The 72,089-nt window shown below is 39.5% G+C and overlaps 4 protein-coding genes across 8 annotated transcripts in view; 2 read left to right on the top strand and 2 right to left on the bottom strand.

Moving 5' to 3' along the window:
* LOC139692456 (transmembrane protein 47) overlaps positions 1-19,886 on the bottom strand; it is a 987,299-nt gene extending 967,413 nt beyond the window's left edge. The window contains exon 1 of one of the 2 annotated variants that reach the window (XM_071590667.1): positions 19,760-19,886. In XM_071590667.1, the coding sequence (XP_071446768.1) occupies positions 19,760-19,875 (116 nt within the window). In that variant the 5' untranslated portion in view covers positions 19,876-19,886. The remainder of the gene's footprint in view (positions 1-19,759) is intronic. The other variant, XM_071590668.1, reaches the window with a different exon arrangement.
* A 213-nt stretch (positions 19,887-20,099) lies between these two features.
* Positions 20,100-24,595, top strand: LOC139692049 (coiled-coil domain-containing protein 34-like). Of its 4 annotated transcripts, none has more exons than XR_011701711.1 (4): positions 20,100-20,200; positions 23,920-23,975; positions 24,091-24,252; positions 24,337-24,595. XR_011701711.1 is itself a non-coding variant. In XM_071590066.1 (4 exons), exons 2-4 carry the CDS (start codon positions 20,969-20,971, stop codon positions 24,399-24,401), a joined length of 939 nt encoding a protein of 312 aa, XP_071446167.1. In that variant the 5' UTR covers positions 20,100-20,200; positions 20,949-20,968; the 3' UTR covers positions 24,402-24,595. The 4 variants fall into 4 exon arrangements, 1 of the variants encoding a protein (XP_071446167.1); XM_071590066.1 differs by lacking the exon at positions 23,920-23,975 and adding an exon at positions 20,949-21,680; XR_011701713.1 differs by lacking the exon at positions 20,100-20,200 and adding an exon at positions 22,758-22,776.
* A 7,887-nt stretch (positions 24,596-32,482) lies between these two features.
* REG (proteasome regulator gamma) lies at positions 32,483-51,294 on the bottom strand. Its single transcript, XM_071590018.1, has 6 exons — positions 51,187-51,294; positions 50,097-50,129; positions 49,747-49,892; positions 38,876-39,050; positions 36,284-36,454; positions 32,483-33,794 (listed from the first exon to the last, which is right to left on the bottom strand). Exons 1-6 carry the CDS (start codon positions 51,205-51,207, stop codon positions 33,606-33,608), a joined length of 735 nt encoding a protein of 244 aa, XP_071446119.1. The 5' UTR covers positions 51,208-51,294; the 3' UTR covers positions 32,483-33,605.
* A 584-nt stretch (positions 51,295-51,878) lies between these two features.
* Positions 51,879-69,650, top strand: LOC139692506 (cytochrome b5 domain-containing protein 1). The gene is made up of 3 exons (XM_071590725.1): positions 51,879-52,097; positions 60,590-60,808; positions 69,420-69,650. The coding sequence occupies exons 1-3, from the start codon at positions 51,879-51,881 to the stop codon at positions 69,648-69,650; spliced, it is 669 nt and encodes a 222-aa protein (XP_071446826.1).
* Positions 69,651-72,089: the final 2,439 nt, after the last annotated feature.

Below are 72,089 nucleotides of genomic sequence, written 5' to 3'. Positions count from 1 at the left end.
ACCCCTACGCAACGCCCTCCCCTCACCGCCCGCCGCCAAAGTCCACTGCCGCTCAATCACAAGGTTCTTGAAAAGTGAACGAGAAACATCAACTTCTCTTACATTTTTCCAATTTCTGACCGATACACTTCCACCTTCCCTTGCGCTGCCTAGAACACCTAATTTGTTTTCTTACCCATAAGTATTCCTCTCCAGCCCAACATCTCATAGGCGTCCCGTCTATGTTTGGCTTCCAGTGACAACGACTATGTTTCCGAGCCATACGCCCCATATCAAAGTTAAACTAATATTTATAAACAAACGCTGTACGAAGGAATTTTAATGACTCCTTAGAATTCAATTAACAAACATACTACCTTGATCAAAAAGTTCCCGGAATAACCACCGTGTGGCGCTCCCATCGTTCCGATTTGAGTTCTGTTTTTTTTGTTAAATTGGTACATCTGTTGTTGATATTCCCTTTAAATCTTAGTGTCATAACTTGACATTTGCAAAAGATACGTAGCCAAGAGTACATCTATCTCTGTGTGTGTTGGCGATTTTTTACAATTTCAGAAATGGATTTAAATTTGCAACAACGAACTTGTATTAAATTTTGCGTAAAAAACGGATTTAGTGGCGCACGGACGTTGGAAATGTTGGAAAAGTGTTTCGGCAACGATTCTCTAAAAAAACGGTCGTTTACCAGTGGCACGAGCGGTTCAGAAGTGGTCGTGAGTCAATCGAAGATGATGAACGCAGTGGCAGACCATCGACATCGAAAGTCGGTGAAAAAATTGATAAAGTAAAAGAAATGTTGGTCAATAACCTCAAATTAACCATCAGAGAAATAGCGGAGGACTTGAACATTGCCTATGGATCCGCCCAAGACATTGTGGTTAATGATTTGGGTTTCCGTCGTGTAGCAGCAAAGTTGGTGCCTCAAAGACCTCAATTTCATGCAAAAAAGAGACCGTGTTGACGTCGCAAAAGACATGATTTGCGAGGCTGAATCCGATCCCACATTCATCAAAAGGATCATTACTGGAGACGAGACGTGGGTTTATGAGTACGACACGCAATCCAGACATCAGGCAAGTGAATGGCGTTCACCAAATGAGCCGAGACCAAAAAAACCACGTCGTTTTCAGTCAAAAAAGAAGGCAATGCTGACGGTTTTCATGGATTACAACGGTGTAGTGCATCATGAATTTTTGCCAGAAGGCCAGACAGTAAACAAAGAGTATTATTTGGGCGTTATGAGACGTTTGCGTGAAGCAATTCGCCGAAAGAGACCAGAAATGTGGGCAGAAAACTCGTGGATTTTGCACCATGATAACGCACCGTCGCACAGTGCTATCATTATTCGTAATTTTTTGACGAAAAATGCAACAGATACCATCCAACAGCCACCGAATTCACCTGATTTGGCTCCCTGTGACTTCTTTCTGTTCAATCGAGTTAAAAAACCATTACGGGGAACGCGTTTTAGCAGCCGAGAGGAAGTAATGGAAAAATCGCAGGAAGCACTGATGGACATACCGAAAACCGAATATAAAAAATGTTTCGAGGATTGGATCAAGCGCTGGCATAAGTGTGTTGCAGTCGATGGGGATTACTTTGAAGGGGACAATATAGATTTAGATGAATAAACTTGTATTTTTAATTTTCTGAATAAATTCCGGGAAATTTTTGATCAAGGTAGTATTAAGTATTATTTCAACTCCCCATCGGTCAAAATTGGGGGCCTACAGAAATAAAGGGAATTTTTCCAACGACGGGAAACAACCATTGTGCCCCTTGGGGACGTGTGAACGCGCGCCAGGAGTAAATCACGACGAATGACGCGCCCTAGACGGACATCGCACACGGTGGAGCGAAGCCCGGCCCTGGAAATGAACGCGATACCACGCCCTCTGCCGGCGGCGCTCCCAAATGTAAACATGAGGACAAACCTCTGTCGGCGAGATTCGCGCCCGGCCCAGAGTGGGCAACGCAGGGTGCAAAAGCTGCCTTCCACCTGGCACCAGTTACCTGCCTGCACTGAACCATGGCAGGCCGCAACTATACATTCCCGATCAAGGTCATACTTTAAAGTCAAAGCTACGAGGGCTGTCCAGATATTAATCTCCGTAATGTTATAAAAAATACACTGGAATAGATAGAGAACATTCATTATTTTCATTCTACACTACATATCTCTACTATTTTATGCATACGCCAAACAGATGTTAACATTTGTCATATCTCTGAACTAGTTCACGAATTCCTTCAGCATAAAATTCTGCCACCTGAGATCGCTCCTAACCGATGACGGCATCTGGTGGTTCCTCGTCGAGACGAGCACAATACATGTAATAGCCTAACTTTCCAGTAGTGTTTCCATGCAACAGAGTTGTAGAAATCGATGGAACACCGTCTTAAGATTTCAGATATCGCAAAACGCCAGTTTTCACGAACCTTCTGCCCATTGTTCACCACTGACAGGCGGCCACTTCATCTACAATTACATCTACATAATACCCCGCAAGCCGCCGCAAGGGCGTGTGGCGCACTTCTGTCATCATCATGGATATTTGTGCTCACTCTTAAACAAACGACAACACTGACGCACAACTCTTGTCACTCATCACGTTTGGTCCGTACCGAGTACAAATTTCCCGATGAATGTCAGCAACTTTGAAGTTTTTTTATCAGTAAAAAACTTATCACGGAACGAGCTTCACATTTGGCGGGAATTGTATTATTTATTTGTATTCATATATTGTAAATTAACTACAAGCGGCACGACCTTCCGACCAGGGCAGCTCGAGGCCTACTGACACACTGCGTGCGTCAATACAGCGACCATTCGGCTTCCCTCTCTAATTCTCACACTACACGAAAACGAAGGTTACTTTCTGGACAGCCCTCGTAATTTCATTCTCCTCAGCAATCAAAGATGCAAAACATTTCCCACCGTATTCTCACTATACAAGTCCGAACCAAACACTTAAATTCGAATGATAAATCAAACAAAATCTTTAATTTCCATATGGCAAAATCTTCAATTAATACATCGTCACTGAGCGCGCCAATGAAACCCTTGGATCACGGAGCTCTAACGCCGCATGGATATCAGGTGCGTTGTACTTGCTTTTCCAGAACCAAGTTTACCGTGCCATAGGTCTTAAACTTTCAGGTTGTCTCAGAAATCGAATTACCACCGAGCGTATACCCATTTGCGGCCCGAATGGTCGAAGCCAAAGTCTGAAGACCGATCGTAAAAATAATGCTATGAGTGTGACGCCATGGGATATCAAAGGCACTGCTAAATGCGTAAGCGATAGAACAACTTCCGTTTCACCTCTTTCACAGAAGAACAATGGTAATGGTCGGCGGGTGACGAGCGGAGCGGTCGGAAGGGCGCGCGTGCCTAGGGAGGAGCGGGTGGACTCCGCGGGCGTCATGAAAGGACTGGATGCCGCTGCCGTTTTCCTTTGCGCGCGGAATCAAGGCGTCAAAGGGTGGAGTGGAGTGAGGGGGGCCGAACGATTAGAGGAAGCGGGCTCAAAGAGAAAGGAAGACTGCCGTCCGTATCTCTACGGCAAATATGCATTTGATGCCGCTCCAACTCACGGAAAATTCGTGGGATTCGGTTGATGACGACAATTTAACAAAAAACGAGGAGGGCATCAAAGGCTTAGACGAACGAAGAGCGAACATATCGCAACACCGAGCGAAGTACAAGGGCAGGTATTTTAGCGCTCGCCGGATCACGCCTTGACTCTCGAACTCGAGAGCATCCACTTCAAATGGAACGCGGAAGGTCTTGAATGCCCGACGTATCCCAAACTCAAGTCGCCCATAGAGCTAGCTACTCCAGTGAGGTAGATATATATCGTATTTATATAGACATTCAGTACTCTGCAAGCAACCGCTAGGGTGTGTGGCAGGGGGTGAATAAACACCAGACTAATCTAAAGATACTAGATCTAGGGGGTGGAACTGGATTTCTAGAATCAAAATGCTCATGTAAGTAGGTTTACCTCAAGTTATCCCGATTTATATGGAGAACGATGGGTTAATTTAAACAGTCTTCTCATTAACACCATCTGCGAAGCTATTTCGCTCATGCGGCGATTAAATTAGTGCGCCTCCTGAGTCCTCAAAGACAGCTTTTTCTGCACGCTCAACATACTCAACCCTTAAAAGAATGAAATTATACGTATATATTACTACAATGAAGTCTCCTTTTACGAACCGCATTCACCTCATTTTTGTCAATAAATGGCGGCAGTGGCTCCCCTTGTTATGATGCAATTGAAAAAATACGTTTAAACAACGGCCGTTAAAGTTCTCCGAAATTGACAGAAAATAAATAACTGTCTGTCTCAAGACTGATAGTAAATCGGTAAACCGTAACTTCGGTTGATAAGTTATTTTATATGAGAGATAGCAAACAGATGCACCCATCAATTATTACTATTCGGTAGTCTACCGTTAATAGTAAAGTAATAAATTTTCTGTGGAATCACAAAGTTACTATTGTTTCATTTCCAATATGAATCGATTCCATAAACTTACGACGGAAACCATCAATTAAGTCTACTGTTTAGGTTTAGCATGGACACAGACTGTATATCAAACGTTCCCTTGTCTTTCCTAGCAACACACAACCCAACATCCAAGCCTACAACAAGCCCCTCTTCATCTCCGTACATACACTCCCTTCATCCCGCCCAACATCCCTATCCTATTCATGCCCTTTTCTCGTTTACCCAACATTCTCCCCTCTATCAGAGTCTTCAAACCAATAAAAAATCTCTGAATCCATCTTTGCTGCCTCTTTTCCATTTTTCCCAACAAGCCCCTCTCCTCCCCCACCGTACCAGCACCTCCTCGTCTGTTTACCATTCTGTCCATTTCATCTTTTCCATCCTCCTCTACACTGACATTTCAGAAGCCTCCAACACATCGATAGCTCATAAAGTATCACTCGCAGTTTCAACCCATAAATACTAAATCTAATTACTGCCAATTAATATTATCTCGCATTAGGTATTTGTCAATCATGACCAAAATCGAAGAGAAGTCAATAACTCTCCGCAATATAATTTTGAGCTGTTTTGACACAGGCAGAACCAAAACTAATTTGCCAAGTTATCAACACTCACAAGTCTAACGGATGCATATCACAGAAGAACTCAACACGGGTATTATCGTCACATGAGGCCGTGGATGGACCCTCCGACTCCTTCCTCATGCGCCACAATGACGCGGCCATGCTTCAATCGCAGTTAATCCTACCGTCGACACTTCATTGACGTCAAACACTGCTCTGTGACAGAATTGAGAGTCATCCATGGGTTTGGAACACATTCCAGCCACAAATATTACAGCATAGCTTTTCTGTAGCGCAAAAGGAAAGTGGTACGGCCGTGTTACTATGGCAGCGACAACTTAACTAAATCAGCTGTTCCATACCTTCGCAGCAGTCAACGGGATGTCATCCCGCCAAGCGATGAGCGTGTACACGACGCTGCTGCCAACAGAACCCCACATACAAATGTATTGCGGGAAATGGACGCTCCATCAGATTATATTTTAAATCGCAAAATCCCATTTTGAAGCGAGTGCCCATTTAATATCTCGCGAATCATATTCCGTCGGCTCTCAATGAACGGTAATCGTAATTAGGAATTCTGGTTCATACACGATAGGTAAGGTAAGTGCAGGCTCCTACGCTCGGGATTGTAACAGTTTGCTCGTAAAATTTAAACGCTTTCAACCACCGTTTTTTAAAAGTATTCCATTGAAAATCTGAGCAAACATAAATAGTAATTTGACAGCGTCGCAAGAGATCTTTAGGAGCAGGATGACAAGCAAGCGGATATTGCAAAAGACGGAAGGAAGGCGCAAGGGAATTTATTCGAAGAGATATTCCCAAAATGATTCGTCGCCTGTGCTAATATTTACCCAATGAAGACAAAGAAAAACTCCTGGAATGCCGGGGACGGAAGGCACTCCGTGGGGTAAGTGCCGCAGAAATCCACCCCCGGCAAACAGTCGGGTTTATTCCCCACACCACTTACTCTCCCTTCCCCTCCCACCCTCCAAAAGCCGTCGAGTCTAGAAATCCTTAAAGCGTACTTTCCAGCCCCGACGAGAGGAAAATGCCTCGCTAGAAGTTCCCCAGTTCTCGAGGAAACTCAGCGACGAACTCTCCCATTTCTCTCCGCGTTAATAAGCGCTTAAGGACGGGAAACGGAAGATGGGGCGGGATAGGGCAACGTGATCCAAGACGGAAAGAGACAGGATCATGCGTTTCCGGGGAAGTCAAGATGGAACTCGAGAGAATCAAAACTGTCGAGAGAAAATGATACGACTTCCGCCGCCTAACGTACATCACAGCGCCCTTGCTGCTCCGTGTGATACTGTCTCCCCCGCCCCGAAGAGAATCCGGCAGCCGCGAACGGAGCACAACGGAGATTTGCTGGGCATTGAACCCCAATTCTCTATCGCAAAATATGACTCGAAAAAGTTCACGTGAAAAGGTAGCCAGAGGAGGACACACGCCTTCGCCTGGCGATTGGCGCTGCTGGACCAGGGCACAGACTTCAACAAAGCTTTCGGACAAGGGCAATGAATTGGCTCACGCCTATGCTCATGGAAGATATATTACAATTCCGAAGACGCTGTCCTACAGCCAATGCAAATTCGAGATGAATTAATCCGGAAATTGCTATAGCAAGCAGTAACGAGACACGAGTGTAAAAAGATACCCTCTGGAATATCAGCGTTGGCCGCTACTACGACAATTTAAGAAATCCTTCTTCTACAAAACGCAATAGTTATGGTCTCGTCTAAAATATCTAATTAGCCCACGTTAGACAATTAACAAAAGAATTTTATGCATCAACGGATTCTCCACACTGTCAAAATTAAAACAATGACACGCGTACATGTTAAAGGGGGATTTTTTTTAAATCAATAGAGAAAAACCAAAGCCAATGATAGAAGAATTAGATTTAAACGCGGAGGCGAGCTAAGGAATCGCCTCACTCACCACTGGTACCCCTAGTTCAAAAAAAGCCAACAGACTTCTCCCGACGTAGTCTACACATCGCCAATTGGCTAATGATCAATTGGGCAACGCTCGTCGAATTTCACCTCTCAAAGGAGATCCGGGTTTATTTCTAATGTCGTCTTATTGGTGAAATGTAATACAATCCGTTACGTGCATCAGAGTTGCCAAGGTTGCGTGTTTTGCATGTGCATACACATAAACAAGCAAGAGAGGACGAAATAAGAGGAACCACGATAGAAAAAACAAGTGAACACAGAATGTGCATTACGGCTCCTTGAAAACTATTAAATTAAATCAATCTTGAGACGAATTGAGGAATAAAAACCAAGAGAAGGCGAAGTCCAATATAGCTATCGATAATACAATAAAGGCACCAGCTCAACAAACAGAGAATCGTGCACGAATTTATACCACAAGAATACGACAACAGGCTGAATAAGCTCCAAATCCCTTGGCAGATATATACATTTCTAAACGGGCTAAAGAAAAATACTTAGTGTGTGACATATTTTATAAATTGAATATGAATATAAAGTAAATATTTCATTGTCAAACCAAAATTAAACTTTCCTTAATTTATTACGGTAGACCTGGAGCCGTTTCAGATGGACATTTCAGCAATGCGACCTGTTTTTATTTATTTATTCATGTACTCTGCAAGCCACCGAAAGTTTTGCGTCGTACCACTAAAGCAATAATGGTAAAAACATGAATGTTTTAAAGATTAAATAATGAAATTCATAGAAGCCACAAAACGATGATCAAGTGGTGTGGAGAACAGATTAATCTGAAATAGGTCGTCCCCATGATGGCACTTTCACCGATTATTAATTAGTATTTGCGCCAGCCACTGATTCCAATCCACGCTATTTCTGGGTTAGCACGCGGTGCGTTCAAGTCCAAACTTTCAAGCATCGGTAGGATTCGGTAGCTTTCACCGGTAGGATTCTTTCGTTTCCTACTCCTTGTCTAACCGCCGTGACCCGGCTATCGGAGATCTCCACGTGCCTCGAACCGCTCTGAACAGGCACATCCACTGACACCCGCGGCCACCACCCAACGGAAACAAAATAGGGGCGTGAATAAGGCGATTATGCTTCGGCTAGATGGGCCCCGTCTCCTCTGGAAGAAGGGCACGAATGAGCCCGCGTCGACCGCACCGGGAGTACGCTGACCGAGGCGACGCGACGGGCCAGCGAAGGACGGGCCTTCCTCCCCACGCAACGTCTCGAGCGGCACTATGCGTCGTCCTTCGTCATAAGTCATTTTGTATTTTTTAAGTGTCCCGCAAGCCACCACTAGGGTGTGTGGCAGGGGGTGAATACACACCAGACTAATTTTGACCCGAAATACTCTTACCCCTACCGCGGTTGGGCAATGTTATTCTGATCCCTTATCGTTCGTGGAAAAAATAACATCTTAAATTTATCTGCTCTACACCTCATCTCTCTAATTTTATTGCCATGACCTCTCCTACCGTATTATAATGGGGTAATAACATATTTTCAACATCACTGCTAAAGAGACATCCTTCCAAGTATGCAAGAGATTTAATCTGTAATTTAACCTTCGCTCCGTGAGTGGCTCCCAGCCTAGATCATCTAAAATTTTGGATACGTTATTCAGTTTATCATAAAACCGTTTTACAAATTTAGCTCCACTAAGCTGCACGTGATCCTATTCGGCAATCAATTTTAATTCGTGAGGATCCCATATATATACTGGTATCATATTCCAAATGAGGCCAAACCAGCAGAAGATAACATTTCTACGTAGTTCAATGTAGCCCCCGGCCGGATGCTGGGCCAGTGCACCAACCCCCGCATGCCCACTCTTCCCATCCCTCTTCGCGGGGCTGTCCCTTCTATCGTTTCCTCGAAATATCCATCGTAACAACTCATTTTTATGGGTCCAATCCACCGGTTTATTCTAATTCTCATAGAACGCCATATTGCCCCTTGCCCTCTACTCTTCTGTGTACCACTAATTCTGTCGGTCCATTTGATCAACTAGTTGGCCTCCAGCAGCAGAATTCAAAGGTTTCCATTCTACGTTTGTCTTTTCCACGCCTACAAAACAAAGAGCTTGGGACACGCAAGTATCTTCGCGCACTGCTTCCCTCTTTGTAAATTTATCTTCTTCGCGGATAGTGGTTGGCTCATGACGTCAGGGGCACCTGACATGATTCTAACTCCACCTGACATCCGACGAGCTTCTTCCATTCTATGTCATGTCGATTCAGAGAATACGCGTTCTATTCCTCTCCTTATAACGCAAAATTCGCCTGAATTTGCTCGCTTCCGCATGCTAGGATTTTAGTCGTGTAGTCTTAAAGCAAGAACGTATGAAGGTTTTGCTCTTCGCCCGTTTCCCGTACTCTACCGTAACTCTAATTTTAGTTGATAATATATGTATTTGCATGCGTGTAAGTTAAACGTTTTTGCATGAATAAAACAAAATTTGCATGAATGTCTGAATATAAGCCTCCGTGGGGGTAGGTTTGCATGCAGATGTTGGTTTTGCATATGGTTTTATTCTATTTTATGGGTGGTGATCTAACACACCCCTGCGATGTCTTGCGGAGTTTTTTGTAGATGTACTTTATTTATTTATGTGCCCCGCAAGCCACCGCTTGAGTGTGTGGCAGGGATTGAATACACACCAGACTAATTGGGATCGCAGATTTTCGCGGTGTTCAGATGAAAGAGCGTCTTCAGGTCGAAGATGACCTTCGACCTGAAGACGCTCGTTGAAACACGGGCGAAACTGTTGCCAGAAAAACAACCTACGCGGTGACATCCCGAGAATGGAGAGTCTTTCACCAGACTAATTGTTACCCGAACATGACCCTACCGTACAACGAATGCTATTATGATCTCTTATCGTTCGTGGAAAGATGAAAGTGAAGTAAAAATGAAGTCGTGAAACATAGCATTTCTCTTTAACCTTTTCATCACATTTCCCCAAAACTCTTCCAATGAATCTTTATTTATTGTTACCTATTCCATATACCTGTATTACCCGAATGTGTTTCGCCCAGGAAATATCGTGGGTGAGGGTAACTCCTAGGTATTTAATTGAGTCTACACATTTCTATTCAGTGTTACCACTGCAGTAGGCGTTCGGAAGGGAATTGCTCTTTTTCCAAAAATTTATGAATACACACTTGTTTAAGCTTCATTCTAATTGCCAAGTGTCGCACCAGCGTTGCATAGCATGTACGAGTAGATGAATCCTCTCCCCAGTCCGCCACACATCACGCTCGAACGGAAGCGGTCCGCTCCGAACTATGGAAATAGAAGTAATAACCGGCACGAATGCTACGACAATGGAGTGATGGTAAGAATATAGAAAAGAGACATATCCTCAGATTATTGAATTCGGTCATCGGAAGAAATATAAGTATACCAAGAATGAAACAATCGCTACGAGAATCAATCAGACCAGCTAGCAACGTAATATAAAATAAGACAGCCTACTTTTCTTCTATTTTATTGCTCTTTTTAATGGCGTCTTCTTAGCGTAATTCTTTCTCTATTCCTAAGACCGCCCCACTCCCCAGTCGAACCAGATATATTAAAATATAGATACACGTGTACGTCACTAAAAGTATAATTTCGGACAGGCTAGATTCAATTTGACACCTTGGCATCACACCCAAGGTGCCGTAAAGTAAACGAATGATATGGGGGTTTCGGACCCCTGTCTTTAACTTTACTTCGCTGTCAGTAACTATAAACCCATATTTGATAAAGCACTCTTAGATATGAAGTCACCTGACATCAAGATATTTCAATCAAAAACATTGGAGTTGTAGGCCATGGTTGTTGTGATGGTGAAATGCGAGTGACACGCGGGTTGCGAATCCCTGTCTCCTTCCCTCGTCCCCCTAAGGGAGTGTTATTCGCGGTTATAGTACGGGGGCCTCATAAATCCCTCCCTGATACCACAGATCAACTCGAGAGTCTCGAAGTAACCCCCACCCCAAGGGCCAACCACGGCAGAAAAGCATGTCAAACACAACGATCCACACACTCGAGTGCCATGACTGGCTTATGTGGAAAGGTTTAGAAAATTACAAATAACATTCTTTTATTCAAACTTTTCTCGTCCTCAACGATAGTGGCTAGAGTCGAGATAAAATAATTAAATGGAAATGAATTGCATTCGTACATACATTTCCATTACGACATGAATATTATATCATTGAGTGTTTGTTGGACAATATTTCAAAACGACCAAGCAATGAATAAATGAGGAAACAAAAGTTAATGGCATAAAGTTAAGAAACGCGTAAAATCAGATAGTAATTCACAGTATCGGAAGAGTGATTGGCGCGAAGGACATAGAAGAGCTCTCAAGGCAGAAAAAAGGGTAAATAAGGCACATATGTACAATTCTTAAGGAAATGCACAGGAGACGAAAAAAAGGAATCGGATCCGGAAGGCTGACATACCCGGCGGATAATGAAATATAAGATGGGAATAATGGTCACGGCATTCTTCTCCCCGAATGGTAGGCGGGGTAGAGGAGAAGAGAGCGACCCCATAAAAGGGGATGAAAGGACAAATGCCACCCCCGGCACGCATTGCTCTTCGTCTCGCTCGACTCGACTGGCAGGCGGGGAAAGAGAGAGACGGAATTTCCTGAGTCCGACAAAAGAAAGGCGACACGCGCACGAAAATAATCCCCGAAGCGTGGGAGGGAATAAGCCATCGATCCCTCCTCCCTTGCCTCCACGATACCAAGGCACTTTTTCAAAATATTCCCCCGAGCATGAAATGACTAAGCAAGGGGTGGGCGGGGATGGAACAAATCAAAGAATGACGAGAGGGCATCTCTCCGGGAGCGAGCGGAGGGACGTGACGGAACGCCTACGATTATGGCGAAAAGGTCAAAGGATGCATTTGTCCTTTCGAGGGGTCGCCAACCCGCGGCTTGTTCGGGGGATTTCGCGTCGACAAAAGGCGGAGTCACCCGGCCCGGCGTGAGCGAAGCCACGCGCTCATCTCTTCCGACGAAATGATCACATCTAAGGGCACCAATTAAAACAACACATGAAGTATTTTGCCAAACTAACGGGGAAAATGCACGGCAGACGCCCCCAGTGGGGTCGTCTCGACACCTCGTAAAAAGACGCAATGAAATAAATCCGACGGAACAAGAATGACGTGGGAGGTCGTCGACCTCTCCTCCGATATACTACGTACATTACCGCGGGAAAACTGCTAATTGTTTTGGCACGCCTCTTCCCGATCACTCAATTTTTGAGCTGGTGATAAAACCACGCTTGCCACAGTTGTAAATCTACGAATGTTACCCACTCCCGACAAGTTTCTCAGGCAATCCTTCAATTATTTTCGCCGACTATTTAAAAATGCTTTACAGGGATGAAGATTTTGGCGCGGACGTTTTGAGACCTAATTTTCTAGTCTCATATGGATTAAAATCTCAGTACGTAAGTCTTAAAACGAATGTACTCAACCCTCCGGCCGTCATAATTACCTTCTCGGGACTCTTCAATCGATCAATCGGAGGGAGCAAGGTTGGTGGCTGGTGGCTCCAGGCCCTCAGTCGTTTTTGGCCCCGTTCGAGAGTTATGGACTGCCACGACTCAGCCACGATTGTTTATAGTTTTCCTATGCAAAAATATTGACGGAATATTGTAGAACAAATGTGTACGCATGCAGAGCCATCCATTGATTGTTTCCAAAGTTACTGAAGTTATTTTTTTGATTCAGTAATCGTTTACTAGTCGGTGAATGTAGATAAATTTGCCCGCGAAAATCGTTTCTCCCGCTGGTTAAGAAGTGCATGCTGTGATTGGATTTCTGTGCGCAAAAGGATCAGCCCCCCAAATTCATCGTAGGTTGTGGCTCGTTTATGGACATGCAGCAATGCGTGAAGGGCAGGAAAAACAATGGTGTTGAGACTTTATAAATGGCTGCACAAGTATTCATTGCAAAAAGCGAAGTGGCAGGCCCAATTTCCAGACCGATGAAATCGTCCAACAAGACCAAGAACTGAGATCTTATCGGTGACGGGCCGATAAATTTCCTCATACTGGACGCACCACTAATTACACGTTGTAATGAAAAGGTTCGGATATCAAAAACTGTGTACGTGTACACGGTGGGTCCCTTAAATGATTACCGACCAACAAAAAGGGAAAAAGGTCGAGTGTACGAGCGTTTTTAATCGTTATCGGCATTCTCACCCCTACACCTAGCGACTATTTCCTCTTCTTGCACTTGAAACAGTGCCTTGGTAGACAGTGATTTGAAGACGACGAGGAACTCCAGACCGCCGTTGTCAACTCCAAATTCCAAGATGGGGCGAACGTCTATACTGAGGTATTAACCCCTGTGTTCATAACCAACTTAAACAACGTTTTCTCGCAACCGAGGCACCCGACTGCCGTCTTTTTCATTGCTTGATTATTTAAATGACTTAAATCTATTCCATGGTATTTATTTTGATGCATGAACATAAAAACTGCGTACCACTTGTATTTTTGTATTGCATAGCCTCGTTCAGCTCTAACTATACAAAGAGCAGCGTAATCCTTATCCAAGTCGAACATGATTTACGAAATATATACGATCAAAACCAGCCATATAGGATATAAAATTTGGTTGAGTTGCGATTCTGACAATGCATATCCTTTCCAAGGCATTACTCACAACGGAAAAACAAGCAACTATCGAGAAAAAACCAAGGAGAAATAATCATCTAAGAGCGTGGAGTCTCATTCCCAGAAAGCAGTAGAAATATATGTATGGATAATTTTTACACTACACTAACTTATTCCGAATTCTTGCTTTCAAAGAAGTTAGCGATTGTTGGTTCTTTAGGGTAAAATAAGCCATTCATATATTTCAAAAGTTATGTCACCACCCGAAACACGAGAGCTGTATTTTCCTGTTTGAATTTCACGATAAAGTTATGCTTTGATCATGTGTGCAAATATATATATATTACTATTTTATGACATAGTATCCTACAAGACACCGCTTGGGTGTACGGAAGGGGATGGATACACACCCGACTATATTTGAACTAAAATACCCCCCCCCCCCCGACGCGGTCGTAAAAGGTTATCTTGGTTTCCTATCGTTCGTGGGAAAAATGACATCTTAAATCCATTTTTCGAACACTTAATCTGTCGAATTTCACATATATGACCTCTCCTACCGACGTCGCTAATAATGAATATAAAAGATCATGGCTAAAGAGGTATCCTATCAACCTTTGCAAGAAATTTAATCTGTAATTTAGCCTTCGCTCCGTTAGTGATTCCCAGCCTATCTCCTCTAATTATTTAGATATGCTACTTCATTTACCACAACAACGTTTTACCAATCTAGCTTCTCTCGGCTCATAAATAAGGCCGTGATTCCACTATCTACAAGCCATGTGGATACAGCTGTTCAAGACGATGCTAGAAAGAGTCCACATACAATAACGTATTATACTAATCAGCATTATGCTGACGCTGATACTATGGACCAGGGGATTACCAAACATACGACGCAACGTCGCACACTGCGATTGCGGTCAGTAATACGCTTCGATGAGCACGATATTTGTTCTTCGGCTTCATATATCATTTATTATGAAAATAATAAGCGTTAGTCTAAAAAACGAAACAGCAGCGTAAATTTATGCGACAGCTGAGCGAAAAGCTTGAAAGACCATTCATTGAGAGCGGATTTCAAAATGTGCAGGTGACAAGCTATTATAATTCTAAAATAACAACAGAGTGTGATCAGGTGACAAATTCTCTGGCTGGTCAACGCCGTGAAAATTCTACTTATGCATCTGGTAGAATCGAAGCTACTGGCTCTTTTCGTATTCTAATGAATCAAAGCAAATATTTAGCAAAGGACCTATATTGCATTTCGAAATGATGAACAAAATGGGGATTGCCATTTTACCATTACAAATACTCGGTGGTATATTTCTTTGAAAGGTCAATGGAATTTGTTTACAAACTAGCTGAAGTTGACCTAGACGTAGTTAATAGGGTAAAATACTTAGGTGTTAATATAACTAACGACTTAACTTTGTGCACCCACATACGTAAAATCTGCGGGCAAGCAAATAAAAAATTGGGATTTATTACACGCATTGCGGGCAAAACTGTTACGATAAAAGAAAAAGGTCACAGAAATGCTTCTGGAGTTGGGTTGGGAGTCATTAGAAGATTGACGATTCAATGTTAGGTTAAACTTAAGAAATGATTTCCAGAGCCGAGGTTTCAGCGCCGAGGTCTCGCAAATTATCCGCACTCCAATATACATTGGTCGGTTGAATCATGAATATAAAGTCTTAGAAATGGATGCCAGGGCCATCAGACATAAGGACTCCTCCTTCCCACGAACAATACGAAATAGCAACTGTAGGGTTAGAGATAGTAAAAATCCTACTTGCCAACCACAGCGTCTAGGGAATACTTAAGTTTACCTAAATACATGCACTTTCACTAATCTGCAATCTAAATGCAATTTGTTGTCAAACCCCTTCCCCCATGGGACTGCCATTTACAGTATTGCTTGCCCTGCTTGGTTGTTTTCAAGCTTCTCCTTCCATCCAACGTCTCTATCTTTGGGGGGAGGGGGGTCACCTCACGCAGTCCGCTGCCTACAGCGGTGTGTCACATTCCCTACCTTTGACTTAAGGGGCGGACACCATGAGTTGCATGTCCATGAGATAACAGAATTTACCCCTCTTACTTTTCATTTCTGCATGACCTGTCTTGCTATGATGGAGACCTATCTTATAAAAGGTTGTGGTCATTTTTATTCCCTCTTTTCGTACAACAAATAACTAATTTAATAGGTGAATTAACCCATCTTTTTAATTAAGTATTCCTTCAATATCTATAGAAATATGCAAGTTATTTCATAATTTTTTTCCTAACTAATTTTCCCTTCCTCTCCCATATCCTTCTGTATCATCTACCCTTCCCACCTGGTGCTTGCACCCCCTACGATACACCTTTTTGGTGGATTGCGGGGTATTTATTTCGATACCTATCGGCCGTCTCTTCTTTCAAAGAGAAACAGCAAACATTTCAATCTACCACACGGAAAGATAATGAAAATCTTAAGAACCTCACCGATCGATTGCAATGATGAAAGTTTCGATCACGTCGTAATTAATTCGCAGAAGAGCACATGTGAGTAGGCCACACCCAACGGAGCGACAGGTGACCAGACGCACGGCCAGATGTGCGCCCTTGATGCTCAAACCAAATTAAAAAATGGGAAAAAATGGAAGTCCCTTCATCCGAGGAAAGCCGAAAACTGAGAAATGTCAGTAGCAGTCAGGTACTCTGCCAGACCCACGTAACAACTATAAATCATTACTCAATAAATGGCGGCAATTTAAGATGTGGCTACACTAAGGCCTTTAGACAAAGCAGAAGTGGATGTAATATTTCTAATCCCATACGCAAGAAACCAGATGGCAAATATATCATGAAACGCGAAACACATTTTCATTGCGTCAAGAACAATACAGGCGTAAGCTGGTATTGTTCATAGCGCAAAATATAAAACTCTCCCTCTCTCAATAAACGTGCTGACCGATGGCTCGTTTCCAAACATTCTCAGACACCGCCGGCTCCCTATTTTTACAAAAATGAGATGGTGTGGAAGCGGGCAGAAAAGCGGCCTTTAACAAGAAATCAGAACGCCCACGGCTTTCACCCTTCATCCAGCAGAAGACCTCCCCTCTCGCCGACAGATGGTACTGCTCACCACCAGTATCACAAAAGCAATCATATTTCCCCAACCATTTAGGTCAAAGTTCAACATGAAATGAGACCCCTTGTAGATAGAGCTTTCGCGAGAAAAAAAGTTAAATAAAAGAAAAGAAGGAGAAGAGACGAAGAAGGGGGGCGGAGGTCCACTTGAACCTGGCGCCCTCGGAACAGACTTTTGCAGCGGTAGACCACTAAGGTCGTGGAATCCCCCCACCTCCCGTGATGGGCTCCACCTTCCCCTAAGCACCCTTCATGCCGCACAAAAGGAAAGTGATCGGTTAATGACGTGACAGAAGCCTGCCTTGAACTTAAAAAAAAAACTTTTGGACGACAACCCCATGAAAATTTATTTTACGAGCGCGTTTGCCTTGATCGAACCACGAAAGCGCGTACTTCGAGAGAACATTTGCCCTACCACCCTTGAATCGCAGGACTGGGAGTTGATTGTCTACTTGGTGGAATCACTGTCTCGCCTAATAAAATCCTGAAACTGTCGACCTCTCCATATGATGGAAGTGATATCGAAATGTAACTTACGCAAGTAAAGGAACATTCCATGCAACAGCTGACACTACAAAATGCCGTACAATCATTAAACTTGAAAAATCTATTCATTAATAAAACTTAATTAAACTTTAAAAAGTACATGGGGATGATTTCTTGGAAAACAACAATTCCCTCCCGAACTACATCGGGAAAACCGAAATGGAATGTATCGACTCGATTAAATACTTGCGCGTTGCCCTCCCCCACGATCTCTCCTGGGCGCAGCATATACGGGGAATATATGAAAAAGCTAACAAAAAATTAGGATTAATTGGAAGAAAACTGGGTAAATGTGATGAAAAGGTCATACAGAAATGTCATCTTTCGCTGGTTAGGCCTCATTTAGAATATGCTTCCTAATATATGGGATCCTCATGAAGTTGGATTGATTGCCCAATTTAATCGCGCGCAGCGTAGAGGAGCAATATTTGTAAAACGTTGTTACGATAAACTTAGCAGCCTATCAAACTTATTAGAGGAGCTAGGTAGGGAGTCACTCACGAAGCGAAGGTTAAATTACAAATTAAATCTTTTGGTTACATTGGAAGGATGCCTCTTTAGCAATGATGTTGAAAATGTGTCATGAACAAAATCGCACTAAGGTAGGGGAGATTATATCAATAAAATTAGAGAGATTAAGTGGGGAATAGATATATTCAAGATTTCATTTTCCCCACAAATTATTATGGATTAGAATAAGGTCCGCCCGCGTCAGAGGATCAAATATCTGTATAATCTGAAAATGGAGAGAAAATTAACTGCAGAATTAATTAGCTCAAAGTAACTTGTTTTAGGGCTTTCGGATCTTGCATCAATCAAGTAAACTTCCGAATAAATGAAGCCTCATCCAAATCGGAGTTTCCCATGAAACCTTACTTTCATACATTCATTTCATTCATTCTTCGAGACTCCTGATCAAATGCTAGCAGGCAATCCGGATTCCCCAATTGAGACACAGATATACTAATATGATGGTCGAAATTCTTAGTTGCTCTCGAAATGAAAGTGAACGGCACAACGACATTTTTATTATCTACGTGCACTCAAAAAATGTAATAAGTTATAACAATGCTCATCATCATCATTGCAATTTTCTAACGTCAACTCGGTGGCTAATTTTAGTCTTCCTGCTCTCCCAGGGTGAGACTTATTATCAAAAGGGAAAACTAATACAACACGTTAAATAGAATTTCCCCTTGCAGCATGTTAAACGTGCAACAGATAATAATTCAATTCAAGTAAATGGGAGCACTCGAACACGAAAATATCTGTTGCATGAAACACATCTACCAATTCCGCATTTGAGGCAGTGCCTGTCCTGAGTAATAATACGGTAGATCCATTACTCTAACGAACACTTACATTAACAGAAAGAAAAACTAAAAATGACGTCAAGGCATAATCCTAATTTGACACTCGGTATATACGTGGAAAATTCTAGTGTCCAATTGCTAATTTTCACAGCAATAGTAAACGTAAAATTATTTTACACCAGGTCATTCTATTTTCCAGGCCATCCGTCTCATAACAAAGGAACTACAAATTAACCCGCACTGTCGAGTATGTAACGGCAGTGTGATCACCGAAGTTCACAGCCCCCGACGGCACAAAATTGACGTCTAGAAGCATGACCGAAACAATCATTTAAAACTCTTCAAACATCTGATAAAACTTGGCCCAAGAAGTTTAATACCCTAGATTCCCAACCAGCATAAATTTACTCCACTTTTCCGCAAACAGCTTCTGCCCGTGCATCCTGGACCCGAGCCAAAACGAAAACAACATCAGCATCACGCGCTCACTCATCACAGACCCAACACTTCCACAAGAACTTGTCCTTATTTTTCTCAAAAGGGGCGTGGCGTAAGACGACCTTAACATGCATCTGAGTTTTAACTGATTCATCGCCCAATGACTAATGGCCTAACAGTAATATATCAGTGGGTGATAAAAAAATCTATTAGAATTGGTTGGTCATTGGCCCGTAATGTTTACGTTCCTCGGGCTGGGTTCATCTTTCCAAAAATCTTGGAACAAGCCCCATTCTGCGCATAAAACTTTAATTGCTGATTACAACAATGACCAGTCTAAAAGCGGAGACTTTTCCCGAAAGAGATATATAAAATATGGTGAACCATCATGTAAAACGGGATAAAGAAGTTAAGGAAGTCTTGATATTGGAGACAAACGAAGCGATGACAATTGAAATAACCCTGACAACATTTAAGTAATAACTCGGTTACCAAATATTTTCCATTAAATACAACAACACTCCCGACATTCTTTTTCTCTGGCATAAAAGTTTTACCCAGCATCTGTTCTAAATTTAGACATAAACGAAAACCAGGACGGGATCACCAAGGATTCATAAGGTGGTATAAATATAAAAAACTTACCTTTCGTTCTGATAGTCCAAGACAACAGAAGTTGAATCAAACTCACTGAAATCCCCGATCGACTCCCCTTCGAAGCTATAACCGCCGAAAACACTTGCACGAGTTGTGGTATTCATGTTCAAATATGGCGTCGAGAAACCTTACTGACACCTAGCGAACATTTGGTGAAACATCTACTCGTAGGAGCGTACTTCAGTATTACTTCTGATTGCTATTTAATATGCTGCAGTGTTTAAAATTAAAAATAAATAATTTTCTAAACAATGATGAATTTTTGATCATGTTTATCAATTAGGATCAGAAAGACTTCATTTCATTATTCAATTGTTCTAGTGTGGAACTTCGTAACTAGGATGCTGGCATTTCAAAATAGGTGCCTTTTTAATTAAGTAGTTACTTACTTTAAAATTTATTTACGAATTCAACTAAGGACGCATCTTTGTAAGTTTTTTTATTTATACTGGACTGATATATTTAGCTAAATACTTATCTGGAATGAGTGTTTAGTCTACAGCATGTTGCTCTTCAAAAACTCTTAGATTTATATAATTTTTATATTACCAATTGGCTAAGGCAATACTCTTAAGGGTCCCCTTAAGACCATTCTGCAATGGGTCTTTAGTCACTCGAATCCTTAGTACTGCAGTGTGTCGACGATGATAGACCTTAAACAGAACTGGTCTCGTCTCAAAAGATAAAATAGAACCAATTTCTGCCGAAACTCGACTTCTTAATGCCATGAAATGACGCAATTCTAAAGACTCCAGGCTGAAGACCCACTTAAGAACGGTCTTATCGATTTAATAGTCATATCATCAGAATATCTCTTTAGAGATTCCGAAAAAGGTAAAATATTTTAGTGGCAAAATCTGGTGATGTCTTCAACGATGGTTTTTCGCTTGATGCTGTAAGCACTCCATCGCATCCGTTGCCCTCTTGCGGCAACAGTTTCATTCCAATTCCTTGGGACAGCTTGTTTCAATTTGACTAAAGGGTTCCGTCTCCTCGGACAGGAACGAAATTGTCGTTGCCATAATATACCAAACACGAAGTAGCACCGACATCACTGGTGCTTCCGACGTAACCATATATTTTACGCAGATATTACTACCCTTGTGATTAGATTACTGTGTGGCAACGGGAAAATACATTTCCAGCAAAGACTAATTTTAAGCTTTTTCCTCCTTAGTACGAAGATACTTTTTAAAAATGTTACACCCTAGTCAACGCAATTCTACTGATGAAAGTGACGCCAATGACACCAACGTACTAAACGCTTTAAAAGACCTTGATGGCATTGAAAGCGAAATTGAATTGGACATTGCTAAACTTAATTTTTCCTCTGACCACCCGAAAATCCTTAAAAATGATGTAAGTGAATTAAAGAAAAAATCAGAAAATGACTCTGGAAAATCACTTCTTAAATCAAAATCCGTAGAAAACCATTCAAATGAGAGTAAATCAACAAGTAACTCCACTTACTGTGACGTATCGACCCCTCCGATGGACTCAAAATCAAATTCAGCCCTCCGCAAGAGTACAGCAGCATCCAAAACAAATAAAATAGATGAAACGGATGTCAGTTATAGTCCAGATTTCACTGAAGACACTGATAAATCAATGCATGAAATGACTGCCTGGGAGAAATGGTTTGTGATGAAGCAAATCCAAATAAGACAGAGGGCAGAGCTTGAAAAAGAGAAGAAGATGATGGAAGAAAAAAAACTACAAGAGCTTAGGCAAAAGAAGGCAGAGGACAATGAACGAAAGCAAAAATTGTGGCTGGAGCAAAAGAGGCTGGAAAATAAGATGAAAAAAGAGAAGGATGCAGAATCGAAGGAGAATAATAAGAGGAGCACAGATTCCCACGGTGACAATAGGTTTGAAAAGTGGTACTTAAAGAAACTCCAAGAAAGAAAGAGTAAGAATTCATTCAGATTAATTGCTCCACTGGTTTCGATGCATGCATGGACAATTGAATGTTCACATAAATACATAAATTTTACCATAATGTGGCAATTTCTATATGCATTCACATCCCTTCAACTGTGCACGCTCATTGCATTCCTTTCAAGTTAACTTGTAAATTTAGGTGATTTTGTATTTAACATCTCTCATACACCTTGCAGATCGAAAAATATATCTCACATTTATGTAGAATATGATGGAATTGTTTATTGAACATCGTATTCTATTTATATCACAATAAGATCAGTGTATTGATTTCCAAAAGTCATTTTTGATGTGTTCTATTATGGGAGAGTTAGGCCTGTGATGGTGTAATTTCTTTTTGGATATAGAGGTGAAGCTTCTATTATATTGTCAGAATCAATTTAAAACCTAGTAAGCAGTATTATTTTTTCTAGTCTTTCTTAGATGATTATTACCACAAATAACATTAAATTGGCAAACAATTCAGGGAACTACAACTCATTAATACTACTTCTAACATTTACTTATATATACATTTGCAACAAGTTTGTCACCAATGTTCTAAAATCATGTTCTGCTTAAAAGTAGCAACTTGAGCACCACTTTTCCTGGGGAACTAAAATGTGAAACAAACAATTCTTATAATAGTTAGTGGCATTTATTTCCCAAAGACAGTATATTTCTGCAATTCTCTCTTTAGTCACCTCATACAACCAAGGGCTATCTTATCAGAGTGGTCTCTCTTTGCTACCCCATGAATATATGTATCCGTAACTGAGTTTATAATTACTCCAGCGGCTTATATCAAATTTCACTAAACACTAAGAATCCATTACCCACAACCGCCAATGCACAAGGTATGTCTTGAGCTCAGCTTTCAAGATTGCAGGCAAGCAGGTTGTCCACAAACTTTTCATGTTAGCAGAATATAAAATGATTTCCTATGATCATTGCTTTAGGTTATCTTCATTTGCAGGGAGAATTGGGCCTGCAATTACTCTTATTTTAATGTCTAGATTGAAATCAAAATCACAAAGAAAGAAAAAGCAAATTTGTAAAAATGCTACATGGTTACATCAACAGAGGTTTGTAGCATCATCTATCTCAAAAAATGTTGTCACTAGGATATCAATGACTTCACCCAGTCTACTAAAATATGCCACAATAGCTGTAATTATAAAATGCTAAGTTACATAATCCTAATTTGGTATTTATACTGGCTCTGACACCAAGATAAATCCTGTGCCACGTGCAACCAGAGCATTCAAGTTGGAATGGGAGCACTCAGAGCACTCACTCTACCATGCTTCCATACCTTTGGTAGAATTGTCAGTAGCACACCAGTCTTCACATGACATATTCTGGATGAAACTTGAAAGCAAAATGCACCAGTAGTCTAGAATTATGTAGCTATTGGCTAGCATTCTTTAACAATTGATTTTTGTCATTCACATGGAATGCTTGATGTGAATCTGGGCATCTTAAAATTAATTGTCTATAAATGACAACTAATTGATGGTTTCCCGGCATAACTTTATGGAATCAATTCATATTGGAAATAAAAAATATTAACTTTGTGATTCCACTGAAAAATTTTCAATACAAGACGATCCGGGTTTCGATGTTGAACATCAAAACCTGGGTCATCTCGTAATAAACATTTTTCAGTGGAATCACAAAGTTACTATTTTTCATTTCCAAAATGACAACTAAATCAAGTTGTGACCTTTACTTAAATGAATATAGGAACAGTTGTTACTATCGTGCATGCTGATGCAATCAAGCAACCCTAGTTTAGGCTTTTGCACATTTGATATAAGTAAATTGATTATTTGATTTTACAGTACACAACTTGTTCTGTAAATCATCAGGGACACAAGGTGCTAGGTGGCCATGTTTTTAAATATAGCATGGGAGTAAAAGGTGTCCCAGATGCCAAAAAGGTGTTGGGCTAATTATTACTTCAGTTAAGTCAAAAGTCTTTCCTAAATAAATGGTGTCCTAATGACTAAATTCATCAACTTCGATTTTTCTTATTCTTCCTCCTCATTGAAAATCTCACCATTTCCTTTATCTTCAGTCTATATATCCCACGGTGATTATATAATTGCTCCTTTGTTGACTGGATGACTAATTTTTTTATCCAAATCAACATTACCAGCTCCCTGACTACTTTCATCCATGTGTATTTTTATGGCTCTTATTATTCCCTTGTTTATAAATTATAGATCACTGGTGATTGGATAAGGAGAGCTGTGTAACTCCCTTTTTGCCAATCACTGCTGTAAGTCTCTGTCCACTGCTCTTTCTTGTGCTGCTTGAATTACAAACAAGTTGAAAATGATATGGCAATCACTCTACTATTTCCAAAAGAAAAGTTGCCTGCATTAATTTTTCAGGTCAAGTCCAATATAATCAACAACTACAAAAATATGAAGAACTTCAGAAGGAAATGAGGAGAAAAAAGAATGAAAAAGCACAAATAGAATGGATGAATAAGGCTAAACAGAGACCCATCACACCTCGAATCACCTATGCTTACGTTGGTGATTCTGTCATTGGCAAGTTGGAAGAATTGGGAGAAAATGCATTTAACGGCAAATTTAATAATTACTTATTAACTAAACTTTACCCTTCCTTTCCAGGATTTTATGACTCTACCAGTCACCCACCACCAACCTATATTAATCCTATCCCATGGCAATCGTGACATCAATAGCTTGGAAAATATGTACAGAAGATAAGATAGATTTCCCTTTTGACGAAAAATGTGAAATTCAAAACTTAGGATTGATAAGAATAAATGATGTAATAATGATGGTTTGAACGCGTTTGTTGATTTATGGAATACTCAATGTGTTGTTGAAGAAAAATCATAAGCAAATAAAGTGGGTGCATAAATGATTCTGTTATGATTGCTGGGATAAATATTTTTCGTTTCCACTACACGTGTACTCCAATTTTTTAAGGCCATCTAGAAGCATATCGCTCTTTCAAAGGAGAGTGGGAACGGGGTCAAAATAATCCTATAAGTTTTAAATACTCACACAAAAGTGACGAAGACCTCTGATTTTAGAACCCAGTCTGTAATGCCCTTAGAAAATTATCGCATATTTGCAGGATCTTAAAAATTCCCCAAAGAAATCACTTTCATGTATTCCATTGAGGTAATCCAAGGAAGGAATATAATTCCAGATCCTAGATGGGCTAATTCACTTAAAGAAAAAAATGTTTCTCCAGAGATCAATCATGAGAATGTAAATGAAAATCATCAAAACTTCAAATAAGAATGCAATAAAATTTACAAAATGCTCTGAAATTTTAGTGAGATCCAAAAAAGGAATCAATGTTAAGAAAATTCAATGCAATTTGCATTTCTCTTCTAGACCTGTAATTTTAGCTAAAAAAGTCACGCTTATGGAAGTAAATGAAAATTGTTTTAAAATGAAAGTTTTAATTTAAAGCATCATTGTAAAGTGCTTCTAGGCTAAAATTAGGGCCATGAATTGCAATTTTAATACAGAATCGGTGTGATGGATTCAAGGCAAAGAAAAAACTGTAATGAGCCAAAGCAAAGGTAATGAGATTCTCGTGAAATAAGAGGCCTGAGATAAACATTAAAATTGAGGGACATAACTGAAGCCGGTAGTTCACCTATTTTGGAAGAAGGGACATCGTAATCAGGATGTTGAAACAGGAATAGCATTAGGTAAGAAAGATTTTTAAAAAGAGGGTAGCACTGATGACAGGGATCATAAGTGAGGATTTTAAAAACATACTAAGGAAACCTTGGAACATGAAGCAGAGTGACACTGTTTCCGCTGTTACTTGAAGGAATTTCTCCTATGTATAGATAATAGAAACAGTACTTCCACAGGTAGCATTAAATTGTGGAATTGCTGTTGGAATTCTATTATCTATACAATGAAGCATAGTATTTTATGGTGTGGTAACTTGGTTTTGAGGCAAGAGGATAGGCATTGATTGGAGGTTTTTGAGATGTGGGTGTGGAGGATGATGGAGATTGTGAAATGGATGGAAAGAAAAATAAATGAAGTTCTGGGCATGGTGAGGAAGGAGGGGATTGTTGGTTGAAATCCAAAGGTGACAAAACAAATGGATACTTAGAATACTGTGTGCCAACGGATGGTTGAAGACTGGTAAAATTCTGAATAGATTAGGTAGAGGCAGGAAAGAAATAGGCATGTAGGATGAAATGAAGGGAAGCAAAATGTATGTGGACATGAAGTATGGTTAATTATAATAAGAGTATTTATTTGGAGTTGTGGTAGATGAATTTAGAGATACAGAAGAGTTTAGATAAACAAGGGCTGTCAAGAAAGTAACTTACGTTTCGGCCTAGTGTGGCTGTGGGTAGGGCTGCAGCATCCATCTAGGGGTCTAAACATCCCTACTAAGTACGCATTCTACTGTGATAGTGAACAGAAAGGTTCTTCTACTTTGCTCACTGTTAAAATGTGCCCCGCAATAGAAAATTCCGCAAGTTGTGAAGCACAATCTGCGATTAAGTTTTTACTGGCAAAAAACCACAAGTCAATATGAAATTCTTAGGCAACTTTGTGAATTGTATGGAAATGGAATAATGAGGGAAGGTGGAGTGAGGCAGTGGTCCATTCAATCTAAAAATGGCTGCACTAGATGAGCGTAGTGGTCAGCCAACAAGGCTAGACTGGTCGGTACTGACTGATGGTCAGTTCTTGGATATGATGGGCATTTGTCTGTTCACTCTTAAATTCATAACACCACAGACGCACAACACTGTCACTCATCACTTAGTTCGCGCACAGCACATATTTCCCATTCAATGTCAGCAGCTTTGAAGTTTATTGCCAGCAAAAACCTTATCACTAAATGGATTTCACATTTGGTGGGATATTCAATTGTAATGTTCACTTTGACTTGCTACTGTAAACAAACAAGCAGCGCGGTCTTCCAAAACTGTAGCTGGAAGCATTTTGCCCTATCGTTTGTGGGTGTCAATACAGCAAACATTCAGCTCCTTCCACTACTTTGCTCCCTACATGCAAACACAGGTTACTTTCTGGATAGCCTCTCACATTATTTCCATCCAAAACGTACTTTATTTGATATATTAATATCATTAGTAATGTATTCAAGGTCCATCATCAATGCATGTAACAAATTTCAACTCTATCTGTTCATTAATTCTGGTATGAGATTGGAACAGATGATTTATATGTTAATAACAATTTTTGAGATTTTTTTAAGGAATCCTTTATTTGTTGCAGAATTTGAGCTACTAACTCTTAGAATACGACTTTTATGCCCACAAAGCATCTCCATACCAGTTATCACTGAAAACAATCATATTTCAAGGTTCACAGTATTATCATAAGTACTCTCAATGGATGCTTCTAAAATTTGACATTCTAACAATTTTCACAAAAAGGAAAATATTATTTACAAGATGGCTGTGTTTATGGTGAAATAAAGAGCTAAATTTTTTAATGATAAAATGAAGAGCCAAAGCCAAAGAAGAGTTTGTGCAGGAGCTGCACATGCCAATCACATCTGCCGATGCATATAAATGGCCAACACCATCCAGCCCAGCTATTGTAGCAAAGCAGGACACTGTCCATGATTCTAAGATTCAAGGAGTAAGATCCAATAGAGACTGTTCAAAATTGGATGTGCATGAAGAATCAACATTGAATAAGCTACCTGCACGTACGTAAAAGAGATCATTACCTGGAGTATAGAGGTATTTATGGAGATACGCCAATGCTTGGCCAACAACAAAAAGGATAGGTAGCTGCTTTTAAGTACTAAAGTCGAGAAATTTAGACATTTTGTTTATATTTTTATTATTAAATAAAAAAAAATTAAATAAAATAACCTCATCCAATTGCTTTTAGAGTTCCGCAACTGAGTCTCAAAACCAATGTTCACCTGAAATGTCTCTGCTGGAGAGCATCCATTAAATGACTCCAGCTTCGACCTTAGTGCTCAGGCACATGCACTGCTACAATCCAACAATTCTGACAAGACATGACAGAATAGGCATTTTGTTCAACTACCTGTACATTATGTACTAGCACTTGAGCATGAGCTCAAGTGGCTTAAGTGAACATGAGCTATGGTGAAAAATTGTTCGGAGGAAGTGAAGCATTTTTCTTGGTATTGAAAAGTCCTCATTTTTATTGTTGTATCTGAAAAAGGATTTTACTGCTTCCTGGGTGTGATCTGACATGCCAATAAATAGGCTTATAATTATTTCCTTCAAATAGTGAGTAAACAGAGTGAAAATGAAATTATTTTTTAAGTTATGAACAGGAATTTAAGATGGTTCTGAGTAAATATTTTTGGTAAAGTTGGCTGCTAATTTTCCTAGTATATAATAATGTATTGATGTTTCAATGAGGAGCTAATGACAAACTTATCATTATGTACATAAAGCAAATGATTTCTACATCCATTTTGAGGAAAATACAATGCTTGACATTGGTCATAAAAACAGTAATAAAAACAATGTGGTCTACGATTTGGTCTCCCCTTCCATCTGGGCGCTTGGCCCATTTATGGCGTACCATGGTATATACTTGCCAGATCAATGTGTCTAGTTTTATAATGCACATATTAAATGCCACAAATTTCATGGCCAAATACAGAACTCTTACATTGTTTATGAAAAGTTAATTTTAACTGTTCCATTGGAGTCAATTATTTTTAGTCCCTTGAAATTCTGAAATAGTAAGGTTTTACTCTTTACACATTCTCTCTGGTTCTGTGAGTTAAACTCAAACTACATAGTCTGTAAAATAAATTTGAAATCTGGTGGCCATGATGTGTACTATAGTGGCCAAGACGCACCCACTAGCAGCGCTAGTTGCATGAGACCCAATGAGCCATCTATGCTCGGTGGATCGTCAAGCTGTGCATATGGTGCCAGTTATATTAGTTTCTGCTGTCTTTGTTTTTACTGTTTATCGAAAATGGGATATATGACGCCTGTTTTGACAAAGAAGGGATACCAAAAGCCACCAAAGGAACTATAGGACCGAGAACAACGAAGCCATGGATTATGGATGAGATTATTAGAAAGATACAAAAGAGAAGGTAACGGAAGAACGTAAAAATAAAATCTGTGGAAAAGTACGAGTCTTTCTTTCTATCTTAATAAAGGAGTTAAGTGGAAAGAAGTATAAAGACTTAAATAATAAATTGAAGTGGGTAACAAATAGAGCAAGGGAAGAGTGGTGGAACACCCAGTCCGAGGATATGGAAAGTTTGCAGAGGAAAGATGAAATTAGTGTACTAAATGGGAACACTTTCAGGAGGCAAGGAGGGAAAATATGTGCTAACAATATGAGATAAATCAAGAAAAATATTAGTTGAACCAGAAAGTTCAGAGACACGATGGAAGGAATATATAAAAGTACTGTAAAGAATTTAGGTCAGCAAGCTTACACATAGAAGGTATTTAGGTAATTCCCATGGAACTACGAGGGTCATCCGGAAAGTAGTACCCGTTCGTGCCGCATGAAGTGCTGACGACGCGAGTAGCCGCTGGACGAGGTCAGATAGCTTCAGTGGCTTGTCTGCCTTCTCTGAGCCAAGTTGCGTGACGCTAGCATTGCCTGTGTTGTTTCTGTGATTGTTTACAATGTTTAAAAAAATTGAGAACGCCGCCAGTTGTGAAGTGAGGGCAGTGATTAAATTCCTCAATGCAAGAAACGTTCGCCCATGTGATATTCATCGCCAATTAAAGGAGGTGTATGGAGACAATGTAATGGACGAGTCGTCTGTTCGGCGGTGGTGTCGCAACTTCAACATGGGGAGGGGGAACACACACGACGATGAGCGTTCGGGGAGACCGTCTGTCATTACAGACCAACTGGTGAGCTCAGTTGACGAATTCGTGAGGAACGATCGGCGCGTCACAATTGATGACATCTGTGAGCATTTTCCCAATGTTTCTCGAACAATTGTTCATGAAATTGTTAAACACCATCTGCATTATGCAAAAATTTGTGCAAGATGGGTCCCTCGCGTATATCAATGAGCTGGCGGCGAAGGACTATGCAGCAGGAATACAGAAACTTGTCACACGTTATGACAAATGCCTTAATTTGCTTGGAGATTATGTTGAGAAGTAGTTTAAAGTATCCTCTTTCAAATAAAATTTTTTATGTTTGTTAATATTTACTTTTGTGTCTTAATTTCACGAACGGGTACTACTTTCCGGATGACCCTCGTACTTAAAGGTGTAAGAAAAGGTGGGATGAAGAATCTGTAGCATTTAATTCATAGGATTTGTGCGAGGGATCTGGCTATTGGATGCTGAGGACTGTGAAAGAGGGGAGAATGCTAGGCAAACAAGAAAGTGGCAGAAATAGGATTAGGATGATGGAGGGAATGAAGGGAGGAAGGAAGAACACAGAGTAAAAGACAGCCTTGTTGTAGAGCAGGGTGTTGGGTTGTGTTGTTAGGAGAGGAGTGGAAATTGTCACTGTACCATTGAAGAGGCTAGATCCTCATATTACATTCCTTAACCGGTACATTACTGAATTCAGTGTTTATAGTAACATCGTCATCATGAGCAACTTCAATTGGAATTTCTTCTTCACAATCAAAATAAAATCCAGCCTCCTTAAAGTAATCATCTATTTTAGATTCCTTTACTTGTTTCCTAGCCCATGATATGTAGAGTAAATCAGCCAGTACATTTACTTTGGTTATCTTTATATTCCTACCACAATCATGCAGATATACGAATTTCTTAACAATCATTATTCCACAATGCACCTTAAATGAGTGAATTGTACCTAAATCCAGGGGTTGGAGCTCACTAGTGTAATTTGCAGGAAAAAACTCTAGCTGTACATTTCTTAAGTGGGCATTTGGTGGATTTTTTGGGTTTGACACTGATCAATAAGAACAGAATTTCCATGTTCAGAGACCCCATTTTAGCATTCCGAGCATGAAATCCATCCTCAAACTTTCCTGAGGTCATTCATGCTTTGGAATGTACTGTATATCTAGTGGGCCATGTTTTTACACATTAGACCTAGAATGCACTCTTATGTTTTACCAACCACTTGTGGCTGAAGTTTCTCACTTCTATCTGCGTTTCTGATTAATAAGACATTATCTTTTTTAGCGGAGAGCCCCTCCACGACATTTTTTTCCTCTCAAGCTCATTGCTGGCATCACATTAAAAAATAACAATCTTGTTTGCATTGAAAACATCGTTTGGGCTATACCCTTTAAGAAGTTAATTAAATTCTGACACCTCCTACAGAGTTGAAGTCTCCACGTCAACACTTTCATGTACTTTCACCAGCCTTTTATACAAGATTGTGCATATTTTAAAAACCTATCCAACAAACCACTAGATGCTGTGAATTTTCTATTTCAAATCTTCTGGGAATGCATAATATTTTTTCTCTTAACATGATACCATTTATGGGGATATTTGATTATCCATCACTTAAAAATCACTCTTTCAGTAATTCTTCATACTGAGACTTTATTACATCTTTTCTTTTTGTACGAATGAACACCCTGGTTTCAATGTTTCAGAATTGAATCATGATTTTTCACTATTGTGCTAATTGTAGAGGCCTGGAATGTTAGATGTTTCGCCAGATCAATACAGATTCCATCATGAGAATAAACTTGTTCCAAAATTTTTATTATGCCCTCAATTGAATATGTTCTTTTTTTGTGTCTTTCAATTGTCAAGCAGGATAAAATGCATGTTCCCAAATAACTGAGGAAAACTTAAACACATGATTATCTGACCTGCCTCACTGTTCAACTAGTGCAAACAGATGTCCAACTTCAAAATTGTTTGAAGGAAATCAAGTTATTTTTGAGTCAACACTACTTATTATTTTTGTGCCCATTACTACCATATTTGTTGCATTAAGTTAGGGCAAATGACCCCAGTTGTCAGTCACCACTTCTTGCATTTTTCATGATTCATCATATTTGGGTCAAAGTCATTTTCATTCTTCATAATGTCAACTTATGTGTGACATGAATAGTTTCCTTCCGGTGTTATTACAATTCATTATGTAGCCAACTCCTAGTCATACAATGCATTCATTACATAGCACTAATCTTTTCCTGGTTTAAGTAATTTACATTTCTGTCACTACTGAGATGTGATAAAAATGTTTATTATTGAAGGAATATATAAATTCCAATAAATCAAATACAGGGTTTCACTCTAGTTTTACAGTTAGTTATTCAAATTCATTGTTATAGTGAATTTTGAAATTAAAACCATAAAATAGAGAAAATAAGAATACTGGCCAAAATATAACAAAATGTTTTACTTTCAATTAACATATTTCAGTTATATTCTCATACTGCTCAAGATCCAAGTTTTGAGCACTCACAAAATCCTAATTACTTTTGTAAGGAATATTCAATGTATCCAAGGGGCCTCCAAACATTTCTATTGAAATTTCAGTTATCAGACCAATAAAATAATACCTCCCCACTAAGAGGTACAAACCCTTCCAAGATTCCTGATTTGAGGTTTTTCAGCAAATTATGGTATGCATTTTTCCTTTTATATTTCTTGTCATCATGCATTAGATTGACAATATCAGCTTCACCTTAGTGTATCCTAAATATTCTCCAACCTATGAGTTAATTGTCGAACATTGTGTAGTGCTCTAAGTAGCTTTGATTACTAAAAATAAGCCTTGTACATTGTAAACCTTCAATTAAACGCAATTAAGATAGCAGATGAAGAAGGCAGGGTCCCAACAACAGTTTCAAATAAAAACAAACTGCTAAATTATCAAATATTTAGTCATCACTACTCATTAACATCAGCACCACATTACTATCAAAATAAAAGCCCATACAATCCAAGATCAGATTCAACTCCAAAGTTTGTATGCAATATGGCAATCAATGATGTAATGTCTTACTTAGGAAGATAGATGCCAAACCTAACTCTTACTGATTCTTGAGTGCCAATGGAGAAGGACTTACATGAATGGGATTGTAGGCATTTTACTTAAAACTTCCCAAGATAAAACACTTGTTTCTTATTCAGAAATATGTCTTCATTCATTCCATATAGTATTAGAGCAGTTGAAACCATTAAAAACCACACACAAACAATCCACATTTGGTCCTTTCCATGTCTTCATTGAGAGAGAGAGCTTAATATCACTCATCAAACTTAATTGACAAGTGAGTGCTACCCCCCCTCCATTATGCTTTTTTTTGGCAAAACAAACATATCATATTAGCATATGTTGTGCAACACTGAAGTTAATCATAATAATAACAGAGCAAATTGTAACTGCTCCCACAGCCAGCAGGGTTTTTGAAAATATAGTTAATAATGAAAGATTACACACTTAAACCCACTAATTTACTCAAAAATTGCTTTTTAATGGGTCATTTAACTCGACAAAGTAATTTGAAACAAAAAAGAATAGATTCTAAAACATTTTCATGGCACACCAGATGTAATTTGAGCAATAATGAAAAATTTGAACCCGATATGAGCATAGTTTGAATGTTTTCCTATATGAAATAAAATTTAAATATGTATTCCAAATTATACATGACTGGAGGCCACAAAAAATAAGTTATCAGCATCCCAATGTCCAATGGTTTCTGCCACTTCTCTTCAGATCCTAACAGCAAGCACTCTCTCTGACCAGGCCATTTCTTAATATACTGAGGCTATTGAAATTATAATTTGCAGACACTGACACCAAATACAATAAATACTGACCACTTTCCAATCCTCATCAGTTTGACAAAATCCATAAGAATCAAGTGATTGCAGGGGAATGCTAGTCAAAATCCAATGGACAAGTGATGGGTTGGCCTTTTCCCTTCCTTCCTTCCTGTGTGCTCACTCTGCCTGGGAGAGGATTACTTTGGGCAGGGATCACTAATAGAGTGAATCAGCGTTCGAGGAGCGAGGCCTCTTGATCTTCTCGATGTTCTTGATGACTATGTCATGCAGGGTGGAGTACCGATTACGGACTTCACAAAGCACCAGCCACAGACTAAGGTACTCCTTCTCATCAAGCTCCTGCACAGCTCGCCTATAGTCTTCAATTTGGGGATATTTGGCCACCTGGCAACACCAGAATATACACACGTTAATGCTCCACCAATCAACTGCACAGCATGCACATATAAGCATGGGTACATACAAAAATATTACACATCACACATTACAGCTTTGGCACATATGCTGGTAAAGACAAAGAATATCTACAAAATCAAGTACCGGTAAATCCCATGTCATTCTATAGATTCGCTAAAGAACCATCATGGATGGTAGTGTACATATTTATAATCATAGCTGTAAGTTATGGATATAGACCAGCAGTGCTTAATGGAGTAAGTGTAACAAGATGGCTGCAATTATACTGAGTCTGATTCTGGGTTTATCAGATTTCGTGCAATTATTTTAACTGCCTTATTTCCCTGATTCACACATATACCTAATCCAACTGCTAAATTTACATGCGTAAATATTTTAGCATTTTACATGTAGCATAGGCAGTCATGGTTAGATAATTTTATATAAAAATAGTTTCATCTATAAAATTGTACAAAAATATACATTCATTTATAAAAATAGTTTTTAAATATATGATTGCTCATCTAAATAACAATCTTACTATAAGTATAGAGATAACCACACTTGGAATTTCACATTCCTAAAATTCTGTTTTTGACTTTATTTAACCTTCTAAATCGGTTTTTCCCACCATTTATTGGATAATGCTCCACTGCAGAAATTTCAATTTCCTTCCTAGATCATAAAAGTCAAACAAGCTCTGAAAATATATAATATAAACAGGAAATTCAAACACAACAAGATCATTGATAAAATTGTTTACAATTTGAAATTCTTCAATGATTATAAACTTTCAAAAAATACCTACCATTTCCTTTGTCAGTGATGGCAGCATTACATTAATTATAACCCACAATGTTTAAATGTTTATTGGAATCATATGACACCATGTTTTAGAGCTATCACTCAATAAATACAAATAAATGAAATATTATCAATGCCAAAAACATTATGGTTTAAAATAGGAAGTCAACATGGCTCTGTCAAAACTACATTTTCTTGAGGGCTAACCATCAACAAAAATAAAAGAAATTTAAAACCTTTTCATTAATCTAGAAAGACTTTATACCAACTTGATAACAATGGATTATATCAGGAGACATAGACCTTTTCAAACAAAGAAGTAGGCATCTAATGATTTCTGAATTGACTGCATTGTTGCATGACCAAATATAAACTTCAAAATTGACTGATTTAATTATTTACTAATACTTCATTAAAGCAAAATAGCCATGACAAAATCAGAGACACCAACACAATAGAATTCCTCTAATTCACACAATTGTATCTAGTCAGGTAAATTTTGGAATCATATGCATAAAATAGGAAGTACTACAAGTGGCAAAGTGTTTATATTTTTTTTAATACTGACTCAGCACGAGATTTCTATTTATACATTGAAAACCTAAATGACCGATGTTAAAATGGTATCTGTGACAGAAGTTTAATCCAGAGATTCATTACAAATAATATCATTATTACTAAAAACATTCCAGCACAAAACAGTTCAATCCTCGAACTTAGGAAAATACTGGTGAAGGCATAAAAAAATTTTTACTACACTTTTCTACATCTACCATTTATCCTAGAGACCACCACCAGGGCAAGTGGCAGGTGGTATTAGGTCATCAGCCATTTAAGTTTGCACTGATTGATGAGTCTGTTGGTCAACAGACTCATCACTCAATCAATTCCCATTCTTACTTTTCAATTCTGATTTGCACTCTGATGCCACTCTAATGCAGCCCATTTTTAATTCACTATGAATTTCAGTTCATCCTTGAGAATTACACTTTTCCTCATGGATGCTGAACAATTTTCTCTTTCATGAACAATACATTTTCTTTTTATCATGATACAATGTAACAGGTAATTAAGATTACACATTGTGATGCAACTGATTCAATGACTACTGCTGGATTTTAGAAATGAGACAACTGATGTAAATACAAACAAAAGAAGAACTGTCAGCGACAAGTATTTCCAATTTGTTTTGTTGCAAAGAGTGGGTGTAAATGTAATTATCCATTAATTACTCTTTTCAATTTCAGAAAGAATTAAGCTTCCATTAAAATAACAATTTTTCACTAAAACAAAATTATGCAATGATGGATTACAGAGATGCAAATTAGACAATTGTCTAGATATCTTCACGACTAGAGGGCTCATATCCCAAATTCTCCAGTGACCCTGTTATAATGCCATCTTGAAATTTTTTCCAAAAATCTAGTAGATCATCATTAAACCTTGACCCACTCTTTTATTAAAACATTTCCTTAAGTGACCCAACAACAGATGTCACCTTGTGACAGAGCAATTGTCAAATTGCTAAGTGCATCGCCATGTTGACTAGGGTCAAAATTTAACGTCAAAAGAGGTCAATCATCAATTCGTCTGGGATAGGTACCAATATGGGCACATAAAATAGGACATTACTTTTGTGCATTATAAACTCATTAGCTTAGTTAAATTATTACCTTAGACACAACCTTAGCTCGGGAAATGAAATACCGAGAAATTTGATCAAAGAAAGCTGCTGCCTCAGATTCCACAGACTGGATTTCTGCAAGTGTATCTTCTTGAATTGACACACCGAAGTTATTTCCATCTTCAATTTTTGGAATCATGAATGAAATCCACATCTTCAACTGAAAAAATACAACATAAAACAAGTTTAGTGACATATAATAGTATCAATATACTTATTATACCAAGCCATGCCTCCCACCATGCTACTCAGTTAAAATCAATGAGAAAAATGAGGTTCACTGTAAAAAAATGAGCTGACTCTTGTGGTAAAATGTGAATACATTATGAATTTTTTTGACAATTGATGATGTATTGAGTCAAAAGTCCTGTTTTAAGTACCGTATTCCCTGGCTCATAAGACTCAAAGGTGCATAAGATGCACTGTGATTTTTCAGGTTAGAATTTATGAAAAATATTGAGATATAACAGAAAGGAATCAAAGTATTTTGATATTAACACTTAATTAAGGAAAATTGAATCGCCACATTAAAATTTTAGCCGCTAAGCATACATCAACATTTATTCCTCATCAAATTTCAGAAATTCGTCACCACTGCTGCTATATCATTTCTGAAGTCGTTTCAACGGAGTTTTCATTTTCCTCTAACACCATGTCATCTTTGCTTTCATCCAGCGCATTGTGACTTTCACATTTTTAAGAAGGCATTACGATAGTCTCACTTTTAACTTTCTGCCGGTACTTTTTCAATGCAAACAATAGTAACTGATGGCTTCCATTCATGTTCAAGTGGCAATTTTTTCGAGATTGTAATCCTTTCCTTAACCCTCTTAGTGCGGCGGGCCAATATATCGGCTCTTGTGTAGGCTATTGTTTAAATCGCTGTAACTTATGGTTTTTTTCTTTAATAATTTATGGTTTTTGTACACATAGATAAGGTGAATTCCGTACAATTATATGACACATTTTTAAATTTTTTATTAGCAATTTTAAATGCTTTTCAAGTCCCAATTTGACTCAGTGAGATCAGCCTTTTCAACAAAATCGAAATATGCAGAGGCTGACAAAAAAATTTGCAATTCACTGGTTTTTCTTGTGTCATGTGTCTTTTTGATTCTTTCTTATATTTAAATACAGTAGTTTTATTGAAAAATGTTTTTAAAAAATATCAGTATTGTGTCTAAAAATCGAAATATTATTGCTAAAAAAATATTCTTCAAATTTATAATACTGTAAGAATTACATTTATTTTTCAAATGATGTAAATGTATAACATCATTATTAACTACAATATTTTATTTTATAATAAAAAAAACTGCATATGGATATCTAAACAAATAACTTCTTAATGCTTATTTTCCTAAGGTGATACATTTTCTTAAATTACCCTGCACATTTCTCACTAGTACCCCTGGAATCCTCACCGCACTAAGAGGGTTAAATTCTTGAAATCCAAGAGGTGGCGCTAGTACGACCAGAAAAGGTTTCTTATCAATAAGCCTCATCTCTCCTCGACTGCTGTAAAAGTTTTTGGCTAAGCCATCATGGTTTCAATTTCATAGTCAATTGAAGTAAGTAACTTTTATTTAGAAAAATGGAAAATCATGTTTCATGCAGTGATTAAACACTACTTTAAAAGGCTTAACTCCCAAAGAGATCAAAGCCAAGTCGGATGAAGTTTATGGCACATCTGCTCCTGAGTTTCGGACTGTTTACAATTTGGTAAATTCATATAAGCATGGCAGTACATCTACACATAATAAACATTGTTCAGGATGTTCAGTGGAGCTAACTTCCTCTGAAATGATTGACAATATCCACCATATAGTTTTGTATGATCGATGAATCAAAGTTCATGAAAAAGTTGAGACCACAGGCAAATCACAAGGAGATTACGTTGAAAAATAACAAGAAGTCTACCCAAAGTAATTTTTTTTCTATTTTTTTCTAAGGACTTGCTTAAAGACCCAGGAAATTTAGAATCTCTATTAATGGAAAAAAGATCACCAGATTTGGAGTAAATTACTCAAAAACTGATACTCATTTTATTTCTAATTAGAAAATATGCTGCCATGTACAACCTTAGAAAATATACAGAAAATATTTTACAACAAAATGAATTTACTTTCATTCTTAGTAAATAAGTAACCCTGACTATAAATTAGTGTCGAAAATGTATTTTCTATCATTCAAGGTTCTTGACTAACCAGATTAGCATCCTCTACAAGCTGACGAATGTGCGGCTTCAAAATGTGCACCAGTTCACACATGTGCTTATTGCACGGAATCAAGCCCTGTGGTAATTTTTTTTCTATTTTTTTCTAAGGACTTGCTTAAAGACCCAGGAAATTTAGAATCTCTATTAATGGAAAAAAGATCACCAGATTTGGAGTAAATTACTCAAAAACTGATACTCATTTTATTTCTAATTAGAAAATATGCTGCCATGTACAACCTTAGAAAATATACAGAAAATATTTTACAACAAAATGAATTTACTTTTATTCTTAGTAAATAAGTAACCCTGACGATAAATTAGTGTCGAAAATGTATTTTCTATCATTCAAGGTTCTTGACTAACCAGATTAGCATCCTCTACAAGCTGACGAATGTGCGGCTTCAAAATGTGCACCAGTTCACACATGTGCTTATTGCACGGAATCAAGCCCTGTGGTAAGACCATGACTTTGGTGCCAGACACTTCATCAGAGGCATTCTCATACTTCCACTTCTTGTTCACTGGGGGTTCCGCATGGCTGCAAAGTTTACAGAACAAAGATACATTGTAAGGTAAAATCACTCACTCACTTGACATAGACTAAGTATATTTACAACATTTTATTTTGGAAAAACCAATGGCCAGTCATTTTTTATGAAAGATACACAAGTAGTGGTAGTATTTAGGGGAGGTGACCGAGAGCTGAGGTCATCTGCACCATTAGGGATGGACAGGAAAGAATGAAGGGTGGAGAGAAACCTGGCTTCAGCATAAGCCTACTCTTTACAAAAGGCTACAGGGGATCCTGAGCTTAACATCCTATCCAACAGACAGCGTACTCACTCAAAGTGCCCTCCACAAAGCACCTCAAGTAGGGATTGAGGTACCACAGAGAAATATTTAACACCGCCAGAATTCGAACACCTGGGTGGGAAATTAGTACAATAGCCACCACACCATCTCGATCCCCGAAAGATACACAAGGAGATTCATAACATGTACATCGAAATGATAGTCAATTGATAAATTTAACAAACCCATTTCAATTCCATTCACCCATTCCCACTTTTTTTAAAAGCTGCTATCCCTGCTCTTTCAGTGACCTTTCTGTTACATGATTATCAATGGCCTCTCTCCCCACCATCACTTCAGAAATTTTTCATAATCCATGGATTTTTACACTGATCCAATAAGGTAGCAAAGGAATTACAAGATTATCCTAGAATTTTGGACCCCACAGCCTTCACCTAAGGTTTTCTGGTGACAAATTTGTTATATTTGGCTATTTTCAGTTTCTTTGAAAATGTCTGTACGTGCAAATCTCAGGGCCTGGAGGGCCCTGAGATTCACTTGATCTTCACTCCTGAAGACCAGGCCTGGGCCTGGTCTTCAGGAGTGAAGTACTATTTGCAGAGAGTTTTCCAAATTCTACACCTATTTTATATCCATTTCCATATCATATACTCTTCTATTTCTTGCTCTGGCTAGCCACCGGTCAGAGTGTCTACATTCTCTTCATCATTTACTTCCACTTTTAGTGGGTGTCAATTCATCATGAGAAATGTTCCGAGAGAAACTGCAGAAGATTTACTATTTGACATCGCCAACTCAAAGCAAAAGTTATACCTCCTTGCTTCCAAATTTACCCAGGACAACTAAATACAAAAACCACCTAATGAGGAGACTGGCACATTTATCAGAGTTAAAGAGGATGCCTCGATAGCTTAACTGGCTAATGTATCGGAAAAGAAAGAAATACTTGGTTGTTCCACATATATTTTATAAACACGACCTAGGTTTCGACTTACAAAGTCATCATCAGGTAAAGAACAGAAGACACAGGGCTTTATATAGTGGATAGAGAACTGGAGAGGGGAGGTGTTTGATAAGAGGGAGGAGGGGAAAGAGAAAGGGAAATGGTGTGTAAGTTTGGGGGGAGGGGGAGAAGACGGTTGTGTATGGCGTCGGGGTGGGAGATTACGGTTGGGTACTGCTTCAGGGGGGAGAGGGGCTGAGGAACAGAGGGAGGTCCAGGAGGGGGGAACGGGAGGAATAAGTTAGGTCATTAACTAGAATACCCTTAAGGTGACTATTCTTCGAAATTTCCAACCGTTCCAAGGCATCTAATCTTAAGCCTTTTTTCTCTACATGCAGAATTTTGGGGACAAAGTCACTGGAGTGGTTGTTTTCTATAAGGTGCTGGGCAAAATTGGATGACATATTTCCGTTTTTAAAACAAGCGTAATGTTCCTTGACACGATCACTGAACTTCCTCCCGGTTTGTCCAATGTAGAAGGCAGAGCACTCACAACACAATTGATAAACTCCACTCCTTTCCAATGCGGGAATTTTGTCCTTGCAGTTTGATAAAAGGTTCCCTAAGTTGGCTCTATTATAGAAGGCAGGTTTAATATTGTTTCCTGCAAGGGATCTGGTGACTTTACGGGAAATATTCCCCAGAAAGAGAATTCTTCTCCACTTCCACTTCCACTCCACTGGAGAAGAATTCTCTTTCTGGGGAATATTTCCCGTAAAGTCACCAGATCCCTTGCAGGAAACAATATTAAACCTGCCTTCTATAATAGAGCCAACTTAGGGAACCTTTTATCAAACTGCAAGGACAAAATTCCCGCATTGGAAAGGAGTGGAGTTTATCAATTGTGTTGTGAGTGCTCTGCCTTCTACATTGGACAAACCGGGAGGAAGTTCAGTGATCGTGTCAAGGAACATTACGCTTGTTTTAAAAACGGAAATATGTCATCCAATTTTGCCCAGCACCTTATAGAAAACAACCACTCCAGTGACTTTGTCCCCAAAATTCTGCATGTAGAGAAAAAAAGGCTTAAGATTAGATGCCTTGGAACGGTTGGAAATTTCGAAGAATAGTCACCTTAAGGGTATTCTAGTTAATGACCTAACTTATTCCTCCCGTTCCCCCCTCCTGGACCTCCCTCTGTTCCTCAGCCCCTCTCCCCCCCTGAAGCAGTACCCAACCGTAATCTCCCACCCCGACGCCATACACAACCGTCTTCTCCCCCTCCCCCCAAACTTACACACCATTTCCCTTTCTCTTTCCCCTCCTCCCTCTTCTCAAACACCTCCCCTCTCCAGTTCTCTATCCACTATATAAAGCCCTGTGTCTTCTGTTCTTTACCTGATGATGACTTTGTAAGTCGAAACCTAGGTCGTGTTTATAAAATATATGTGGAACAACCAAGTATTTCTTTCTTTTCCGATATGAATCGCTTCCACAAAGTGACGCCTCAGACAATTTTATGGCTAATGTACTTGGTTGGACATCGAGGGATCTAGGATTAAATCCTATTCAAGGCAAATGATTTTTACCCTCTGAAATTGATGCACTTAAATGAACACTTGGTGGATGACTCCTTTAAAAGTTACTCTAGGAGCATCTCCCACAGTTTCTTGGAATTTGTCATAATTGAAGATAAGAACTAAGAGAAAAAGCTTGTTGACCTGCTGGCAATTGAGTCTTATCTAGTTCAAATGTGTGACAAAAAGCATTAAACAATAAGAGGAGAACAAAAAATACCCGATTCCTTTGAAAGAACAGAAGAATTATTTCCTTTTCCTTCCACATGCCTACCACTAGTTATGGATTGCTCCAAGTGCAGAGGGAAGGAATTGCTTTACGATCAACAGAGGATCACCAAGCTACCAGTTAATAAATTGTCACTCAGAGGACCTGGGTTTGAATCCTGGAGGTTTGAGGTGCTTTATGGAGAGCACTTTGAGTAAGTACGTCATCCATCAGATGTGGCATTGAACTATTGAATTCTCAGCATCTTTCCTTAAGAGTAGGCTAATGTTGACACTGGGTTTCTCTCCACCCTTCCTCCATTCCCTGAACATCCCTAATGGTGCAAATGACCTGAGCTGTCTGTCACCCTGATAGTCACTACTACTAGAGAAACTATGTAGTATAAGATTTCCATAAGCAAGTGATCACATCAGCCCAGCAATAAAATTCATAGAAGAACTAAGGATGGGTGGATGGATCCATCTCCCATCTTTATCACTGTACCTGTGATAGGGAGAAAAACAAATGCACCCAAACCTACCAGAACTGATCTACATGGTATGATCTCTTCATGAAGCATCACACGACTGAAAATGAAAGTGCAGTTGTTTTCAAGACCCTTCACTTTAGGGAGAGGGTCTCAAGTTTAGAGACAGCTTTTTTCTTTATAACCCTTGTACTAAAATCATTACTTTTCTTTCAGGGAAGTAAATGGTGGATGTGATTTGCCAATCAGTTATTTTGTCCCGGCAATCTGATTTGTTTAGCTTTCTGACAGTATGTTTTCTGATTCTAATAAAACTTCCACCCTAATAAAAATGGCTGGACAATGGAAAACATTGTACTTTCCATTGTTAAACTCAAACACTAATTAATCACAAGGAATGAAAAAGGAGAGTTAATGTTTCCTAATTACAGCCACTTGTTTTCAATTGCAATGCATATAAATTGAACCCATTCATGACATGACCTCATTTTCTGCATATTTTGGTTCATCATGCATCCATTTGCAGAGGATTAACAAGAGTTAACAGTACATTTATGTAACCATTTAATACATACATGTTTAACGATACCCAACGCCTTGGGGAAAGATTCTGAAATAAATGTGTGAGCCAGGAGGCAGCCAGGTGATTGGTTCAAATTACATTGCACAATTCTTTCAATGTATCCAAGCAATTTATCTAATTCATAGTTTCCTGTTGGCACTCAATTAACTACAGCACTTCCTCCTATCGCTTGATATATCCTCCTGAATGCCAATTGTGGTATACCTACAGACAGTTTACAAATGCCAATCATTCAAAGTGCTCGAAACCATCTCTCAACTGATGATGAGATGGCTATTAAGGCCATCCTATATAATTGATATTTAATCTCCCAAGGACAAAGAAATTTTTTTCCATTGCAGTTATAAATTTGACTGAGGCATTGCATCCACATGCAATTACTCCATACCTTGCTGATCGAGATGCAAGGTTTCACTAGTACATCTAGTGTGTTGGCCCTGAATCCTTTGACTAAGTCACCACCAGCCAATACATGAGGCAGTGACTTGTTCAGCGACAATTCTAACAGCCCGGAAAAGTAAGTACAATGTTGAGAGGGATGAAATGGGAGGTGGTTCAATTTTTTGTACTTAAAGAGCTGGGTACCTTCCTAAATGTGGCACAGAATGCATAGGCACTTCAATTAGGAATTTCAGTCAGGATCCTCAATCATGTTGTGAAACGGGTGAAATGGACTCAACTTGGAAAATGCAAAATACTAGGAGAGACAGAAATCAATACCAGGTCCAGTGGATTCAAATTCTTAGATTCCTTGATAGCTATCAACAAGTTAGCAGTAAATCTGCATTTTTTTGTTAATATAAGAGTTTTAATAAATTACCACCTAATATCTGACTCTTGTTGGAGAGTTTATTGTTCAAAATTTAAGGGAGGGGGCCAGGAAGAAACCAGAATGGCCAGGCACAATTATGGATTATCTCAATCATTGCATTTGCGCATCAACAAAAGCATAGAAACAGCAGGGTGTAACTTCCAGGGTAATGGTTCCAGAGCCACACAGAAACTGAAAGAACCTACATACATATTAACAGAAATGACCAACATACGAGGACTAAAACTAAAATGGCTTGAAGGATGCTAAAAGACTATGAAGACATCGTTATCATTATTAATTTTACAAATTTCCTCCATCAAATATCTACCCCCAAGTATTGAAGCAAACAAATACAACCTAGTTGTATTTTACATTCCTTTCTATCAGTGATCCGCCACCACATCACTTACACGGGTGGTCCATGGCCCACCCAATCCCAGCCCACATGTCGTGAGCCATGAGTTTGGCCAAACTCAGCCTACGGCATGGGCCCAGTGCTGTTCAACCTGCACGGCCCAAGACAATCTTCTATTACCTTCTCTTATCCATCTTCCTACACATCTCTTTGTAACCCATGCCTTCTCTTTTAATTGATACTAAACTTTATTAGCACTAAATTATTATCTGTAGCTCTATCCACTTTGATCACCAGGCAATTTCCATAAAAACTATGTGTGGCTATTATGTGTCCTATTGTGTTGCTTAAACCAGTTGTACTTATCGCTATTGCATTTTGTTAGCAAAACATTTTTTTTGCCCTAGGGTCATTTCTTATTCCTATACAATAGTGCCATGCCTCTTCCCAATCTACCCCAACATCCATTAAGGAATTCCAAATCCCCAATCACTATCCTTCCAGACACAATGATTTCTTTTAACTCCTCTCATACACAGGTCTATTTCTTCCTTCCTTTCATTGCTTTCTCACATATACACCTGAATAAAAACTGACTTTGTTCGTTCGAAGGTTTCCGCGGCGATGAGTAGGTGATTTCCACATTTTTCGGGCTGCGTCCGCGTATGTCGTTTAAATGTACAACAGTTTCGCCAGCTATCCTGCTGGCGTCCTCAGGTCAAGGATGAAAAGAAGCTTGTTGTCCCGTCTTATATAGGAAAAATCCGGCGCCAATACCGGCGCCTTACGTCACCATCCCCTTCATCGCAGGGACTTCGGAAAGAATCGCGAGGGCTTTAAGGAAACATGATGTGGTGACCAGATTCAACTGCGTCACCAAGATAGCTGACACCCTACCCGGACCCAAGGATGGAATTTCACCGTTAATATCAGAAGGCGTGTACCAAGTGCCATGCTCCTGTGGCAAATGGTACATCGGTGAAACATGCAGAGCGCTGAAAACACGCATGAGTGAACACCAGAGGGCAACCAAGGCCAAACAGTTTAGAGCATCGGCCATCGCTGAACACGCCTGGAGTGAACCTGGACACTCTATTCTCTTCGACGACGCTAAAATAATAGCGAAAGAAGGAAAATACTTCCAGAGAATAATCAGAGAGGCCATTGAAATCGTTAAAAGGCCAGAAAATTTTAACAGAGAGGATGGATATCCACTCCACAGTGCGTGGAAAAGAATTATTCCGCGCAAATATGAGGACGTTCCCTGATTGGCCAAGAAATTTCCCGGTATTGGCGCCGGATTTTTCCTATATAAGACGGGACAACAAGCTTCTTTTCATCCTTGACCTGAGGACGCCAGCAGGATAGCTGGCGAAACTGTTGTACATTTAAACGACATACGCGGACGCAGCCCGAAAAATGTGGAAATCACAAAACTGACTTTGTTTCGAATATTAACTCTAATAATAACATTCTATCAATCAACTGCCCTATGATTACCATTCTCCTTCCTGCCTTTTAGCTCAATATTATTGTCACCTCCAACTGGCTCTCTTCCACTCCACTGTATTAATGAATTTTCTAACTGGTCACATACCCCTAATGAAGTGGAAGACCATCACTCATGGACAATGCTGTCACAGTGAAGAAACAGGACAACTTTATCCTATTAAACCCAAGGGCAACCATCCAAATGATCATGAATAAGACATCTCAGTTGCAGCAGTGTATGGAAAATTATTCACGAAGAACTGCATACGTCAAAGATGTAGCATGCTAGGCTCCACAACCACTGACTCCTTTTCAGAAGCAAACATGGCACCATCTGCAGTCGTGGCCGAGGCATGGTGAGCAATCAAAGCAATGAGGCTCTAAAATTTTGCCACATTAATCCTATTCTCCTGATTTCACTCCAATGGACTTTTGCTCACTCCTATAGATTAAAAAACCATCGTGGGATCGAAGATTTCACAACACAAATGATGCCATTTACGAGGTCGGACAATGGTTTTTGACACCAACAACTGAATTAAAAAATTATGGCACTCAAAAGGTCATGAAACGCTGGGAGAAAGGTATGTGACTCTGGATGGTGACTATGCAAAGAAGTCTTAAAAATAGCAAATAAAAATTTAGTTTTTATCTTAATTTTTTAGTAATAATTAAAATTTTACAATAACCCATTGAATTATGCTAAAATTACCACTGCAGTAATCCCTCCTATCCTATCAACTCACTTTGCTGAGCCCTACAATAGCTATATTTCCTCTTTCTATCATTTAAAACATTTTTTAATATCCTTGCTATCAATATTAAACCCAACATTCCAAATCCTTATTTTAACTGCTTGGTTTCATAATATTTACCAAATGTACATGACCCACCTTGGAGGAATTTCATGTCTACTCCCAAGAGTATGAAGTGTACCTCCTATTATCCTAATTATACAAAAAGCACAGGGAACTATCTCATGATTTTAGATCATTTAGACTTATTCAATTAAATGTCAGAGACAACACTAATTTAAGTGATCTGGCCGAAGAATCTATGGTTTAATTTTAAATGCCATTAGAGACGCACTTCATTTATCCAATTTGTGATATTTTTCACAGATGAACATATCCCCCACATCAATGCCTTCACACCTATGTACATTTAGACAAAAATATATAAACCATGTTCTTCTATTAGACCCTTGGTATTTAAAGCTTCATGCTAAAAAATGGAAAATAGACTTTCTCAACTCAATGCACATGCTTTCAACCAAAGCATGGTGTTAAGAATTCCCTTGATCTTGGAGATAATAACAAGGATATAATAGTTTTCCCAAAGGTAAGTTGTGTTATTGAACATTGCTAATATTTTCACGATGTGCTACCTGATGAACCTACACATATCATGACTGAATTGCTGAAAACAAGGTGTTTTTGACAACCTAATTACTGAATTAACTACTTCTTTCAGAATAATATAAGCATTACAAAATTATTTCCTTTTTAACAAAAATTTTTGAAAACAGAGCAGAGGCTTAGCCATACGAGCCCTTACTTCCCCCCGACATGCTCAAACTTATTAGGAACAATTGGAATACCAACAATTAAACATGGGAAAGAATTTGTTGAACCTGCATCCTTAACTGGACATAGATATCTTGATGATATACCAATTTTAAGGAATGGGACAGATGCAAGTTGGACAACTTCAAAATTTTTTTAATAATATTCACCCAAGAATGGTAAAAAATACAAATGAAAAATGCATTAAAATTAATCTATTTAGGTGAAAATAGCACTGGAAAGGGTGATGTTCGATTCATTTTTTGTGCCATGTTACAAATAACATTTCATGCAAATTCCCAAAGAATGAATTTGCACATTAACAAAAACCCAATTACTTTGAGAAACATACTTGTCAAATGTACACACTATGTGGGCCCAATGACCCAAAATGATATTTATGAATTAGCTTCTAAAAACTGAGTGTGCAAAGATCTAACATTTAAAAAGTTAATACCCAGCCAGAGTACATGTTAATGCTTTTAAAATTAACTATTAGGTTAATAGTAAATTCACTAAATATCTTTCATCCTATGACCACCAAAGTGTTTTAAAAATGAAATGCACTTAGCAAGTAACTGTCATGAGTTCCACACTTCAAAGCAGCTAAAGCCTTTGAAAAGAAGCTGTGACCCTCAAGTCAACCCTATCAACAAGTGCTTGTTGAGACTAAATAAGGTCCATTTTCCAAGCCACTTTCTTCCCCTCATGATTTTCTTGGCCTTGGTTTCAGACTTGAATCTCATCTGACTAAATTCCATATCATGAAGTTGATTTTCTGTTTCACGGAACCTTAAGATAATGTTTAAGCACTGACACCTGGATTGCAAGAAACATTTTACAGTGAAATCTCTGCAAAAGATGATTTCAATCATTCAAATGCACCAGAATACCACATCTACAAAAGTAATTTATTTTATGAGCTAAATAGTAACTGACCTTGATGTTGATCATCGTTTTTCCTTGCCTTTTAATAATTAGTAAAGACAAAATAACTCAAGAAGCACATTGGATAGTTTCAAGATAAGGGAACTGGTTGATTAAAACCAGTATTAAAACAATGCATTGGATAGAAGTAAAAGTCACCAGTGATAGAAATGCTAGCACATACAATGCCGGTCAGGATAGACTCAATACTCTTACAAGGTTTCACATGGTGAGGTCATAAGCCAATAGGATTATCGATACATTCAATATAGAACTAAAATCACCAATGGATGGCTTGAAAATTGTGATTATCAAATGACCATTGGTATTTTAACATGTCTACCAATATGCACTGGAACTGACATAAGCTTATTCAAGCAGATATTCAAATCAATAATTGTTGAGGCAAAAAAGCATGTCCTGGCTGTGGAACATTTTCTTAGATTTTTGAAGTGTACACTAAATTAGACTGTGTTTCTCCAGGAACGATGCTAACTGATTGGATATGCTGACATACTGCAGGTCATTAGGAAGTGAAGGCCGGTGTCATTAGTTTTATTTAATTTTGTTGGTGTTATTAGTTTATAACATTAGATTCAATGAGTTGTTAGGTTAGGTACTGAGTGTCAACTAAAAAACCAAGTTGGTAATTGAAATAGGCATCCCTTACAGTTATGTTTTTTCCTTTCTACTTCCGGTATTCTTTTCAATTCATTCAAGTGTTACACTTGGCAATATCACTTTATACTACTGTTGTTTAATCAACACATCACAATAAAATTATTTGTTCCCTGTGCTGTACTCTCCACTCAAAAGATGTGTTAAACCGAGAGGATATACATTATATTTGAAAGAGAACAAACTAACCAGGCAGCACATAGCCAGCAGTTTCTGAATAATTGATTTTAATTTCATCGCGTTCCATCATTCAATGATTTCCATCCTAAGTAAACAAATTAACCTACCATTAATTAAGACAAACTATACACAAACACCAAATCTATACATTTATACATACTCCAAAAACTGAAGTACATTGAGAAACAATGACACCATCTAAATTTAAGGTAATTTATTCCTACATCATAAAAGTGTACATAAAGATCCAATCAACAGCTTATTCATTGTGCACAACCTTGATAGTGTATGAAATTTCTATCCCTAACTTTATGAGCATGTATTTAAACTTAATGAGAGCATAGCTAAAACAACATATCCTCAAGTATATAGTTTAGGCATCCATCAATTTTCAACGAGTGTTTACAAATACATTTTTAATGAATCAGGGTGCCTCAATGAGCAAATATCCAGCAAATGGTGTCATTTTAAAACAATATGTAATGCAAAGATCACTTATAATTTGGGTGCATAAGCTTTTATAATAATCCTTTGTAATGCATATCATGTAGGTAAAACTGTTATCAAAACTTGGCATTTCAATTAAATGTGACATTTAATACTTCCTTCGTACCTGTTCAACAAAACTGGCTCCGGAATTGGGATGTTCAAGGAATGATGTACCTCTGAGAAGTCACTGCGACTGAATTGCGATGTTTTAAGGAGAGCATCTAATTCTATTATTTTCTGAGGGAATCCATTTATAACCAGATCTTCAGCCTGAAATTTGGAAGTTTTACAAAAGCTTGAAAATGAAAGGCATATTTAAATCGTACATGAATACAGCTAAGTGTTACGTATACTCAGGGAACAACATTCGACTTGTCAATTCAAAACTATCGCACACTTAATTTGGAAAATTAGGTATTTCACGTTGGAGACATTTCAATCAGAAATAATTATTCCCAAAGATCCAAAACCTACCCGACTCTTCATTTCGTCCATGAATTCTTGTACCTGCAATGGAACAATTACTTATGCTTAGAAACACTTTAATTAGTAAAATGCTGAACATAATTAATGCAAATTAAAATACTTAAAGACTTTTGGACTATATTTATTAAGAGATACTTCAATACGAGCTTCCGTGGACAGCCTTAAAATCCGTGTATCATCGTGACGAACAAAATGCCACTCTCATATAAAGTAAATTAAGCTCCAAATTACATTTAAAATAACATAAATACACATAAAATTAAATATAATGATATACAAGAACTGAATTACACGACGAAGGCCAACAGAGGTCTACAAAACAACGTATGGATAACGAAATACGTAATGAGGATGACTAGTAGAAACGGTTGATACGCATTTAAGTTGCTACCTAATATTGACAAAATCAACTTACACTAAAATGACTTCAGTCGCAAAAGAAACCAAACAAAGGGTTCGGACATTTCAACAACATATTTAATTAAGTGACTTAGCATTCGTGCCGGACTTCGCGTCATTCGTCAACTTGCAATGGGAGTAATTGAAATTTGTTTCAAGGAAATTACTTTAAGCTAGCACGCGCCTTTAAATAAAAAACAAGTGCATGATTTTTAAAAATTAAATAAATTAGTCCCATGAAGGAATTACACGGCATTAAGGGAAATATCCAAGCTCGCCATTAGAAGGCAGTTAATTCTAACATTGAGAACTGAAATATCAATTATACAAAGTATTCCCCAAAAACAGCGCCAAATTTATATGCACGTGTCGGTATTCCTGCAATGGCTATCATTTAACGCCATGCTTACTGAAGTTAGATGAGAGAAGGAAACTGCCGTATTTGCCCCTCTCAAAAAATCAAACTCTTAGTATCAAATCTTGAAATGCGATCTCTAGACGGAATAATGCCCACTGCAGCGAGAAAACCCGAAAACTAGCAAAGAGGCGCGGAGAGGAAGAGAAATTTTGACAGCATGGTTAATGACCACCCATTTCCCTATAACAATTTCTACACCAATGACATTGAATGTATAGTGAAAGAAGTGTTGTTAGCATGAAATGTCTAACAATTACATACCTTATTGGTACTAGTGGCCATGATACGAAGTATCTGCAGGATATTTCAACACCGTTCAGCGATTTTGGAAAGCGCATGTACCAACCAAACCAATATCGACAGTGCAGCAAACCTTAAGTGTTTACATAGCAATTTCAACATTCATTTTATTCGACTTCTGGGAACTAAAAATGTGAAAATATGTTTAAGTTGTACATTAAAAGATAATTAACAGCTTACTAAAAATTTTGAACCAAATAATGACTATTTAGACCAGTGTGTCATTGTTGGTTGCATGTATTACATGGAATCGATACTGTTTTGAAATTTTAACGCGCGATAAAAGAACGCTGGAATAGGCCGTTAATATTTCATCTGTTAGAAATGCTATCATAGAATAATACTTTGGACTTGAAGTGCCCTTGTCCTTAATTCTTAGTAAGATAGCCTTATGCAAGTTACTTCTTAAGAACCAATTGTGGTATGAGACGCAGCATAAGACTTAAATAAGGTACTGATGTTGAACCAAAAAAGAGTTTGTTAATATAGCGATATAATGTAAGTTAAGTAGGGTCAATAATATTTTGAATAACTTATTTCGTGAACGATCCAGTGATACGTACTTAGATTATACCAAGATATCTGTTGTATATGTTACTTTTCATACTCGGAAAGTAAAAGTATTTTACTTCTTAATTTAGAAAGCAATTGAAATGGATGGACTCGAAAGATTTTCCACAAACATTGCATATTTCACTCCAAGTGAGGTGGTTGTTCATAATAAACCAGATGACATCTGGATGTCATACCTTGGACGTGTGTACGATTTGACACCCCTAGTGAAAGAGTTTGTGGATCATGATGCAATTAAGCCCATTCTTGCCTTCGCAGGAAAAGACATAACAGAATGGTTTAACCCAGAAATTGGAGAGGTAATTGTGATTACTTGGCTTATAATGATGATGCAGATCCTTAATGATCTTGGCAGCTACATAGTCCTTGAGTTGATTTTGTCCCCTATTTGTAGACAGGTCCCTATGAAGGCCTGACTAAAACAAAAATTCTCTTTAATGGCAAAGTAAGTCACAAACATAGTTAGCAGTATTACCTCCCACAGTAACTTACATTTAATATGGTTGTACCATTTATCAAAATGAATCCAGTGTATTATTTTTACATTGGATTGTGATGCTACCCAGGGAGGCAATGACTATGCCATCGTGTATTGCTGATATTTTACGACAGCACAATGGCTCACCTCCGACTTCATGTTTGTTCAGTCACATTCTGGTACCAGCCAGGATTGTGTATTCCCCTCCACTAGTAATAAAACTAGTAATTACCATGCATGCTACTCAAAATTTATTTGTTCAAAATGACTTTATGTTTCATTCAATTTTGAAGTTTTCAAATTTCACTATACAAGCTTGTATAGTGAAATACAATTATATACAAATACTTTTAAAAGCATTTTGAACTGCCATATGAGATGTAGTGATTATCACTTTTCTGTATTTGTCAGATGCATTGCAACATTTCTTGCCTCAAAAAATAGATTCTTAAAGAATGTCTAACACTGTGTGACACATGGGGGGTTTATCTATTCCATTCCGATGAGCCCTAGAGCTGTGCTGGCGGGAGGGAGTAATAATAATTGCTCCTGGTAGGGTCACCCATGCCAGATAGGTCGAAGGTTAGGAGCCAGATGAAAGGTAGTCCACGCAGCGTCTGTTCCTCAGTGAGGCGGCTGCAATGGTGTCTGACCCCAGTGGAGTGGCCAATAAGTGATGTTGTCACGTTAAAAACACTATTGAGGAAGGCAACAGGAAACCACGTCAATTATCATTCCCAAGATAAATATGATGGTCACTAAAGAGATTTGGAGTCCTGGCAACTACGGGGCTCGGCCCAATCGGCCGTGTGTCGTGCCCAGCAGCGGGGGAGGCAAGGCTTCCGCGGTCGTCATCCCACGAAACCCTTGCAAGGGAAAACCAGCAGCAGCAGGACAGAAGACACTGCTGAAGAAGATCAAATTAGTTAGAATAGGAACGTGGAACGTTAGGACAATGATGAGGACAGGGAAATTGGAGAATGTTAAGCGAGAGATGGAAAGGGGAAATATAGATATTTTAGATCTATGCGAGGTGAGATGGAAAGATAGCGGGGATTACTGGAGTGATAATTATAGAATAATATACAGCGGTGGGGACGAGAGCCAACGAGGGGTTGCCATAGCATTAAATGAAGAGGTAAGAAGAAGCGTAGTCAACATGGAACAGGTAACGGATAGAATATTACTAGTAGAGATAAAAGCAGAACCGACGCACTTGGTTATTATTCGGGTATGCATGCCACCAAGCAACCATACAGAGGAAGAGGTCGATAAGATATACGATCAATTAGAGGACATAATCACCTGTGTTCCTGCAGGGAAACATTTGATAGTGATGGCAGATTGGATGATGAGGTGGGGAACTACGGTTTAGGCACGAGGAATAACCGCGGGGAGAAAGCATTGGAGTTGTGCAGGAGACAGGGGTTAGTCATCACCAACACCTGGTTTAGACACCACAAAAGACGCAGGTATACATGGAAAATTTCAGGTGACTCAGAGAGGTATCAGCTACATTATATTCTGGTTAGACACAGGTTTAGGAACAGTGTGATAAATTTGCACAGCTTCCTGGGAGCAGATGCGGACTCTGACCACAATTTAGTTGTTATGAATTAAAGCGTTCGTTTCAAAAAGATAAGTCAGGGGTAGTGGGTTAGAAGATGGAATGTAGAAGCATTAAATGGATTGAAAAGGAAGGAGTACTGTCGGAGTGCTGGAAATTATTTTAGAGGAAATACCAATAAATCACATATAAAGTGTTTGAATAAACAGCAGATTTATTCTGAGTGCTGTGGATAACAGACCAAAGGTCAACACGGTAAGATATATGCCATTGGGGCAACGTGCACAAGAGGGATGAACGCTCGGCTGGGTTTGAGACGTGACTCGTTCCGCATGGGTCAAGATGCCTCCTCGTGGGTCGTTCCTAGGGTGACACCTTGCGGCACACCACTGAATCGCACAAACAAATGAACCACCACATCACCCCCCTTGGCAGATGCGGAGCATACTCTTGCAAAGAGAGAGAAATTGTAATTGGCACTTCACAAAGTGATTGTAAAACACACAAAAAAAGGAAACAAAAATTATTTAACAAATACCAGGTACATAATACCACACAAAAAAAGAAATACTGTTATACAATAACACAGTAGCAACTACAAAGTAAACTCAGAAAACATACAGGAGAGGGAGAAAAAAAAATTGAAACGTCCCTAAGTCACAAAGTTAGCTAAATGCTTGGGAAAATGCACTCTTCTCTGTGATCGTCGGGGTTGCTGTAATATGGAAGGCTTCCGAGGAACGGTAGGATTGATCGCCCTAGGTATGGGAGCAGCAGAGCAATGTGGCACTAACCATGGAGTTTCATCAAACTGGGCACAAGAAACGTCATCATTAACAACATATGCTGATTTGACGCGGTCAATTGCCACAGACACCTCTGTACCCTGGATTTTCAGCTTAAATGTCTTGGGACCACGCTGGATCACTGGAAATGGCCCATCGTAAGGAGGATCCAACGATGGATGGAGCCTATTATTTCTCAAAAATACATGGGAAACAGTTTCCAGATCTTTAAACATGAAAATGTTGCGGGCTCCGTGTCGAGAGACCGGCTGTGGCTGGAATCGGCGAAGGCCCTGCCTCTGGGTGGTGACATAATCTGCAGTAGCAGTAATGGCACTAGTGGAAGGGGAAAAGAATTCTCCAAGAAGCCGAAGTGTTTGGCCATAAAAGACCTCTGCAGGTGTTACCTGAATATCTTCTTTAAATGTGGACCTCAGACCCATGAGAACCACGGGCAGGACATTGGTCCATCGGTTATCACCATGGCAATGGATAGCTACCTTCAACAAGGTGAAGGCATTCCAACATCCCATTGGCTGCAGGGTGATAGGCTGATGCCTCCAGGTGCTTTGCAACAGCAGACTTATTCTGAGTGCTTTGGATAACAGACCAAAGGTCAACGTGGTAAGATATATGCCATGGGCGCAATGTACACAAGAGGGATGAACGCTCGGCTGGGGTTGAGACGTGACTGGTTCAGCATGGGTCAAGATGCCTCCTTGTGGGTCGTGCCTAGGATGACACCTCACAGCACACCCCTGAATCGCACAAACAAATGAACCACCATAAGTACCAACAGGCTGTAGAGGAAATTATGGAGGATGGTAAAGAGCTAGGTACTATCGAAGGAAAATGGGAAAGTATCAAGGAAGGGTTGTATGTGTGGACATTTTTGAATGCTTTAAAAAATGATCATAGACACTTTCCCAAAAGGAAGAATGATCAAGGTTCAATATAAAATGACAATGAACTTGGAAAAATGTGCAACAAAACTCCATGCAACAGTAAACTTCCTGAAAACCCAGTGCTTTACTTATATAATAATAATTCATTTTATTTGCCATACAATACCAGGTGGATTGTGTATGTACATGATATAAGGTACGTCAAAATGAAGTAATATGCATACAGACTCAATTGGAATACAAAGTATGGTAATAAAAATTACAATAAATGTAGCATGAAAAAAATCAATTAAAATCATGGAGAATTAATATAAACTAGACAAAGAGCATTGCTATAAATTAAAAGTAGGGGTTCAGCAATCAGGAATGTTGAGATATTCATCAACAGAGTAAAGCTCATTTTCTTGGGCCCTAATTTCAATGATTTAGTTCTAATGTTGCCATGATCAATGTTGTGCCTTCCTCTGGTGTAATAATGATGATAGTCGGAGTTAAGGGAATAGTTGCTGATGTTTTTTTTAATATAGAAATGAAAACGTAACACATATTTACATGAGTGGTAATAAATTTAATTCCTGGAATATAGGCCTCGATGGAGCATTATGGGATTTCCCAGGGATTATTCTGATGGCTCCTCTTTTGCATTTTAAAGATAGTTTGAGAAATGGCAGCTGAGCCCAAAAATATTATTTTATTAGTTATATTTTAACACATTTTCCAGTAGTATAAATTAAAAAGTGCTGTTTTGATTGTTGTCCCATGCAGATATCTTCATAGATAGCAAATCGAACTGAACTTACACTGCAGGACTTTGAGGTGAGTTTTCCAAGACATATTTGCACTTAAACATGTACCTAAAAATGCTCATTCCATCACTTGCTTAATTGATTGATCATTAATTTTTACCAGCAGGCTCTCTGTCTCATTCTTATTGCATGGAAAGTATACTATTTTCCATTTATTTACATTTGAGTCTCGATAGTTATCAGTAAACCACTTATTTATTGCAAATGCCACATACCTTGATTTTTCTACAAGGCTGGGATGAGTGTGTATTGATAATACTACAGTAGTGTCATCAGCATAAAAAACTGTTACATTCCTTCATAATCCTTTAAATTGTCAGGTAGGCCATTAATATATACCAGAAAAATAAGTGACCGCAGGGTTGAACCTTAAGGTACACCTTTAGAAACATGGCAGATGTTGGATGAAAGTTTTAACCCATCCACTGACAACACTACATTTTGAGTTTGATCTTTGACAGGAGATGGGAGAGCCAGGAACATCACAGCTAAAGAATTTTTTTCTGAAAAAAATTATATTTAAGCTTCAATTCATACACTGCATATCCTTTGTGACTATTTTCTGATTCATATACCTGCATATTGGGTATAGAATTGTGGATTTCCTGATTCCCATACCTTTATATAGGGCATAGAATTTTGGATCCAAGCCAGTTTTCTGAAAGTTCTCCTTGGAGGAGGTTTGTGCATTATGGTGAACTTGAAATTTCCTGAGTGTCCATACCTCATGTTGATGGTACCAATTTCAGGAATATGTGTGGTTGAAAAGTGAAGATGTAATGTTTTGGCCTAAGGAAGATATCTTATCGAAGAAAGAAGCTTCAAAAGATACAGGGCAATGAGTCATATCACTTGAGCTCACTGTAAGTGTTCTCCTTCCAAGCATTCTGAGAATGCCTTCCTCAATGATAGAAATTTATTCACAAAACAGTTCAATGGATTTGCTTGGCACAATAACAAAAATGCTAAATTACCCTTATACCAAGGAGTGGGAGACCCAGAAAGTGGAGCAAGTTCTAGTGACTTTTCTCATTGGTATAAAAAGTTGGCGATGAAGAATGTTAAAACATAATATTCGTTAATGAACAAAGTGTTCATTGCTATCCATGGTATAATAAATGTATACATTATTACAATGAAAAAGCCACTGGCTAATGAAGGGAAATTCCATGTTTTACATGAGGAAGGCAATTACAGCAACAGGCCAACGAAACTGAGAGATGAAACGGTATGACTCTAAAGACTATGTACCTTACAAGAAGTACAGACTAATACAACAGAGTATCAGAATCTTTTAATTATTTCTAAAAAATAATCATGATAGAAAGTTAAAATTTATTTGCTATTATTAAGACTTCGCTGCATAGTTACCATGTAGAGTTATGCATTTCTCCCAGTGATTCTTGACTTTGGAAGGTTGTCATTGTAGAACTCAGCAGATTGCATTGAAAATCATTGTGCCACTTCTTGAATGTAGACATTCGTGTTTTTTAATTTTCAACCCTGTGGTGGTTTTTTGATTACTGGGAATAAGAAAAAGCCACTTGAGGAGAGAATGGGAAAATAGGGCGGGTGTGGTAAAATTTCAAAACCACATCACTTTAATTCCTCAACTCCACCTCGAGATAAGTGAGCAGGTGCATTGTCGGCAAGAAGATGATGGTGCCTACCACGCCATGTGGTTTCTTTTTCAGGTCATCACAAAATTTGTTCAGATTGTGCAGTAATAGGCACCAGTGATGATCTGACCCTTCTCCAGGTAGTCTATTGAGATGACTCCATGACATTCACAAAAAATGGAAAGCATAACATTCCCTGCAGATTTCTGGGGGGGGGGGTGAGTTTCTGTGCTTTCACTCCCTCCTCGATTCTTTGGTCTCTGGATCGCATTGATAGATCCAAGATTCATACATTGTTACCAGGTGACAAAATAAATCCTCCCAGTCTTACTCCAAAAGATTATATATCTCCCTTGACAGGTCATGTTGTGTTTGCTTCTGACCGCAAATCAGTAGTTTTGGAAATCAGCATGCTGACACCTTTGACATGTGTAGCTCTTTGTGAATAATTTTCCACTCACTAATTTAACAAACAAAGATCAGTCTCATTCTTTATCGTTTGAATGGTAGCTCTTCAGTCTAATATGACAATTGAGTCCTCCACTTTCTTCACTGTGGCAGCATCGTCAGTGAGTAGTGGTCTTCCACTTCTTGGATCATCTGTAAGGGACATGTGGCCAGTTTGAAAATTCCTTTTTCACCTCACAACTGTGTCATATGATGGGCTATCATTTCTATAAACAGCCATCATGCCCATGTGGATTTGCCAGGCACTGTAACCTTTGAAATGAATAAACTTAATCACTCTGCGAGCCTCTACCTTCTTCATACTGTCAAGTACTTCAATCTGCAGCTTTCTGAAACCAAACAAATCAACATTAATAGCTGTGATTTACAACATTATGTACTTTTGGTTCCCTAATTTACCTTCAATACATAAAAAACCTCCCTCATTATTTTGTTAATGGGTCATCATATATGTGTGCAGATGATACAACTCACTTAACCTCCTCCAAGAACCTAAACCATGCAGTAGTGCAGAGTAACATTGATTGTATGAGTAAATGGCGTGAAGATAATTAGCTGTTCATGAACAATGAGAAAACAATATTTATCCAATTTCATTTCCACCAATGAAAAATTATAGCCTTCCTGCTTTTGAGGATAAATGGGTCCTCTCTTAAGTGTTCCACTGTGACAAAATTCTTAGGGGTGCGTATTTATTAGAATTCATCCTGGGAAACTTACATTGATTAAATAAGCTCTAAAGCTGAAGAAGGATGTTGTCCTGATATAAATTCTTCCCTGGTTGACAGCATCTCAAGTCTCTCTCAGTTTATCTTGCATTCATTCATAGTTGACTGAAATATTGAATTGCCATGTGGGGGCACTCTCCCTGCACCTCTTTAGGCTGCAAAAAGGTGCAATGAGAGTCCTAGGTAAAGTTCCAAGGGTATGTAGATCATAATTTGTAAAATTCAAAATTTTAACTATTCCTTCTATGCATATATTCCATGCTTCATCATTTGAATTCAACCAAAAAAAACCATGTTCTATTTGATAACCAATGCTGATGTACATAGGCACAGCACAAGAGGTTGTGTTGACTTGAGGATAACTGCCCATAACTCAGCTGTGTTTGCTAAGAACCCTTGTCATGCTGGGAAAAATTCCTGAAATCATTACTGAGAAAACTACAGGAAATAGAAATATTATTATCAATTAATTCTAAACTTAGTCAATCCCTGTGCTAGCATAATTGCTATGCAGTTGTGGATGCATTCATAAGAGTCTAGCATATAGTCCGGGGTATGTTTTAGGAGTTTGATGTCGTCAATTGTGATCTTATGTCCTTCAGAGGTCATATGTTGGGCAGCATAGGATTTACGAAAGTTCCCTATTCTGAAACAAGCAGCATGCTCTTTAAAATGGGTAACGAGGTTTCTTCTGGTCTGTTCTATGTATGAAGAATTACATTGTGGACATGAGATTAGGTATATGCCAGATTTGAGAAGGGGTTCTATGGGATCTTTAGGGTTTCCAAGTAATTATTTGAGTTTGTTATTGGATGAGAAAGAGGGTTTGTATTTGTGTTTCTTGAAAATGGTCTCTGACCCTTTGGTTGATTTTTGGTGGAATGGAAGTTTTATGTTTTTCTTTTCATTGGGCTGGGATAGCATGGTGCTGGTTCTGATTAGTATTTTTGGTCTATTTTTGTTGAGTATTTTTTCAATTAGTTGTTTGGTGTAGCCATTAGATCTGGTGGTCTGTTTTATGAAGTTAGTTCTTTTTGGAAGTCTGATTTGCTCAAGCGTGCATTTAGATTATGGTGTATTAGAGAATGGAAGGTGGCGTGTTTGTGGGAGTGGTGATCAAAGGAAGACTGATGGATGTAGTTATTAGGTTAGGTTGGTTTCCGGTTTCCTTCGATCACCACACTCACAAACATACTGCAATCTCTACTATAATGGGTAATCCCGCTTGAAAGGGGGACTCAAAGGATCTTAAAGAAGAATTTTCTTAGTGTTAATGGCTTTGTGGTTATATCAATATTAGTCTCTGAAGTTTTGAAAAAGAAATTATTCTTTTTAGTCAATGGAATTCTTTAGTTTAATAAAAGTAATAAAATCAATACTTTATTTCTATGTGGAAATCCTCATCAATGTAAATATGCTGCACCTATTTGTGAAGCTTCTGAGCTACATACATCCAGTCACATGCTGCACTGCTCCCTACACTCCACATGGAACACTGCCTCATTTGGGACTATTATCACCAACTGTGAAATGGGAACCACTTTTGAAAACACCATGGTGGAAAGACCCAAAATACTTCATCGGCTACCTTACTACTAAAGCTCGCCCCATCAGGATACTGAATGTCCTCACTGGTCAAGAAGATTGCATTGAGGTAATAGATGTTCCTTTTTATGGTAGATGCTCGATTGGTCACCTGATTCAAGAGCATAAGGATTCACATACACTTAATTCAAAAAGAAAGAGAAAAACTACCATTTTTTTGCCTTTCTCTTGCTTCTGGTGACCTGTTTGCCTCCAGCATGTCAGCTTGTTCTACTTTACAGGGCGTGAATCATCAGAGTGTACACACACCCATACCAAGAGTGCGGTTAACCTCATGACCTTTGGATTATTGGACAGTTGTTGATTACTGTAATTAAATGGATAGTAATATATTAAAATTTTAGTCTAGATTTTTCTGAGACTTCTACAGACATTTCCTGTAAATTTCTGAACCTATGAATTATCCTGACAGTTCCAAATTTAGATGCTAGAAATTAATGTTTTTCAAACAGAGTAACTTATTTGATGGACATTTGGCTTAAACTCTCTATATATGAAATAGATTGCTAACATGAAACATGCTAATAACAGTCCATATCCTAATATTCCTCTTGACATCCATTGGCTGTTTAGTGTATGGCCTGTTCATCTTTCTGATATTTTTATCTCCATTGTCTAAAGTATTGACTTGTTATTAGACTTCATATGCCTCAACCATCATTGCCATCTCTGTTTCTTAGTTCCTCTGTACAGTTCAGTTTTATTAGTCACAAATCAGATTTTCACCAAATTTTCTGACGTTTATTTTTAAATAATGTTTTAGTAGGTAAGGATAATAATTTATCATTTTAACCAAAATGCATGAGTTATGCCATAGCCAGAGGCATAAATAATTACAAAGAAAAACAATATGCCAAATTAAGTATACTTACCTAATACTGCATAATGCAGAAGTAGTGTTTACAGCAGATGTCTTCTTTTTTCAGTTGGTGTAAAGTTGATGCCCCTATTACTAACAGTGTTATTTTTTCCTCAAAATAGCACAATTAAACCAACTACCCAAGCTGTGAAAAATCTCATTATTTCAGTAATATCTTTAATCTGAGTAAGTTAGTGGTATTTGATACTCCCCTATGGAGCTTTCTACCATTTCATGCTCAGCTCCAATGATTTGCATGCAAAGGACAAGAGAGAGAAGGACAATAAGTAAAGGGTGTAACAAAAATTGCCTAACCCTGCTGAGCTCTTGCATATCCTGAACCACAGTGAGGTCAATTGTGAATTACATGGAGCTGGTGTGGGAAGAGCTACTGCTTCATGACTGATTGAAAAACGGCAAGATATTCAGCCTCTACTGGGCAGACATAGAATACATATTCTGCACTAATGCCAGAATGTCAACTCACTAGTTATACATTGGCCTTTTGGCCATGTGACACATTCGTGTTCCTGCAACACAGTTAATAGAGAGGCATATGTTAGTCTTGGTGTTTTTTGAAGTTCACTTAGTCATAAGTTTGTTTATAGATCAGTACATAAGTTTTGTATGGTCGATTTCCATTAGCTACATGATATTATTGAAATTATTTTTACCATTTTTATACCAGAAGCTTTTTGTAATGCTTTGATATCTGAGTTGAAATATATGTCACTGTTTGTTTCTACTTTGCTTTGAAATAAAGAATATAATGACTGAAGTAGCAGATGGGCAACTTGCAACTGCATAAAATCTAGTGGCCATGGGTAAGAGCGCAAATAAAATAACTCATAGATGCTTGAATCCAACACCAGAATTCAAGAAATTAAATTGAGGAAATCCAAAAGAAAAAGTTGCAGAACCAATTCATAAGAGAGTGCAAGGAGGCCAAGACAGAGTGGAGAGAAATATACTGCGAGGAAATCATTGGCAGCATAGAGAAGGATCTATACATTTGTATATATGTTACTTTATGTGTACATATATATTTATGTATCTCTCACCACACCCTGAAACCCTTACTTTTTAATTATGTATGTGTAGATTTTTAAGAACTCTATACTGATATTTCGGCCAACTAGGTGACCATCAACAGGGATAAGAATTTGACAATGGGAAAACAACAGTAACAAAGTACTGCCCATGGTAAAGTGAATATATTCAGGTGTGGGAGCTAGTGGGGAACCAGTTTCTTGGGGTGAGGGGGGGGCAAGACTAGGAATGGGGAGGGAAAGGAAGAGATTCGTTTTCAACTGTATTGTGTAGCCTATGTACTTTGAAACTTGGGAACCATGTTATATAAGGGGCTATTGACAATTCCTGGTTCATTGTTCACAATGCTCTCTTGGCACATGTGCATGCACAAGCTCTCAGTAGCGTTTAGTTTCAAATGCCTGGTGTACCAGGTTAGGGATACATTTTTGAGGGTAATAGGGTGGGAAATTTCATAATTGTTTTTATCATTGGCTGATTCTTCAAAAAGGCTGCTTTTCAAGTATAATGAGTGTTCCTTGATCCCTGTTTTGTCATTGTGTTTTGTTCATCCAATGTGTAACAAGTGCTGCACTTTACCTGGTACATTCTGGATTTTGTAATGAGGGCGTTTTGTCTTTTGGATGGCCTAGTAAGTTTTGTAGATTGTTTGGGTTTCTTACACTGATATCATTGCCCACTTGTTTGAGGATGTGATGGAGGCTTTTAGTATGTTTGGGTTCAAATAGAATATAAAGGAATTCGTCGAGCCATGGCCAATATAAAATGCTGGGATCCACAGAAACATATGGTGTCAAAAAACACAAAAACTTCATTGATAACATTCCATGCGTACACCTCACTAATGACGTTATGGTATCTTTTGACATGGAGAAATAATTCCCTAGCATCTCTACTTCCATCACCCTTGATTAAATAGTTGACAGACCAAGGAGTAAGCAGCTGACTCCATTTATTATTGAGAAATACATCACCCTCACTAAATTTTACATAGACGCAACATACAGTATTTCCAATTCAACAAAAATTACTATGAACAAACAAAAGGTATGGTGGTGGGCAGTCCCTTATAATGCTTCGCCTCAACATTTTACTTCATAATTTTGAAAAGAACATTTTTGATCACTTCTCTAAAACTTGGGTCAGGTACAAGTATGTAGCCCCTCTATACAGATTCCTATTTGTACCATCAAACCTACCCACTCATATCACTTCCAACAATTCTTTTCTATGATAGATGGTGTTTCTTTATGATGATCGGGAAAAATAATTGCATACACAAGTGAAGGAGGTATCGTGGTGGAAATAATGACACCTCCTAACAATTAACAAAGTTTATTGTGCTCAGAAAATTAAAACCTTGATGAGGCGATTGAACAGTAATTATTCAGTAAATATTCGGCCGTGCGGTGGCGAAGCCAGGAGAGAATCCTTCACCAGGAAGCAGCGTCCTTGGGTTGACCACGATGGCGGCGCGCGTGACGGTCCAGAGCCAGTCAGAGAGAGAGTGAGAGTGAGACTGAGAGTGGCTCTGGCGGCGTGGTTGCGCCCTGGCGGCGGACCCTGGTGGCGAACGCCGGAAGCCAAAACACTTGCCGGCGAAGGCGCGTTCGCAATGGCGCTCAACGATGATCCAAGGGTTGAGCCGCCACACCACCCCCTTGGTTGTTTTATAGTCCCTGGTAGTTAGTAGACATTGGAAAAATTGTGGAAACAGGAGGTGATAACGGGTGAGCGGGCAAGGAAGGAGGGTGTAGGGGTGGTGGAAGCTTGACAGGTTAGGTAATGAAGTCAAGACAATGAAAGAAAAAGAGAAAATTATAGTTGAAATTCTTCAAGATGCGACGGAAAGCGCACGTGTCTCCCAGATCGGGTTGTCCGTTCGCTGCGCTGTGTGCGCAGTGCAGCACCTGGGGGCTGAGGGTCTGGCGGAGCAGGCAGCGTAGCTGGGCGCGATGTAAAGGCGGCAGGCCATCTTTCGTCCGATTCTGCTGCCTCCAGCTGTGGCGCGGTGTGGTGAAGCGGTAGAGCTGCCTGGTGGTTATAAATTGGTAGGTTGGATACCGTAAAGGCAGGTTTGAGTCTGTCGAGAGAAATGAACACATCACGGTTTGGTAAGCGGACTTTGTACGCCTTATCATTCCGTTCTAAAACTTTAAACGGCCCGTCATACGGCAGCTGAAGAGAACCCCGCGGGGGGCCGTGCCGGACGAAGACGTGGGATGCCGTTGGCAAGTCTTTGAAGATGAAAACCTGACGGGAACCGTGGCGGGCAGCGGGGCGAGGGCTCAACTCCCGGAAATGCTCGCGCAACTGGGACATGAAGGCGGTGTCAGCTGGCTGCGATGGAGAGGTTGGTGAGAGGAATTCTCCGGGAAGGCGGAGAGGCTCCCCATACACTAACTCTGCAGTGGAGGCATCTAGGTCTTCCTTCCAGGAGGCGCGGAATCCCAGGAGGATGGCAGGAAGTACGTCCACCCACTGAGTGGTCCCGTGGCAACGAATGGCGGCCTTCAGCTGTCGATGGAACCGTTCTACCATCCCGTTCGCCTCAGGATGGTATGCTGTCGTCCTGAAATGCTCCGCGCCGGCCATGAGGGAGAGCTGGCGGAAGAGGTTGCTTTCAAACTGCCGTCCTTGGTCGGTAGTGATGCGTTGGGGTGAGCCGAAACGCGACATCCATCCGCTAAAGAAAGCGAATGCCACTGTCTCGGCCGAAATGTCACCAATCGGTATTGCCTCGGGCCATCGGGTGAAACGGTCCACGCACGTAAGGCAATATCGAAATCCACGTGAACTTGGGAGAGGTCCGACCAAATCGATGTGGACGTGCTCGAATCTCCGTCCGGGAGACGGGAAACTGCGCACAGGGGAGGCAACATGACGAGTCACTTTTGCCTGTTGGCACGGGATGCACGCGCGTGCCCATTCGCGGCAGTCTTTCCTAATAGAGGGCCACACGAAACGCGATGTCACGAGTTTTATCGTCGCTTTCGCTCCGGGATGCGCCAGGTTATGAAGCGAATCAAACGCCTGACGCCGGAATGCGGGAGTGACGTATGGGCGAGCACAAGGGGTGGAAGTGTCACAAAACAAGTGCACAGCACAACCGGGAACAGGAAGTCTTCTGAGCTTGAGGGAAGACTCTTCGTTCTTAAGGAGCGCAGCAAGTTCAGCGTCTGCCTCCTGTGCACGGCCTAACTCCTCAAAATTTACCGCGGAGGACAAGGAATCGATGCGCGATAAAGCGTCCGCCACGACATTATCCGCGCCGGCTACGTGACGAATGTCTGTCGAGTATTGGCCGATCAGGTCGAGGTAGCGGAATTGACGGGGCGAACATCTGTCAGGTTTTTGCTGGAACGCGTACACTATCGGCTTGTGGTCTGTAAAAATTGTAAAATTCCGACCCTCCACCATGTGGCGAAAATACCGGACCGCCCGATAAATCGCCAGGAGCTCCCTGTCATAAGGGCTGTAGTTTCTCTCGGCCGAGCTTAGTTTTTTGGAGAAGAAACCAAGCGGTTGCCAACCCGCTTCAGTGCGCTGCTGGAGCACAGCTCCCAGGGTGAAGTCTGAGGCGTCGGTAAACAGGCCGAGGGGAAGGGAGGGGGCCGGATGGGCGAGAAGCACAAAGTTCGAAAGAGCGTCTTTACACCGCTGGAAAGAAAGGCGCAGTTCGGGCGTCCAATCCACTTTGTCGCGGCCGTGTACACCACCGCGTAGCACTTCACTGAGGGGGGCCTGTAAGTCGGCGGCATGGGGAAGGAATCTTCTATAAAAATTCAGCATCCCCAAGAATTGGCGGAGCTGTTTCACCGTCACAGGGAGTGGGAAGTCGGCGATAGCACTCACTTTGTCACTTAAAGGCGTTGTACCCTCGGCACTTACACTATATCCTAAAAACTTGACATTGGGAACACCAAAAACACACTTTGCAGGATTAATGAGCACACCGTATGATTTTAATCTGCCAAAAAGCTCACGCAGGTGATGCTCATGTTCGTCCTCATTTTGGGAGGCGACCAAAATATCGTCTAAATAGACGTAGCAGAAGGAGAGACCTCTGAGTGCCTCGTCGAGGAAACGTTGGAAAGTCTGTGCGGCGTTTCGCAGTCCATATGACATAAAGGGAAATTCAAACAACCCAAAGGGGGTCGTGATTGCAGTCTTCGGTATGTCTTCCGGGTTCACAGGTATTTGGTTATATGCCCTCACGAGGTCAATGGTGGAGAAAACACGAGCACCATTGAGGGATGCAGCGAAATCCTCGATATGGGGGACAGGATAGCGATCGGGGATGGTCCTAGCGTTTAACGCGCGATAATCCCCGCATGGGCGCCACTCGTCTCCCTTCTTGGGCACAAGGTGGAGGGCGGAGGACCAACAGCTATCCGAGCGGCGGGCTGTCTCTAATCGCACCATTAATTCAAATTCCCGTTTGGCTGCGGCAAGTTTGTCGGGAGCAAGCCTACGTGGTTTACATGACACCGGCTGACCTGCGGTCGTGCGAATGAAATGCACTGTGGAGTGGGACGCATGACCGGGTGTCCCTGCTGGACGCGTAATTTCGGGAAAGCGCGAGAGAAGAACGTGAAAACGGGTTTCTCCGACTACCGCCTTTATCTGCGTTGCCGGGAGGCGTACAATGTTTCCGGCGACGGAAATTGTCGTCGAACTGTCTGTAAGACGAGAATTCTTAACGTCCACCAAAAGACTGAAATGTGTTAAAAAGTCCACTCCGATAATAGGCTGTGCAACGTCTGCCACAACAAACCTCCACGTGAAGTCGCGGCGCAGACCGAAATTTAGGTTTAATACTTCCCAACCGTACGTATTTATTACGGAATTGTTGGCAGCAAAAAGTTGGTAGTCGGTCCGCTGTCTAGGACTTTTGACGAGCGATAGGGGAAACACAGAAAGGTCAGCACCAGTGTCAACAAGAAACTGTACCTTTGTGGTCGTGTCCGTAACGAAGAGGCGGCTTGCTGTAGGGCTAAGGTCGGCGGCCGCGTCTACCGAGCGCCCGCGGTGTTTTCCGGCACCTGGAATGAGCACGGCTGGGTGCAGTGCCGCGCGTCGGCACCAAACTTCCGGTGATACCAGCAGAGTTGTGGCGTCGTACGGCGCCCTGATGGTCCGTCTTCAGAGCCGCGAGATTGGCTGCGGGAACGGGAATGGCCTCGGAAACGGGAGCGTTCCTCTCGACGGTGCCGCGCCACCGAAAGAGCCGCAACTTGACGGGTGAGGTCGTCCATTCGGCTCAGGAGGGAGGTCAACATGCCCGAGCATCCACCGGAACAAGATGGCGGGTCGGAACTCACCTCGCTTACCTGAGCGTGGGTAGGGGCGGGCACTCGTTCCCGGGGTATCACCTCACTAATTCTGTCGGCGAGGGAAGCCACGGCGTCTAGGTCGACGCCATCTTGAGCTGCTAAGATGGCGTGGAGAGGCGTGGGTAGCCGGGTGAGCCACAGCGACCGCATGAACTCGTCAGGCATCGACGAGCCTGCCAAGTCCTTGAGATGGCGGAGAACTTGGGATGGCTTCCTGTCGCCCATCTCTTCTCGCTCAAGGAATCGCCTAATCACATAGCGAGGCAGATGTACAGATATTCGGGCTCGACCAAAACGGCGTGGTCAGGGCATGGCTAAGCACGTAGGGCGAAATGAATCACGTCGGGGTCACCACTATTGAAGGAGGTATCGTGGTGGAAATAATGACACCTCCTAACAATTAACAAAGTTTATTGTGCTCAGAAAATTAAAACCTTGATGAGGCGATTGAACAGTAATTATTCAGTAAATATTCGGCCGTGCGGTGGCGAAGCCAGGAGAGAATCCTTCACCAGGAAGCAGCGTCCTTGGGTTGACCACGATGGCGGCGCGCGTGACGGTCCAGAGCCAGTCAGAGAGAGAGTGAGAGTGAGACTGAGAGTGGCTCTGGCGGCGTGGTTGCGCCCTGGCGGCGGACCCTGGTGGCGAACGCCGGAAGCCAAAACACTTGCCGGCGAAGGCGCGTTCGCAATGGCGCTCAACGATGATCCACGGGTTGAGCCGCCACAACAAGAAAATAAAAATATGAAATTCAGGTCATTAGGGGACAAAAAGGATATTATGGGAACAGAAAAAGTGTTGATGTTGATGAATGTTGTATCCATCGTTTTCACAAAGATGCAAATTTTTACATTAAGTGAGATAATATTGTTCGTCACTGTGTCAGCATGATCATATTTCTTTACTTTGTTGAAAGGAATTATTTGTTTTACTAGTTCATGTTTTGCTATTTTGTGCCAAGCAATTGAAGATAATTTCTTTATATCAAAATGAAATTTGGCAGTTTACTCTCCTCTAATACATTTTTGCTTCTTTGGTCACTTCACAAGCCACAAAAATTTTACAAAATATTTGATTGCAGCTGCTATGGTTAAGCTTGCATGATTTACTTAACTGGTAAAAGTAATTGAGGGCAGAAGGTCATGGGAAATAACAGATCATGATTCACTGGGTCATGTTGGTCATTGATAATTGAATACAGAGTTGATAATTTATATATTTATCCATAGTTTACATCATTTCACTATTATAACCTAATTTCTTAGTTGTTCTTAAAGGTGATGAAATTAAAATATAAATAGATGACACTTGAAATTTGTAAGTGTACTGGGGGTAAACTTTTCTTTATATTTTTACATTATTAATTGAAATGTTTCAGTTGAAAATTACCCTTAGGAACATGGTTAATATTTCAGGTCTGCTCTGAAGATCCATTATATCGAATCCAGGAACGTTTCTTATTTTGCAACAAACATATTGGTAGCTATACTTGGAAGTTTGAGGGAAGAGTTTTGGACAAGAGCTTAACTTTAGATGAGAATGGGATTCCTGATGAGAGGGAAGAATTTAATGAGTTATTGCTTCCTGAGAATTTCTACATTCCAGCAATAATGATATATTGTAATGATGATCTTACAGAGGCTTAAAACAAAATTAAGAATTATACAATGTATCAATGCCAAATTAAAAACCTTTTCACTCATTATATATATAGTGATTAGCATAAGTTGTGCATAGTAGCATTAATTCGTGCTATTCCTATATCAGCATTGGTTATGAAATTACGGAAAATTGATTTTCATTTATCCGCTTGAGAGGAAACCTTTCAACATCTTTATGAATACATAAACATTGAATAGCTTGTAGATATTAATAATAATGAATTACTAGGCATTTAACTATGCTCCTATGCTCCATGGCTGCTCCTTGCCCATCCTTTGGCCCTCCCTAAGGTATGGTATTGCATTCTCTCCTAAGATTCATATATGTAGTGTTAGGAAGAGGAGTGAGACAGGGCTGTCCATTATCACCTGTGCTGTTTAATTTATATATGGAGGAAATGATTAAAGAGGCATGGGAAAAACTGGGGATAGGAAAGGAATTCATAAAATCAGTTAGGTTTATGGATGATCAAGCTTTAGTTTGTCCGTCAGCCAATGGGTTGCAAGCATTGCTGAGTGAACTGGAAATTCAGTGTGATAAATATGAGATAAGAATAAATATACATGAAACAAAGGCTATGCGATCATCCAGAAAGAGGAAGGCTTAATTAAATGTTCAACTATGAGGGTAAAAAATAGAGCCAGTGGAATAGTTTATGTATCTCAATATTGTTTTGGACCAAAATGGTCAAAGTATTAGGGACTTTAGGCAAAGAATTGTACTAGGCAAAGAGGCTTTCACAAAGAGGAGCAAATTCATGAGAAAGACATTGAGTAAGGATGCTAAGAAAAGGTTTGTCAAAACTTTGATATGGAGTGTAGTCATGCACAGCCCGGAAACATGGCCATTGAAGGAGGATGATGGATGTAGTTGGACCCTTTTAAAATCTGGGCATGGGGAAGAATGGACAAGGTGAAGTAGACAGAAAGTAAAACAAATGAGGAAGTGCTGATCATAGTGGGGATGGAGAGGGGAAAGCTGGGAGAAATCATAAGGAGCCAGGAAAAATGGATGCAGAGCATATTGATTGGCAATGGGATGTTGAAGACTGTGATAGAGGGGAGAATGTTAAGCATACAAGGAAGGGGCAGGAATAGGATAGGGATGTTCGATGGGATGAAGGAAGTATACTTGTTCAAGAATGAAGAAGGGCGCATTGGAGAGTAGGAATTTTTGGTTCTGTTTTGCTGGCCGAGATAAGGGAATTATTTGGTAGCTTGTGTCTATCGAAAATCTACCTTCACCAGTAGATAACTTAATAATAATAATAGTAATAGTTACTAAGGTTTGGCATTCAACAGTAAAAATCATGTGCACCATTCGGGATAGGTATGTAATTCATTAGGGTTAGGATTAGCAGGGAATTGAGGAAGGTTAGGGAAAAACTCAATGTCATCATTTTCCTTCTCTAAAATGATAGATGCCAAGAAGTCAACAATTTAACACCCCATCTGACAAATGGCATACTCCACTCAAAATGCTTTCAATTCAGCACCCCAAGTAGTCATCTGGTTGCCTCTAATAAACTATCAACTCTGGGATTCATACTCTGGAGTTAGAAGGCAGTACATTAGCCATTACACCTTTCCATCCCCTTAAAGCGATAATTTGGATTTTTGGCTCATTTCAGTTCAGTAATTTTTCTTAATTTAAATATTTTCTTTGTATACTCAATGAATTTCAATTTTTTGTTCCGGTACAGGAAGCATTTTTCGGAAGTTCGTATGTAAAATTCAGGTGTCTTAAGGCAATTGTTACTCTACAAGACTAATTAAAATAATACAAAAGGTACAAGTAATGATGAATAGATGAGATATCTCCTCTGGAATATGATGAATAATAATGTGTGTGAATCGTAATGAGAATTTTTTCCTGCATAAAGGAGGCAAACAGTATGTTAGTAGAGTGTGTAACTGTTCCTAGTGAATTCATTATGATTGCTCTCATGTGAAGGAAGTTACTTACAGAGTTAGGTCAAAAAGGCAAAGTCAAAAAGGTCATGGAAGTGCATAACTCCTATATTGAAGGGTGTGAAAGGCAAAATGGGAAGTATCTATGGTTGTAAAATAATGTAAAAAAATCAAGAAAATTTTATCTTTTTTGAGGGATAAATATGATAATTTTATTAACCATTACCCTAGATTGAATGACAAAGAGATTGAGTTAAATATTGCCAATAGACTTGAAAAAACTACATGGAGACTGAAAAAAAGTTCATTTATTTTGCATGCAAATATTTGGATTCTGAGGTTGAAGTCTAGGATTGGATATTGAAAGCAAAAGTGTTGACAAAATTAAATCTGATGTACGCAATGAAACTAGGATAGATACAAATAATGGTATCTCATTGATAAAAATCACAATGTCAAATTACTTGAGGAAATTCAAATATGAAAGGAAAAAATCTATTAAAATGCTTAAAA

The sequence above is a fragment of the Hetaerina americana genome, unplaced genomic scaffold (genome assembly GCF_022747635.1).
Source record: "Hetaerina americana unplaced genomic scaffold, ioHetAmer1.1.p SCAF_4, whole genome shotgun sequence".
NCBI classification, from domain to species: domain Eukaryota; kingdom Metazoa; phylum Arthropoda; class Insecta; order Odonata; family Calopterygidae; genus Hetaerina; species Hetaerina americana.
Note: the sequence above shows the minus strand (reverse complement) of the source record. Positions and strands in the feature narration are given on the sequence as shown.

Bases quoted from the DNA above. Each gene is read 5' to 3' on its own strand.
- LOC139692049 (XM_071590066.1), top strand. From the start codon at position 20,969: ATGTTACACCCTAGTCAACGCAATTCTACTGATGAAAGTGACGCCAAT. The intron at 21,681-24,090 runs GTAAGAATTCAT...TTAATTTTTCAG, and splicing joins GAAACTCCAAGAAAGAAAGA to GTCAAGTCCAATATAATCAA. The intron at 24,253-24,336 runs GCAAGTTGGAAG...CTTCCTTTCCAG, and splicing joins CGTTGGTGATTCTGTCATTG to GATTTTATGACTCTACCAGT.
- REG (XM_071590018.1), bottom strand. From the start codon at position 51,207: ATGGCCACTAGTACCAATAAG. The intron at 50,130-51,186 runs GTATGTAATTGT...GTTCCATTGCAG, and splicing joins TGGCCACTAGTACCAATAAG to GTACAAGAATTCATGGACGA. The intron at 49,893-50,096 runs GTAGGTTTTGGA...TCCAAATTTCAG, and splicing joins TGGACGAAATGAAGAGTCGG to GCTGAAGATCTGGTTATAAA.
- LOC139692506 (XM_071590725.1), top strand. From the start codon at position 51,879: ATGGATGGACTCGAAAGATTTTCCACAAACATTGCATATTTCACTCCA. The intron at 52,098-60,589 runs GTAATTGTGATT...CTATTTGTGAAG, and splicing joins TTAACCCAGAAATTGGAGAG to CTTCTGAGCTACATACATCC. The intron at 60,809-69,419 runs GTAATAGATGTT...TTAATATTTCAG, and splicing joins GTCAAGAAGATTGCATTGAG to GTCTGCTCTGAAGATCCATT.